Source organism: Pinus tabuliformis, chromosome 2_2, assembly GCF_031772625.1.
Source record: "Pinus tabuliformis cultivar Carrire ecotype Pingquan chromosome 2_2, CPIR1, whole genome shotgun sequence".
Taxonomy (NCBI): Eukaryota; Viridiplantae; Streptophyta; class Pinopsida; order Pinales; family Pinaceae; genus Pinus; species Pinus tabuliformis.
This window is the reverse complement of record NC_142300.1, coordinates 925,863,876-925,935,964: the sequence shown is the minus strand read 5'-3', so window position 1 is coordinate 925,935,964 and position 72,089 is coordinate 925,863,876. Positions and strand designations below refer to the sequence as shown.

General features: G+C 37.8%; 2 protein-coding genes across 2 annotated transcripts; both read right to left on the bottom strand.

The window, feature by feature from the left end:
* Nucleotides 1–55,381: 55,381 nt before the first annotated feature.
* On the bottom strand, nucleotides 55,382–56,264 carry LOC149196114 (uncharacterized). Its single transcript, XM_089409048.1, has one exon. The coding sequence runs from the start codon at nucleotides 56,156–56,158 to the stop codon at nucleotides 55,451–55,453; it is 708 nt and encodes a 235-aa protein (XP_089265174.1). The 5' UTR covers nucleotides 56,159–56,264; the 3' UTR covers nucleotides 55,382–55,450.
* Nucleotides 56,265–61,936: 5,672 nt separating this feature from the next.
* Nucleotides 61,937–70,096, bottom strand: LOC149196113 (aluminum-activated malate transporter 12-like). Its single transcript, XM_089408172.1, has 4 exons — nucleotides 69,792–70,096; nucleotides 63,260–63,334; nucleotides 62,793–62,933; nucleotides 61,937–62,256 (listed from the first exon to the last, which is right to left on the bottom strand). The coding sequence occupies exons 1-4, from the start codon at nucleotides 70,051–70,053 to the stop codon at nucleotides 61,937–61,939; spliced, it is 798 nt and encodes a 265-aa protein (XP_089264298.1). The 5' UTR covers nucleotides 70,054–70,096.
* Between the last annotated feature and the right edge of the window lie 1,993 nt (nucleotides 70,097–72,089).

The window sequence follows — 72,089 nt, the reverse complement described above, 5'->3', positions numbered from 1 at the left end:
ACTTTGATGAAGAACAATCAACTAGTGATGAGTGATTACACTTGATGCAACAAAAAAATCTTATTGATATGTTGTTATTTGGTGAGAGAAGCCTACTTGTGTTTGGAAGCCAAGTGGAAGACAACCTATTTGCAGCGGCAAAGGTTTGTAAAACAGTGGAAAAGAAGACAGAGAAGGAAGAAGAAGAGAAGGAATCTCTCATTATAGAGCATAAAGAAGATATTTTTAACATTGATTTTGAGTATGCAGGTAAACAAGATAACAGTCCAGGTAAAAGAGAAGATGAAGAACAGGATGTAGGAAAGGACATGGATGTTTTTAAAGACAAAGATGAATGCATTGAAACCATTTTTCAGCAATGGAATCAAGAAGAGATAAGATTTTTATATCAATAAATATGGCATAAAGAAAGACAGGAATATGAAGCACAAGCAACAGAGGGAAGAAGATAGTTTGAAGATGAAGAGTTGTGGCGGCAGCCCATAGTTGAATGAATAATTGAAGAGGAATTTGTAGAAGATTGACTTAGATAAAATTCAAGACAAGCTAAAGAAACATTGCAGCAACAAAAAGTAAAGAAATATGAAGCCTACAACAGTAATTCGTAACAGAGAATGAAGCAATTTTGAGGATATAGAATTTGGAAGAAGAGAAAAAGAAAATGCAAAATTGAGTGATGATTGAGTCAATTTCTATTGTAATACTAATACGCATAGTTGAGTCATATTGAGTCATGTTTGAGTTATGTTAAGTCATTCGGTCATAATTAAGGGGGAGTATTGGAAATTGTAATTACTCTCGCATGAAAGAGTTGGCTAAATTTGGAGAGTCAGTTAATTGAGCCAGGTCGAGTTATTTCGAGTTAAGTCATATTTTGGGAAAATTCGAATTTAGAGTGTGTTTGCATGTGAAATTATTTTATGCGAGTCACTATTCGGAAAAGGTTTAAATACCCCTCTTCGAGTTCATTGTAATAATCAAGTTTTATGTGATCAATAGAAGAGTTTCAACCCTGTGTTTTTTGTGTTAAATTTGTGTTGTGTCTCCTCTGCCTTTCCAACAAATAAGGAGTCAAAAGAACAAGCCATGAGAGTGAAATTCATCATGTTCCATAAGCTTGCCATTACCATGATTTGAGACCATGCTCTGTTCCAGCCTCCCCAAAGAAAAGGCCAATCCACCTCATACTTTTCACTATTCCCTTGTAGGGGACTCTATCGTGAAATCGAAGAAGTCCATCTCCATTGTATTTCCCATATTCTCTTGGCAAGAGACAGTCCAGAGTACATGGCGGCCACCAAGACGTGAATAGGTGTGGTTTATTTTGGAATAAATCCTTGAGAATTTTCATTCTTTAAAAAAATAAAAATGTGCATAAATGTGATTTATTTTGGAATAAAGCTTCTAGAATTTTAATGTGTAATTTTTTAGTTTTACAAATTATGTTATGTCTTTGTGACAATCACTGATTCACAAATTCTCAATTTTATATAAATTAAATACAAATACATATTTTGATGACTATTAAAGGTATATATATTATCAAAATAAATAAACAAAATATATGCATATTGATCTAGCTAGAGTATGGAGGGGCTACTCCCCAGCTTATTGTGTAGATAAATAAACTTTTGGCCTTAAGGTGGAATATCAATAATAGGTATAGAGGAAGATGCATATCGACCTAAATAGAGTATGGAGGGGATCCTCTGTAACTTAATGTGAAAATAAATAAAAAGTTTTCCTTTCGACCTCACTAGAGAATGGAGGGGATCATCCGTAGCCTATTGTTGGGAAAGTCTTCTACTCCTGCAATCTCTTCAATATTCCTGAAATTCCATGATGCATATGTCATACTTGTCCAAACCTTTCCTACAGTAAAGAACACCATCCCATCAAAACCTAGAATAGGGATTCCAAACCAGACATTGGAATCATTTAATCGACTGAATAATGTGGTTTCCTCTTTCTATTGAAGTTCACAAGGGAGTTTGAACTTCCATTGAGTGGGATAGGGAAGCTCATGCGATCCATTTCTAGAAAAAATAGAGAAAGAGGGTACATAGAGAGAAAGAAGATACATAGAGATGGATGGAGCATCATACATTCTATCTTCAATAACCATTTTAATTTCTGCCATTGTATATGCATTTATATATAAGAGGTTACTTTATTCCAAATTCAAAGCTCCTTTCTCCCAAATTTTCAAACATGAGACCTAATACAACTAAACAAGTTTTAAAGCTGCTTCTAGTCGATAATTTGGTTAAGGTTGAAACAATTTCATTTTTTTTTTTGTAATAAACAAAGGCAATTGTTTTCACCCTTATTTGTCCTTTAACCTCTGAACGATCTCTTTTGTCTCCAGACTTCTCAAATTATCTTCTCCAAACTTCAAATTTAATATCATTTAATATTTCCTCATTCACCAATATCTGCTAATTAAAAATAGCATTTAATGGAATTGTTATACCAGAAATGGGACGGTAGACACCATTCCTAGGAAAAAATGTACAAGAAATAAGATGGGCCCATTCTCATTAACAAGTGCATTTATTTTCCATGTGTTCTCATTATCATAGTTCATTCCTTTACGGGTTGTTCTCAACTATGTATTTTAGCTTTTTATGTATCTTTCATGCATATATCCATTTAATAGTCAAGTAGACCTATGCCAAGTCAGGAGACAATTAATCATTTCTGTAATATTGTTCTTTCTTTGATAGTTGGTTTGCTTCCATTTAGCATGTATATTGATAAAATTCATAGCTTAAACATAATTTCATATATAGTTTAAAAAGTTCACATTCAATTGCAGATTCTATTTATTGTTTCCCTTCAAATGGCGTAGCTTGGTCTTGGGTGAGATATGTATAATTATTTGGATTTTCCCCATGGAAACAAATAATGATACAGAGTTGAAGGTAACAAAACATTTTAAAATTAGATTTGTCATTAGTGTTGATTTTATTGATGAAGTAGATCTAGATGTGGTTCCCCTTTATGTATGTGGAGTCATGTTTAGGAGTCCATACATGTACATGCGTGATGAAATATCCATGAGGAGAGCTAACCAGTACTGGATTGTCAAGGATGGAAAATCATTCATCATCAATGTGCACAAAGGCAAGTCAAAAATTTTGTTGGTAAGTTCCAACCAAGCCAAGAAATTGATCAGTTCCAGCAAGAAGTATGTTTTATTGTTTTCAAGAGAAATTCAATGTATATAAGAGTCAAAAGAGGTAAGGCATCCCTGGAGGGGGTACTACGAAAAAGAAACAAAAATTGGAGGAGTTGTTATAGGCATACAGGGATGTGTTCCGAGAACATAAAGAGTTACCAACTAAGAGAGAAGTGGAGCATGAGATCCAACTATTTCTGGACTCCCCATTGCCAAATATTGGGTTTACAACCAGACTATTATAGAAGCAAGTGAGGTGAAGAAACAATTGCAGATGCTGCTGGAATAGGGTGTCATTCGACCAAGTACATCACCGTGTGGGTCACCCATCATCATTGTGTCGAAGAAGGATGGGACTTGCTGGATGTGTATAAATAACAGGGCATTGAACAAAATCATGCTCAAGAATAGATACCCCCTACCCAAGATAGATTATTTGCTATATCAGTTGCAACAAGAAAAGTACTTCACCAAGCTTGACTTGAAGTTTGGATATCACTAGGTTCAAGTCAAAGAAGAAGATACCTGGAAGACCGTCTTCAAAACTAGGCAAGGTTTGTATGAGTGGTTAATCATGCCATTTGGCCATTGTAATACACCAGCTACATTTATGAGATTAATGAATGATGTATTGTGCCCTTTTATAGATTCATTTGTTATTGTCTATCTCGATGATATATTGGTATATAGTGCTACCGGGGAGGAGCATATTTCACATTTGATGCAGGTGCTGGAAACATTGAAGAAGCACCAACTATTAGAAAATCTCAAGAAGTGTGATTTTGCACAACAATCCTTGGTGTATTTGGGGTATGTGATCGGTGGAGGAGAGCTGAATATAAATTCTTCCAAGATGGAGGTTATCATGAAATGGTCGGTGCTTACTATTGTTTCTAAGGTTAGGATTTTCATTGGGGAAGCACAGTACCTAAGGAAATTCATAGCCTCATTTTCAACAGTAGTAGCACCACTCCATGCCATAACAACAAGTGAAAAGAGTTTCCAGTGGGAAAAAGTTTAGCAGAGGGTTTTTAAGGAGTTAAAGAAGAAGATTAATAAGAACTAGTTCTAGAATTACCAAACTTACAGTGGCCCTTTGAAATGGAGACAGATGTGAGTGGGTATGCTATGGGAGTTGTCTTGATGCAGGGAAGAAGGCTTGTATGCTACCATTCTGAAGTATTTCATGGTGAAGTCATTAACTACCCTACCTATAATAAGAAGCTTTATGTCATTGTACAAGCTGTGAAGAAGTGGAAGCACTATCTAATGGGAAAGGGGACTATAATCAAAATAGATCATCAACAGTTACAGTACTATAAGCCCAGAGTAAGCTATAGCAGATTGGGAATTACAATTGGATGGCATTTTACAGTAGTTTCATTTGGTGATCAAGTATAGGAAGGGAAGCACAAACAAGTTGTATAACATGCTTTCAAGGTCACCCACTGTTGGAAATGTAAGTTTTAACCCCATACAGAAATTACCTACATACGAATTCTAAAACACAGAAAATAACTAATGCGAGAGCATAACACATAAAACACATATACACATAGATTTTCCCCTGGATCCCAAAACCGGGACTACCAGCTTGATTTTTCATTATGTTCCTTTCAATGTTACAATACATATTTATGCATGCCGAAGCATCCAATACCATGGACCGAAAACCATCGCATAAAAAACCATGGACCAAAAACCATCGCGTCCAAAACCATGTGCAAAAAATCATGCACAAAACCATAGGTAGGTCCACCCAAACTAATATAGGGTCCAAAAACAAAATTTTCTGGGGCGCTGCCTTGAACCTGATAGAGTGGGGTTACCTACACCCCTCAAATCCCCTGTGACCCCCCCTCGCTACGCAATCGGCGCAACGAAGGGGGGGATCCGCCCCCTTTCTAACCCCCCGGTTAACTACGTCGAGTAGTCGTGGAAAGAATATAACACAACCCAATAGGAAATACTAAGAGGGGGGGTGAATCAATATTCCTTAGCAATTAGTACTTTTAAATCTTTTTAGAGCATTAGTTAATATTCAATTATTATTAATGTTTATCCAGTAACAACAGTAAAAAAAGAACACAATAGGCATAATAATTTTAGGTTGAAAACCCCCTCCAGGTCAAAAACCACTGAACACTTTTCTAATAAATTCTTTAATCTTCAACCCCAAGTGAAATGAAAGTTACAACTTCCTAGAATTCTAGAAAATAATTCTTCTCCAGCTCCCACTGGAAGGATGCCCCAATGCCCTAGTTTCTTCAGTAGTCAACTGAATGGATTCCCCAACATCCTATACCAACCTACCACCCTAATGTGTTCACAGGCTCCAACTTGTAGGCAACTTCATGCACCTACCTAACACCTCCCTTCCACCCTATAATGATTAGAAGTGAGACAAGAGTGTGGACTCTCGCACCAGGGACAATGATCCATGATAGAATATAATTTACAATGATTTTCTTGTACTTGACCGAACACCCAATCACACTATGACCTGCAACCCAACCATGACATCATCCCATCAGTGACTCCTATACCTCCCAACAATGCCTCTTCAACTTTAGGCAGATTGACTATTTTACAATAATGACTATTTCAATGATGACTCTTTTACAACTTTGCAATGATGACTCTTTTACAAGTTTACAATGATGACTCTTTTACAAATTTACAATGATGACTCTTTTACAGCACTGGCGTTTTTACAAGACCTGACACTTGACTCGAAATTACTTCTTGGATCACTTGCAGTTGCTGAGGTACTATTGTGCTTGCTTCAAGTAATGGTACTTTGGCATTGCATGTCCTTTCTAGTATGTGTCAGAGTTGTTCTAAAGTGTCATCCTTCCTGCACATGAATTAACAAGCAACACCCAAAAAAAATACAAAACAATATACTTACATTGTCCTTAAAAAACATATGTCAGAGATGATACTCAAAATTCAAATGCAAACACTAATCATACATACCTTGTTGTAGCAGACTTAACCTTGATTGTTGATGTGTGATCCTTACTGCAGGGATCCTTAAATGCATACTTTTTCTTTCCTTCTAGGAGCTCGACATTGAATCTATTGTATCTATGTAATTTAAGATCTCCAAGGTCTGAAATTTCATCTTGTGGTAGTCCTCTGAGTCCTCTTTCTAACCCCATAGGTCTTATCGAGATTGGATTCTTCAAGAAAGAGTTATGCTCAATCTCTCATGATGACCTGATTATAGACTAGTTCAGTAGAGAAAACTTGTACGAAGTGCCACGTGTCACTCTTTTGACCTTTGGCCCTATTCGACATGGAATTTGGAAGCCTAAAAAAACCCTAACTTCCTCAGATCATATCTATGAAAATATAGTGAACCAAGATCATCAGTGAAATCCTAGAATCCAAGGCTCTAAACTTGCTTCAAAACAGACCTTCAAACTTGATCATAATTTTGTGCCCTAATAATACCCCAACTAAACCTTAAACTCCCTGCAACAAACCCTGCATTAGAAGCTCATGAGGGCCGAAAAATTACAGAGGTCTTCTCACAAGATAGTTCGTTGAAAAGTGCTTGTTAGAGGAGGATATGAGGGTTACTATTTATAGAAATGTCTTGAGTTTAGAGGGTCCTCAACAAGTGAATGTTGGAGGGATTTTAGGAGCATAAAACATTATTAATTATTGACTATTCAATGACCACAACCAATGATGAGTGCCATGCCACAACGCCATGGGATTTTAGCCCACTAACTAGGGTTACTAACTTCAAACATGAATAACTCTCAAGCCGTGAAGAACTACGTGGCATAACATATACAACGGAAACATATTGACAAGTAGAATCCATCTATAAGATCCTTGACTCATAATAGGATGAGTTGTCAAGTCAAAATTCCCATGCAAGATCAGGGTAGCCCCTGGTGCTGCTTGGGTTGACATCAATGACAACCACTGATCAACAATCTCCCCCTTTGGAATTGATGGCAACACAAGTACTCCCCTTGCGATTATGACACCCCTTCCTACTGCCTTCTCTCCCCCTTTGTCATTAATGGCAAAGGGTAACTCCCCTTGATAAACTGTCATCCTATGAACCTATACACACCTCCACTCCCCCTTTCTACTTAGTTAGATAAGAGAAAGAGTCTAATCAGAACATGGGAGAATCCGAAGCTTTTGGCGAAGATACTCAAATGTTTCACGAGGTAATGGTTTGGTAAAGATGTCAACAATTTGTTCCTTTGTGTCAGCATATTCGAGTTTGATATTCTTTTCGGCGACTTTCTCTCTAACGAAATGATATTTGATCAGAATGTGCTTTGTTTTGGAATGCATCACAGGATTCTTGGAGATACTAATGGCACTGATGTTATTGCAGAATATGGGAATAGGGTCATCAAACTTGACTTGATTATCTTGCAAAGTTTGCTTCATCGAGAGAATTTGAGTACAAAAAGTTGTTGTCGCGATATATTCTGCTTCTGCTGTGGATAACGAGATTGAATACTACTTTTTACTTAACCATGAAACAAGGCAACCTAGATAGAATGTTGCTCCATTGGTACTCTTTCGATCATCAACACTTCCTACCCAATCTACATCTGTATAAGCTTGGCTAACTAGATCATTTCCTTTGGGATACCATAAACCATATTTTGTTGTGACCTTAAGATATCGAAGAATTATTTTGACGGCAATAATATGAGATTATTTTAGTGATGCTTGGAATCTTGCTACCTGTCCAACTGCCTGCATTACGTCTAGCCAAGAAGCTATCACATGTAGAAGACTGCCAATCATAGATCTATACAACCTCTGGTCCACATCCTTTGACGAATATTTTAAAATTGACTTGCAACCTGTTACCATTGGGGTAAGGACACGCTTGCAATCTTCCATCTTGAATTTCTTGAGAATTTCCTTGATGTACTTAGTTTGATATATAAATATTCCTTTATCCTGCTAAGAAATTTGAAGCCCTAAAAAGTATGTCAACTTGCCAAGTAGAGACATTTCAAACTCACTTTGCACCTTTGTGGAAATTTTTTTACTTAATCTGTCATCATTGCTTCCAAAGATTATATCGTCCACATATACCTCGATAATTGTTAGGTTATCTTGATCCACTTTCACATAGAGATTTTGGCACCAGATTCTCAGGCATAATTAGGAGAAGATATTTTTGTTTAGAAGAGTTCCAAAACCACAAGATAGTGGCAACATGACCTTTGGAAGATTAGGTTGAAGGGACAACTTCCAGGCAAAGCTAAATGGTATACCAGAGAGAAGGTGGAGGAAAAATTTCCTCAACTCATTCAGTAAAAGCTTTTGGGGACCAAAAGCCTCCCAAAATCGGGAGGTGTGATATGGAATGGATCATTATATTGTTTTTCATCCATCTAAATGCATTCAGAGTGGAAAACATGGAGGAATAAGCTCACGGGACCATTTTTACTGGCGGGACCCAGTTTGGCGAAATGGGGTATGAAATCCTCCGAGAGTGTTTTAAGGCATCAAACAATGTTTTTTGGGAGTAAAAATTTTCTACTTTAATGCCCCACCATTTCATGTTTTTGTACACACATATATATTTCTAATGGTGCAAGAAGCATGTCAATCGGAGTCTGTATGCAAAAGTTATGCCACTCATAATTTGACCTTCCTATTTTCACACCTATAATTCGATACAATGCCACGTCAGCCCCCATTATTCATGGGAAATGAGCTAGCCACATGTTTTTGATGTAAAAGACTCTAGAAGAGTTTATATTGTAACTCTAGTTAAGAGTTGATGTAGTCAAAATTAACCACTAGTAGGCTATCGAGTTGTGTTATAACTAGGCCACTAGGAGGAAGAGGCATTCCATTCTTTTGAGAGCATTTTCTTCCATAGCTGAGAAAAGATATCTAGGAGAGATATGAGGTAGAGCACACATAGAGGATATCTGCACTATAGCAGCCTACGAGCCATAAACATTACTTCTTTGTACATGTAGCCATATTTTCCAGACAGAGAAAGAGAGCGAAGTGGTCATACCTTCTAGTTGGGTTTTCTCCCGAAAGGGCTTCCCAGAGCATATTTTGTGTCTTATGTGTGTGTGTGAGAGAGAGATATTATTTTTTCGTTCTCTACTTTTCTGCATAATTTCCATTCGCATGCATGCACTAATTACAGTAAAACCTACAAATCTAGAAATTAAATAAAACTGTAATAGTGTAGAACTTTAGATTTTTAATATAATATTGTCATATTTAATGTGACAAAATGTCCAATGGAATATCCATGGTAGATTATATATCACAAGTACATGAGAAAAAACAACACAAGATCACTAAATTAACACAAGATCGAGATTCACTCCAACAACAACTTGCTCAAGTTATGGAAGAAAGAGATTAGCTTCAACAACAAAAACAAAAGGAAGAGGAGAAATTCATAGACATTCAAGCCAAGCTTATTCATATGTGGTCATAATTGTCAAAAACGACCTCCACGTTTCCTAAATTTATTTTAGCTTATGAGCTAATCTAGTGTTAGTAGTTGCTCGAAAGTGTTTGGAACGTTCTCACAACAAATAACAATCTCTTAAGAGCCCCATTTATGAGTTGTGGAAGAAAATTCCAGATTCCTCTACAGAGTATATACAGAGGATTGATAAACTTATGGAGCAAGGTATTTCTATTTGCTTCAAGTTCCAGAGGAAAACAAACGATTCTCAACATTTTCTTAGGCAGGTGCAAGATTGGCTTGATCTTCTCGCAAAATGAAATCAACCTATTTACAAGTTACAAGAGGAGGTCAAGTAGTTGATGGATGATTCTCTATCTATTTTTTATCGCACAAAGAAAAAAATAGTTTTTGAACATATATATCAAGATGCTCATATTACTACATTAGTGGATGGTTCGCACCAAGTGAAACAAACGATCTGAGACCACAAGTTGAATGTGTAGGAACATATTTATAGTTTTATAAGCTTAATTTGGTTGTGGAAATGGAATGGAATGCATTACTTACAGCTTGGCTCAAGACACCCAATGTTGATAGAACTCAACATTCTGCTAATGAGAGTCCCACTTTAATGTGATCCTAAATAGATCAATTATATATGTACACCTACTTCTATCGAAAATTTTTGCAAGTTGTTCCTAAGTTAGGTCCTTCATTTGAAGGAGAAACCTCTAAGCATGCAAAGAAAGGACCAAGTGAGCAAGTGAAAGATTGACTCAAGGGCGAGTCAATAGGTTGTGGTCAGGGCTTGTTGGGTCCTTTAATTTTTGGCAGTTTTGGTCAGACTATGGCTACAAAAAATAGGTATCATAAATCAGAAAAGTGCATGGTTAATTTGGCTGAAAGATAGCAATGAAAAGAAGTAAGTGACAAGAAAAGGATCGAGTGGTTATTTTTGAATCCGCTAAGTCCACAAAAGAGGGATTGAATTGTTACAATTGAAAGAATCAAGTGAATGTGGAGAAAGTGAGTGTGAAGTTGATTGATATCATCAAAGTAGTTAGAGATTAATTTATCAAGCAAGCGCGAGTTAAATTGGATGAGATCAATGGCCAAAACTATATATATACATGCAAGACGAGTTGCACAAGAGGAGAGTCAGTAGAGAAGGGTCAAAATGTTGCTATAATTCTAATTCAACCTTTGTTATTACAATATTATTCTTGTAATGGGGATTTTAGGGATGGTACTTGAAGGATCTAGATAATGTAATGCAAAACTATGAGTTCTATCTTGATTTGAACTAATAATAATATGAGAGGTTGTTGCAAGGAAACTCATTATGTAATGTGTATGCATATATGTGTGATTGTGTATCTATTTGAAATTTTTAATTTCCTGTATCAAGTCTATGTATGATGTACTTTTGTTATTTCTTATTTGAATCTTCTTCCATCAATTTGTAAAGGTTAATGGCTTCTAACATACATTTTAATTGTTACAATATTTTCTATTTCCATATGAACCCTAACTATCACACCTAAGTCTTCGCTGCAGTTCAGGTGAGACTTTTTTTTTTCTCTATTTGTCAAGTGGTCTGAGTTCATCAGAGATTACATCAGGCTTGACATGTGCCTTGATAACTATGACCGAGAGGCATTTATCCATCAAAATCACTTGGGGATTGCAGCCGGCCTAGGCCACACCATCCCTTAACATGATTGGATTCTTTCCCACGGAGTTTTGAATCGGTGACCTTCACATCACGGAGTGACTTAACAGTACACCCCATTACCGTATATTCTACGCCTCATGGGCACTTCAGTTGAGATTTTATTCCCTTATGGAAGATTGAAAATTTTGATGCTAATATAGACTAAGATGAAAACCTTTGTTGGAAACCGAGAATAGAATCTTGGGTCTTTGTAACAAATTTTCGCCAACGTAGTCCATACGGAAAATAAGGAGGAGTGAGGGAGGAACTTATAAAGGGTTCTTTAAGGGAAAAAATTCCATTAAGAAGATCAGGAAGATCCATAAACATGTATAGGATACATTGGAGAAGTCATAGGAAAAATATAAGGCCATGCATGATCAACATACTAGAACAAAGAAGTCTTTCATGATGGGAAATAATGCATAGTTACAGATGAAAAAGGATTGATTATAGAGTCTTGGTAATAAAATCAAGGATCTACAATATGATCACTTTGATATACTAAAAATGGTGGTAGATAATTCCTATAGACTCATTCTACCCCAATATATGTGCATTTACTCAGTAGTGAACGTAGAGAATCTAAAACTCTATGATTCTTCCATTCGAGATTAGGAAGAGGAATACATCCTACCCTCTATAGAGGATTTGACACCAGATGCTTAGGTTGAGTTGATAGTAGATACAAGTTTGAATAAGAGGCTTAGAACTACAAGATAAGGGCAACATGACCTTTCGCAAGTTGGTTTGAAAGGACAACTTCTAAGAAAATCTAAATGGTCCACCTAAGAAAAGGTGGACGAAAAATTTCCTCATCTCATTCAGTAGAAGCTTTTGGGGACCAAATGCATCCCAAAATGGGGAGGTGTGATCTAGATTAGATCACTATATTGTTTTGCATCCATTTTGATTCTTTTGGAGTAGAAAAGGTGGATGAATTAGTTTGCAAAACCACTTATAATGTGAGACCTAATTTGGAAAATTGGGGTCTGAAACCTTCTAGGAGAAGTTTGAGGCTTCAAACAATGTTTATTGGGCATGAAAATTTGTTGTATAAGTGTTGCACCTTTGAGCAATACACAGACACCCACACACACATCTTTCTAATAGTGCACAAATATCCTCAATTGGAGTGTGTGTGCAAAATTTATGATATTTATAAGTCGACCTTCATGTTTTGACCACTATAATTTGAGAGGATACCATGTCAGGTCCCATTATTCATTGAATAGGAGTTAGCCACATAATCATGATGAAGAAAATTCTAGAAGAGTCCATATTGTAAGTCTAATTAAGAGCTAAAAGAGTTCAACTTAACCACTACTAGGCTACTGGGCTATGTTATATCAAGGACACTAGGAGGTAAAGGGGTTCCATTATATTCAAGTGCATTTTTTCCATAGATGAGAAGAGTTACTTAGAGTGGATAGGGAGAGAGTAAACATAGAGAGGTTGTGCACTATTACAACCCACAAACCACAAGCCTCACTTATTTGTACTAGCATCCATTTTCCATTTAGAGAAGGAGAGCATAGCAACCTCACCTTGCAATCAGGTTTTCTCTTGAAAGGATTTCCCAGGTTATATCTTGTGTTAATTTTTGGTTTGTGATTTTTATTTTATTTTTTTCTCTATTTCCTACATAATTATAATTTGCATGCATACACAATAAAAAATAATTAACATATCCAAAATTCTAAGGAGAAATAAACCTTGATAGCATAGATTTCATATTTTGTAATATATTTTAGTATATTTGTTGTGACAAACTATTTAGTGAAATATTCATGACAATTTATGGATCAAAAACTCCATTCAGGAACCAAACCAATTGGGTACAAGCGGGTCTACAAAAATAGGATTTAAATGCATTTCATGGGGCTTTTGTAATTGTGAAGTATTTACAAAATATGATAAGAGGTGATAATTATGACTCTTCCTCAGTGATTGGTCATCATTCCTCTATATTCCAACCCTCTTTCCAATCTTATGGTGTAAATTAGTCATTTTTGTTTGTTGTGCTAATTCATATTCTTCTTCACTTCTACTATGTAAACATGATAAATTGATATGTTCATGTTTCTCCCTTGTCTAGTTACAAAGTATAATGTAGTTGTGTATAGGTAGCTTCTTACTTGTTAATACCAATGGGAAAAATAATGATATGCTTATGTTTCTCTATTGTCTAATTACAAAATACAATTATGATGTATTTCCTATGTTAGCTTTAGACCATTTTTGTTCTACAATACTTGGCTTTTGAGGACATAGGTCTTTGATGAAATTTGTGTAAAAGGAAGACCATGAATGGAGGATAAGAGAGACCCTCACAAAACGTCTATCCTTTCCCTATGCTCATCACATTGATCCATACTAAAAAAATAATAATATGAGATGAACTTATGTATTGTTTTAAAGCAATGGTAAAACACCAAAAAACCTTTGCATTTCTGAAAATAACATAAATTAATTGTTTTATAAATTTAAATGTTATTTTTTTTTTTTAAATCAATTAAGTAAGATTTAGCTCGGGTCAATTTTAATGTTGAATTGAAAATAATATGCTCACTTGTGAAATACTATTTAAATGAAACTAAATCAAACTTACATCTATTAAATAATTTAATTTTCCTTAAAAATTACTTTCATCCGGATCTCTTTCATAAAATTAAAACTTTCTAAATACATAATTTACTTACAAAATTTTCATTCCAATCACACACGATGCCAATTAAATTTCTTAATATTTAGATATGCCAATTAAATTTCTTAGTGTTTAAATACAAAAATATACCACCGTTTCATCGCTCTCAAAAGATTACGAAGGCACCAATGCCAAACACTGAATAGAAGCTTTCAAAATCATTTGACCATTGAACGTTGTTTTAACTATATTGGTCAAATATTTTGCATATCACATGATTTAACTAATTATTTATGAAACTTCAAACAAAATACACCTCTCCGGAACTTTTCCCGGGAGGGATTGATGTTTATTTCAAATTTATTTATTTATTTTCAAAAAAGTTATAATATTAATTAAAATAAATATCTATAAAATATTTTGACTGTTTATGTCTTTTTTCTTATCAATTAAATTTAATAAAAAAATTCTCAAATTAAATTAAAATAAAATTTATATAAGATATTTTGATTATTGAATCATATTTATTTGGATAATTATATGATATTATAATAAAAATTATTTACACATTAAAAATTTCCTAAGAAAATAAATCTTCAAATAAGATAACTAACCTTAACAATTGCCTTGAAGGACTTAAATAAAACAATAATAATAATATTCTATTAGAAAAGTTTTGTATGAAACTTTGTTATCCAATTTTAAAACAATGTAAATTATTAATTAAAAAAAATCAAAATATATAACATTTTAATTAAAAAAATGATTTAAATTACCATAATCAACCATAAAATATTCACAATAATATCTTTAGTTATTTCACCACTTAAAGGAAACTTAAGGAAAACATCTTTAGTACATTTTATCACCATTAAGGTATTAACGATTTAAAATAGATCAATTTATTTAGGATAACATGATTTAAAATAGATCAACTCACTTAAGATAACATTCTATGGTTCCTCCCATTGAGATCTTTTATTATTAAAACCTTTCAATCAAATATAAAGAAAACCATTCTACTAAATTAACTTTATTGTTATTTTTATGAGATTATATTTGTAATAATAGTAAAAGTAAATTTTTTTAAAAAAATTATTTTTTTATTGAATTCGATTTTTGTTATTTATTATTGTTATTTAAATTTATATACTTATAAAGTGATTGATTGAAGTGTTATTATCCTTACCAAATAAAAAAATAAATTCCAAATTCCTTTATAAACTAAACTTTTCCTCTCTTCTTTTGGGAACGGAAAAAGCGAGATCCAAGTTCGTTCGTACCAAAAGCGAGTCCGTTCACTGTAATTTGACAGCGAAAAAGCCTATTTTGATGTGACGTTGTTATGGCGGGAACGGATCGTAGATTGTGAAAGTAATTTCGATAAGTTTTCTAAATTCATATCATTTGATTTTCAATAAATATTAAAACACAATTTTATAAAATAATATATTATTTGATATTTTATAAATAGAGATAGTTTAATTTTTTTATGAATTTTTTTTTTTTTTCATGAAATTTGAATATATATAATTTTAAAATACTAAATTTATTACACAAATAAATTCTCTACACTTATAAAACTTAATTTATTATTTATTTCTTGTTACATAAATAAACAAAAGCTACATAGTAGCTAGTACCTGCTATTTATTTTAAACATAGCTTAATTAAATTAAAAAATCTTAAAAATTAAGAAATATGATTAACTAATATTGTTTATAATAACATATATATATATTAAAAAAAATTATATATATTTATGCATTTTAATTTTTATTAATATATATATTTTTTATAATTAAATATATTAAAATATGTTTTTATTATAATAATAAGTCATCTTAAATTGAAAATATAGAGAAAAACTATAAAATAATAGAAAAAAATTTAAATAAAAAAGGAAAAAAAAAAAAGCAAAAAATTAGTAATTAAGAGAAATGAAAGTTACTAAAAAGCTCATAATAAGACTTTAACCAAATCACCTTAAAAATAAATAAATTTAAATAATAATAAAAACTGAATTCTCAATATTACACTATAAATAAACAACATAAATTTTTAATAAAAACAAATTAATATAAAATCAAACGGAGTTGTCTATAATGCGACTTTTTGGAGATTCCGGTGACGGAATCCGGCGGAAGAAATTGAGGTTAAGTCTTGATTTGTTGCAGTTAAAATGGTTTTTTAACTGCATATTTGGATTCAGCACCCTCGAAAACCCCTGTGACGCTTTCATTGTGCAGAAACTAACTATCAAACTTGCCATTCCAATAAATTCCTGCCGGATTTCGACCGGAAAAACCCGCCGGAAAAGCTTTCAAAAAGTCACGTTATAGACTATTTCAAATCAAACCATCAAAAAAACAATGAAAATTTTCTTTAAAAAATTACTTAAAAAAATAATAATAATAAAAACAATAAAAAGATTCTTTATGTTTATGAAAATTCGTTAGGGCCTTTGTCTCCGCGTACACTAAACATCATGGGATAAGCGACACTCGCATCGTCTTTGCTTCCGTAAATAAATATATAAAGTTGATTGCTTTTGTGAATAAATATATAAAGTTGATATTAGAGGTGATACTATTTATGGGAAGCGAGGCTTATGACATAATTGTTTTTTTAATAAACTTTATTATTAGGGTTTAAATTAATTTAAAATACATAAAACATTTATTTTTAAAAGATAAGGTGATTGGAACAACTTTATTCCATTCATCTAAAATATTAAACACTCACGAATACATTTTCTATTATTTTTTATTCAAAAATATTAAAATAGAGTTTAAAATAAATCTTTTCACTTTTAGATAACATTTTACGTTAATTATCAATAACCCATTTTATCACATTATATTATTAAAAATCAAAAAAATAATAAAAAAAAGACAGAAATTAATATTCTTCCATAATTATCATTAAAATAATTTTTATTTTATGATAACATTATTTAAAGTATAATATTTTAATATAATATTTAAAATATCAGTTTAACATTTTTCGAATTTAATTTAATTATTAATAAATAAATAAAAAATTATTATTAATATTTGAATAAATTTTATGATAAGTTAGATAGTTGCATAATAACATAGTCTCAATTTTTTTTATAGTTATTAGTCTATAGCTATTGGTCGTTTAGCAATGCAATAACGGTGATTAAGGCATTGCACTTTACCCTTGCTTTTGAACTTTAATGGTGGGTCTGCATTTTGTTTTTATTCAAAATCTACCTTTTTGTACGTGACATTACCTGGTGAATTAAGCCCCCCGCACTCCTCCCTACAATCTTCTTATGGGTTTCTATCAAATTTGTCTCTAAAATCATCACAAAACATTATTAATTTATTCATATTATTGAAACCACAAAGAACCATACAAGAGCTCGTCGCCTACTGCTATTTCAAATTTCTACCTCAAAGTTTCTAATGCGTAATTCTATTTTCATGTTTCCATTACATTTCAATCTATAAATTGTAAAGCTCAAGGGAACATTTGTTAAACCGTCATAGAAAACCTCTGTTAACTTTGATGAGTTTCCCTTAATTTATCGAGAAGATGATGCTAATGAAGCACAATGTGAATTCGATTTGTTTGAGCTTCAAGCTTGGGCATTTTAACGCTGTCAAGACTTGCAAGATATCTTATTAGGGTGGGAGTCTTACTTAGGACAATTTATCATACCCTAGTCTCAGTCATTTCCCAACTTTGTCACCTGGTGTTTCGAAAGGTTTCTTCCAAGTAAATAGGAAATAGTGCCAAAGAGTGGGTTTGTATTGGTCTCTATTAACTCCAAATCTATTTTGCAAAGGATAAACCTTATAATGCCTAATGAAGCCAAACCTTTAAGTGAAGAATTTTTAAGCCAATTGTATCATGGATTAACCTTGGAGGAAAAATATACACGTCTTTCATCCTTTTTACCTCTAAATGCTTCATTACTAGAACACAATCCACCATATTATTCAAATATTTTCCCAAAGATGCCTAGACAGGGCATTTTAATGATTTGTTGTTTGTAGGATGCAAACATGATCAAATAGTAGATGAAGTCATACTAGGGAGTTTATCTTCTATTTCACCTGTTAAAAAAATCTTTGTCAAATTTCACTATAGTCAGTACCTATTTGATGTTGTTAGTGATCAATTGACAAATTACAAGGTCACCAAGTCTTTTTGGTAACAATCTATTCTAGTTTATATGTTCATGTTCTTTCAAGTGGACAAGTTTTCTGGTGTACAATTGCAAAGGTAAGATTCCTCCCTTCTCTGGAAGGCTTTGTGTGAGTGGGTTCCTCCACTCGACCTGCTCTTTGTTCCTCCACATGTGGTTTCTCTACCTAATCATCCTAGAATGTCCTCTTTCCTTTGAGAAAGATCTGACTTTGTGGATCTGACTGAGGCTCCTCCTTTAGAGTTAGAAGCTCCTCCTTTGGTGGTATGCTTAGCTCTCTCTCTAAAGAGAACCTTGTGAATTTCTCCTTGTAAAATATCACATCCCTCCTCATCACAGTCATCTTGAGTGACGGCATGCACACCCGATAAATATGAGGTGAATAGCCCACAAAGATCCCCCTCTCTAGAGTGGGCTCTAACTTTTTCTTGCTATCTTTGGAGACATGAAAATAAAGTGGGAGACATATGGCTTCCTCCTAGAGAAAGCCTCTTTAGGTGTAATCATTCCAAGAATTTTGTGAGGGCTCCTATTCTCCAAGTAAACAACTATATTGAAGGCATATTCCCAAAGGGATAGTGGCAATCCCTGGTCATGCAACATTACTCTAGCAACTCCAATAATACTTCTATTTTTCCTCCCTGCAACCCAAATTTGTTGTGGGTTTTGGGGTGCGATCAACTCCCTTCTAATACCCTCCTTGGCATATAACTCTTTGAAGGCATTAGACACATACTCTCATATATTATCACTTCTCAAGGATTTAATTTTCTTTCTAGTCTCATTTTCAGCTAAGGCTTTAAATTCAACAAAATTTGAATAAACCTCATCCTTCTTCTTCATGAAATAGATCCAACATTTGTGGGAAAAAAATCTATGAAGATCACATAATATATGTGTTTTTCAGTTGAGATTATGGAAAATGGTCCACACACATCTGAGAAAACTCACCCCAAGATGGCTCCATCTCTTCTATCTCATCCCTGGAAGGAGGTTTTAACATATTTTCCAAGCGTGAATCCCTTACAAACATCATGTTGATTAAGGGTACATTTTGGAAGTCTAGTGGTGATTTGTTGCATTATTTTCAAAGCTCCATGGTGTAGGTGTCCCATGCGCCTATGCTAGAGCTCTCCAACATCTCTACCATGAATATGTTCTACCTTGCTACTCAAGCAACACATGCATCAACCTCCAACTTGTAGAGATTTTTAATTCTAACACCAATCTACTTAACATGTCCAATAGCAACATGCTTCAGATTAACCTTCCCTTTACTTAACATCACATCATATCCTCTATCTTTAAGTACAACTACAAAAATTATCTTCAAGTACAAGATTGTTTCTTTTATGGTTTTGAATTTTCCAAGACACCTCCATGCTCTTATTTTTGCCGCAAATTCCCCACATGGACACATTTTCACCCCTTTGTATTGCACCTTTGTAGGTGGGGAAGCTATGTACCTTTCTCTTGAATCTTCGTTAATGTAATGGTCATTTCCTAGGATTGGGAATGCCTTCAAGAATGGCTTCTTCTTTCCATGCTCAACCATCATTAAAATCTCAAGAGCCTTTCTAAAATCTTGTTGAATTATTACATAGTAATTATAGATTCCAACAACCATCAAACATTTTTTTGAGGCCTTCTTCAATTGCACCAACATTCCATCCAATTTGGGCCTAATGTTTTCTCCATTACTATTGTTTTCTTCATAATTTAGGAACTTCATTGAGCTCATCACTCCCTTGGATTTCTATGGGGGTCCTATTTCACTAGTCCACTATTCAACTACATGTTAATGGGGGCATTGATGGCCATGATCATCATATGACTAGTATGCCATGAAACATTGAATGGTAATTGGATAGATCACATGGATTAAATTTTTCAAATTAAGGGATCTAAATGGCCACAAATTTCTCCAAATATTTCATGAAAATTCAATCTACCCTATTTATCTGCTACATGTTCATCATCGTTGGGAATTGTAATTTGTAAGTTGGAAGGAAAAATAAGTCAATGATAAAGTTTCCTACTATACTAGAAATGGCAACAAAAATGCACATGTGAATAATAACAAGAGAGGAATCCATGTTCCCACAAACAAAGGAATCAACATGCTAGAGTCTCCATCTGCTTATTCCTAGGTTTATATTTATGAGTGGCATGAACTTAGTGGTCATATCTCAAGGTGAATGGAGAAAAAAAGAATTATGATTTTGAAGGAAAATTTGAGGTTGAAGCCTACCCTTCTTTTTCTCAACAATAAAACACCAAGTTTCAAGGTTTTATTATCTTCCTAACAATGTGCACTTAGTTGTTATTTCCTTTGAATAATTGCTTCATCGATAAATAACCTACCCAATAATCAAATCCCATGTAGTAGGAGCGATTTATCTGGTATTTGAGATGAAATAGATCGGTAGTGAGGCTACATGCCTAACTACTTGCCTCATATTCTCTACCCTCCAATGGAAAAAACATGACATTTTACTTGAAGATGAAGTGATATATTTGAATTTAACATTATTATTATATCTCTACAAGTATGATCCTTGGGTTCACATTTCTTTAAAATGTTCTCTCTTTATTCATGTCACTCTTTCATTTCATTCTTGAATTAGTGTCATGTAAAGATAGAATCATGTGCAAAACTTTCCTCTTGGCATACATTGAATTTTTCCACCATTAGAAAATATTTTTACTGAGCCCTGGCAAATATTTTTTGATGTATATATATTTTTGTGAGTATCATTGAAATATAGTTTTTGAAAGAATCAGCTCTAGAAGATAACATTTAGCTCTTCAAGGTTATAGTTTTCCTTATATGTATGTTGTAATATGTGTTATTAAAACAAAACCCAATTGTCAAATTTTTTAATATGGGCAATAATATGGTTAGATCAGTGAAAATCATCATGGCTAACAAGCAAGTGATGTCTAATGAATGATATAACTTCTAGATTGTCCAAATAAATGATATATATTCATATTCAATAAGCAAATTTTATATCAATTCTAATTCCAATATATTTATTTAATATCTAATAATATTTGTTTATGGGAATATAAGATGCTCTTTAAACTCATATATGGGTGATTTATTATTAGTATTTGTTATTTTTTATATTATGTTTGCGCTCCTTAACCTTTCCTCTCATGTTATCTTCATACTTGTATAATCCAAATAGAAAACGCCATAAACCATTCAATTGTTTATTTGTTGGATATTCTAAATTGAATTCTATAGATATTGTTAGATTCGGTCTGGTCAGCCCTCCGTCAGAGATCAAAACTCTTTGTGCATTTCAATTTTAGGTGTCCCGCTCCATTTACTCAGCTGCATTCCGCTAGGGACATGCCATGATCTAACGGAGAAAGTTATCCTAATCATTTTCCCTCATGTCTGGCTCCTGCTGGCTCAGGTCTTTGTCCATAATCACCAAAGCTCATGACAGTCAAAGTCTGGTCCTTTACAGGACAAAGTCATTTTTATGTTTGGGTCTAGGAATTCATCAATTTGGTCTTTGAAAACATGTCTAGAACAAGCCATGCAAGCTAGAGGGAGGCCTTACACAGCTATGGTTCAGAAAGCTTCATCAGCGCCTGGAGATACATCGACTCTTCTTCAAAACTCTGTTTTGAAGAAAAGTCAAACAAGGTCAATTATGACAAAATTTTCCAAAAAATCACCAGTTGACTTTTCAGATGCAGTTATGATTGACATGGCCAAATGCTCTATCATACAGTCCCTGCAAAGAGGTGCTGAAAATTTCATCATTTGAGCCAAAATGTCAAAGGGAAAGTGAAAATCAGTGTGTTTGAAGGTCAATGAAAAAGTGCAAAACTCAACATTAGAAAAGGGGGTTTTCAAAGAGGCAAAAATCAAACCCATCTCCTCCAAGGCTATAAATACATGTCTTGACCCAAATCAAAAGCATTGTGCTCTTACAAGACTTGGAGAAAGCATTTCAAAGGTGTGAGGATGAGATTGGAGAGTTTGAGTGATTAGAGGCAGGTTTTGGGAGCGCGCGGCGCATATAACCAGGGGCGTGGCGCACTCACCGGGCGTGACGCACATGCAGCCAGCGCGCCGTTGAAGTATTGCACAGGCGCGGCGCATACAAGGCGCGCGGCGCACTGGGAATTGCGTGCAGCGCACACAGTCCAACGGCCAAGAAAAGGTGCCAAACCACTTCAAACTTTGGGGAAGGCTATCAAATTGAGAGGTAAGCCTTATGCCATCGCCTCCTCATCAAGTTTTGTCAAGGATATGGTGTTAGTAAAGAGGTTGAAGGTCACCCAAAATACATAATGTCAACCATGTGAAACTTACCAAGAAAACGATGGATGGGTTTGCAAATTTGTGTTGATATTGCCAAGGTTTCACTCCATTCATTTATTCCCCTCACCTATCATTTTTCCCCATCCTTCCCTGTCATTTTTCCTAAACCCCTGCCCTAAGTCACTACCAAACCCTCTCCCTATTCCTCCACTATTTGGTTAATGCAAAATCACCATAGGACCACCCTATTGGGCAAGCAAAGCCGTGGGAGAGGGTGCATGAGCAAAGGGTTAAAGAGTCAAAACAATTAGGAAGAAATTCAGGTGTTTTCATAGTGCGCGACGCACACACCAAAGAGCGTGGCGCACTCATGGTGTGTGGCGCGCGGCGCACTGGGCAGAGCGAGTGGCACACAGAAATACAAGGCCCAGAAACTATTCAATCTGCCTAAAAATTTTTGAATGCTCACCAAATTTGAAAGGTAGACCACCTACCTTAGTTCTTGCACCAAAATTGAAAGGGATAGCATGGTTGTAGGGGTGGAAATCAAATGCAAAATTTTTTTGTAAAGCAAACAAAAGGGAAACAAAGAAATCATTGATCCTAGGGTTTATGCTACAGTGACAGTGTTGCCTATATATTTCAAACCCTACCCCATCAACCCTATACCCAAAATACTCCCAAATCCATGATAAATCTCTCCCTTTAAACCCCTATCCCTATTTCATCATTCCCCTCCTAATACTCCCTGCCCTATACCCAAAATACTCCCAAATCCATGATAAATCTCTCCCTTTAAACCCCTATCCCTATTTCATCATTCCCCTCCTAATACTCCCTGTTTTATTGTCCCCTTGGTGGTAGATTTTCAGGGCAACTACCAGCTTCATTGGAATTCAAGGGCAACATAAAATTTAGGGTACAAACAACAGTAATGGCATCAGAAGTTTCATCAGAGTATGAGGAGGAGACCCACAGTGACACAACTTCGGGAGAAAGGGCCCAAAGGAGACATCACCAGAGTGGCAGACATCTTAGAGACGAGCCAAACACCCTCACCGAGTTGCAGGCATGCCCTCTTGCTATGTCTTGCTTCCAGCACTTAGCATGTTTCAAATTTTGTCAGAGGGTGGCAAATGTCAGAGTTCATCATGAGTTGGCCCAACTTTTTGCACTTCACCTACATGGAGGACAGTCTATCTTGGCTGGGGTCACTTTCACGTTAACACCCGAGACCATATCAATGGCAACAGGCATACCTAACATTGGAGAGCAGCGGCATAAAAAGAAAAAGGTGGAGAGGCATCATTATGAGCCTTACATCAAAGACAGCTGTTTGAGCCACCTCACGAGAGTTTTTCCATTCAGATTTTTGAAAGATGAGTATGCCTCGCTCATGAAATTGATCATGAAGTACTTCAGTTGCGAGGGGAGGTTTTCTCACCTCTATGCCTTTCACATCAGGCTACTCATGCACTTTACCAGGGTACGGATGATTTGCCTCCCATTTTTCATCTACGGGAACATAGAGAGGATGAGAAATTTCATGCAGCACAAGACCCCTCGACAGCAGATCAACAGTGTGTTTCACTTTGCCCTTATCTGGATTTTGGTAGACCATCAGTTGGGATTGCATGGTATTTCTTGGGAGGGCTTCATCTCCCGTGACTTCTTCAGCGCTCCACAGGTGGTTTCAGAGGCAGAGCATGAGGTGGGGGGCCCATCTCATCAGTATGAGCGACATGAGACTGCCACTATGCCAGTATATATCACCTATCAGAAAGGCAGTAGACCCTTATTTGCAGCAGCAAAGTGAGTGTTATCTCCACCCGGGGTGGAAGGGGCCTCGCTTCCGACATCGGCATCACAGGAGCAGGGCAGAGGTAAGGAGCCAGTGCATGATGAGGGGCCTTCAGGTGAGCCATCAGGTGAACGAGAGACAGAATTCGTTCTCCTCCAGGATGATGAGACAGATGCAGAACCTACAAATGCTGAGCTTGGAGAGATCATTCAGGAGCAGCAATCAGTGATTGAGAACTTATCCCTGGACTTGGAGAGGGCCAAGTGGAACGTGAAGTATCTGGAGCAGAGGAACAAGCAACTTGAGGATCGGCTAGCTGAGATAGAGTTGCAAATGATCAAGGAAAACCGACAACACATCATGGTAGCACAAGGCAGACCTATGGAGCAAAGAGATGAGGACCTGGAGTATGTGTTAGAGAAAGTGAACGTTCACTTGGAGCAGTGGTTGGATAAGGCTAACAGGGAAAAAGACATGCTGAGGCGCATGACTCACCACTACATGGCCCAAAACATGAGCTCCAAAGCAAGAATCAGGAGCTTGAAGGCAAAATTGAGCAAAGTAACAAAAGAGGCAAAGGAGGCAAAGGAGCAAGATCGGCTTTGAATCTTGGCTGAGGCTTCCTTGGCACAGCATAGCACTTCATAGGGAACATCCAGCCCAAATTTCAAAAAATTTGGGGAAATTTTGGTCACTTGGCAAATTTTTGGGTAAAAAACAGGGATTTCCTTCCTATGCGCCGCGCCACTGGCGCGACGCTAAAATTCTAGGGCTCCAATTGAGAAATGGCTTGCAGATTTGGATTCAGCATCGAAAATTACGACTACTGGTGTCCGGGCAAGAGATTTGGGCAAGATCTGGGTCTCCTAAAGGTAAAAGAACACCCAAAAATGGCGCCTCTGCCACTTTTTTGACACACAGAAAGCAGTCTTGTGAGAATGAAGATTTGGAGGGGAAACTGAGCACCAAATTTGAAAATTCCAGTTGGGTTAGGAAGTAGATAGGACAGGGTTTCCAGCAAGCCCACTTGGGCACATTTTGGACACCTTCAAGTGCCCCAAAACAGGTCCCAAAGTAGCGCGACGCACAGAAAAAATGGCGCGGCGCACAGAGGAAAAAATTGCCAATTTGCTTCCGTTTTGCGAAAGTTCGGGTCGCGACTTCTCCAAGTGGGCCCAGTCATCTTCACTTCGGTTTTTTGGCACCAAAGGTGGAATTTAAAGAGTTTTTTCTCCAGATGGGCTTCTATCCAAGTGGCAAAGGAAGGCAAACGGTCACCCAAAGCCAAATGTCATGTTTGCAACGCTGCACCTGTAGCTGATGGTTGGCTCTCCATCTCCATTTCGTAATGATTCGAGTAACTCCCCAACCCTTGGGCATTATATCTCTTCCTCACACATTCTATATATTGTATGAAAGTTATTTGCAAAGGGTTGGCTGGCTTGTAACTTCTGGGAGACTGTGGGAAAGAAACTCTGTTTCTTCACTGTGTATTTTTGACAGAGAATTAATGAAAGGCAGTGGCTCTGTTTCATGAGATTCTTGTGGTTGTGAGTGTAACAAATGTATTTCTTATGTGTTCATATGTATTTAGTTATGTTTCATAATTCATTTCATGCCCATTTCCAGTGAAATTTTCTGAGTGAGATTAGGTAGAATCCAATTTTTATTGCTCTGCCTGTGGGAAAATTTCATGTTCAGTGTTATTCTTCTGTTGAAAAGGATTCATGTCACTATGCCCTTTTCACTTTCTTCAGGAATCTATTCATGTCGCGGTACCTCAAACTAAATTGTTACATTTTCCGCCTACCTTGCCTCACGGAATAATCTGTGCCTTTGTATTCAATTCTCTGTTCTTTGCTGAGCATCGGTCCCATAACATCCCAGAAGCTCGGTCATTTCATAAAATTGTTTCCAGAATCCCTATTCACTTACTAGCCTAAGGTAAACATTGTATTGTAAGTCATCTCAGACCGCTTTCGACCATTTATTCACTAAGTGTGACTCGGAGAGAGCCCTTTCCTGCTCTGGTAGGGCTAACTACCAGACTGAGCGTGGTTTGTGGTTACCCTAATTTTTGCCTTCCTTCAACCTAAGGAAGATTTAGGTGCTAACATAGTGGCGACTCCACTGGGGACAAGTTGAAAATCAAATCCCCTTGTTTCATAATAATTCTAGGCTTCCAGATGATGAGCTTAGGATTGGAAAGGCTGAGTAAGTTGGTTGTGTCCCGTAATTTCCCTCAATAGCACGCTGGCTTCGAGACGATATACCAGAGCCAATCCAGACCCGGATCCTCCTCATATTTACAAAAACCCCAATTTGATCCCAAGACTCCTTTGTCAAGAAAGCACCATAACTCCCGTGTTCAAATCCCATTCATGTCCCGACATTTTCGAGTATCTTGAAGAGCTTGAGTTTGACGAACGATTTGAGATATCACTGTTTGAGTCTAAATCCGAAAGGGCTGTTGATTATACTTTCCCCAATCCGCAATTTCTTGTAGACCTCGAAACCGAAAGAGCTAATAGGTCAATTGATAATTACATTGCAACACAGCCCGAAACTCCAATTGCAAGCCCCTTGCAAACTGTGCACACTCCTCCAACACCTCCAAGGCCAAATCCACTGAGAATGATGGTTGCCCGTTTCGCACCCCTTGTTCTGCCCCAAGTCCTAGATGACATGCCAAATGATTATCAAAGTAAAATCCCTTTTTTTGATGGCACTTCTAACAGCATTACTGCTTAGTAACATGTAGACAAAATGGCAGACTTCTATGAACTTCATGAGATCGATGCGGAGAACGTGGCAATGAGGCTCTTTGTACAAACATTTGCAGGTGATGTGAGGAAATGGTTCAGAGGTTTGACGGCTGCAAGTATCACTACCTTGGCTAAACTACAAAGACAATTTTTGAACCGGTGGGAAGTGAAAAAGAATCCCCTTCAAATTCTGGCCGAATATGAACAAATCAAACGGAATGTCGGTGAGTCGGTCCAAGACTATTGTGTTAGATTTAATGCAGTCTACAATGAAATTCCAGATCATCTAAAGCCACCTGTGGGACTAGCGATGATGAAGTTTCCAGATGGTTTTGATGCTGACATGGTGTACCAATTAAGAGAGAGAGAACCAGCCACAATGGAAGACATGCAGAAAATTGCGGTCAGCGTTGAGGCAAATCTGCTGTCCAAAAGAGCTAGAGCGAAAGCAGAGAAGAAAACCACTGTAAAAGAAGAATCTTCCTCAATGGATCAACTTCTCAAAAAGGTAGAGCAGATGCTTGAAAGGGTAAAACTTGACAAGCCAGAGCCACAAGTTAGGAATCCTAACTTTCGTGGCCAACAGCAGCCACAATATAGGATAAGACAAAGAGATTAGTGAACTCAAGAGCAGACAGCACAACAACCGGTACAAACACCTTTGCAGCAGAATTTTGTGCATGGACCGGAGTCAGATGAGGACGGGAATGTAATAGGTGAAGAAAACCATCGCTTTACTCTAGATGAGCTGCCTACTTACATCACCGAAGAAGAAGAATGTGCAGTGAATTCAGCTGCACACCAAGATACTGATTTTATTCTAGCTAGCGACTCCGTGTTGGAAGAAGAATCAGAAGAATATCAGAGGGGGTATATGAATGCTTTGTCCACACAACAGCAACGATATTCTCTTAGAAACAGAGATGTGTCGGCCAAACCAATTCAGAAAAAGAAGGAGGGTGAAACAACAAAGAATGATCCATCAACTACACAAAGAAAGGGAAAGGAGGCAGTTGTTCCGGAGAGCAGCAAATCAAAATCAGCAGAACAATCACAGCAACCAGCCACATCAAAAGAAAAGGAAAGGAAAGAGATCCCAGTCAAAGAGGTAGAAAAAACTCCTGCTTTTAGCCTAGAGAACGAGATTTCTAAGTTAAAGGTATCCATCCCCTTGACTGAAATAATGAAGAACAGCAGTTATAGAGGACAGATTTCTAAAATGTTGAATTTGGACCCAATGTCCGACATGGTAAATGTAGAAGATGATCAGCCTGAAATGATTTTTGGACCAGCAACGAATGGTGAGTCTCCTGATAGCGATGTGCCACCCTTCTATATCAGTTTACGATTGCATGATTTTGTGTTACACAATGCCATGTTCGATTCCGGAGCTTCTCACAATCTCATGCCCAAGGCTATCATGGATAAGCTTCGTCTGGACATCACCCGGCAATATCATGACCTCTATTCATTCGATTCCAGCAGAGTAAGGTGTATAGGACTCATCAAAGACTTAGTTGTGAGTTTGGATCAGCTTCCTATGAAAAATGTATTGATGGATGTGGTGGTACCAGATATTCCTCCAAGGTTTGGCATGCTTCTTTCCAGGTCTTGGGTAGCGAAATTGAAAGGGACACTACAGCTGGATTTCTCCTATGCAACAATCTCGGTGTTTGGACAAATGAGGAAGTTATATCGGGAACAAAAAATGAAATATATGATCACAAGAAAGGAGAAACCTATAAATCATCCCATTAATTATGTACATACAGATTTAGAGTCTTTTGTTTTGCTTTCAGATAGTTTAAATGAGATAGATAGTCAGATAGTAGAAGCAGATGACATATCGGAAATAATAGAAAATTTCAGAGAAATTTTGAAAAAAGAAAGACAAGAAAATCAGGAAAATGTTGGGCAATCAGCTGAAAGTACTGGACAGCAAGTAGACAAGGCACAACAAACAGATTTCCAGCACTTACAAGAGGAGGAAGAAGGCTTGTGGACCATGGATTTCGATGGAGCAGTAGGGAATGATGGCGCTGGTATTGGAATTTGGGTACGCAGTCTTTTTTTCGCCCCAAACAAAGTGCCTAGCAGCGTGAGAGTTTGCTCTTACAAGCTGGCCTTTGAATGTTCAAATAATGAAGCTGTGTATGAAGCTCTGATTGCTGGCCTGAAGATTCTTAGAAAGCTTAATGCAAAGAGGATTTCGGTATATGGTGACTCTGAGTTGGTAATAAAACAGGTCAGAGGTGAGTATCAAGCAAAACATCTTAGGATGCGGGCCTATCGTAATGCAGTTTTAGACATCTTGAAGTTATTTTTAGAATACACCTTGACATGTGTGCCTCGTATACAAAATAGTATTGCTGATGCTCTTGCCAAGGCAGCGAGCAGCTTGAAGATCCCCATGAACTCCAGCAATAAATGTGGAATCCATGTCAAGCATCGTCCAACCATTCCAGACAATCAACGACATTGGCAAGTGTTTCAAGATGATGAGGAGATTAAGGATTTTCTGCTCAACAAAGGCAAGTTCAAAGAAACCTCAATTGATGTAGAAAATGATGAAGGCAAAGGGAATGGTACAGATGAAGTGCAGATCAATCAAATGGACGTATTACAGCTGAAGAATAACATCATTCCTAAAGGCTTGATACCTCTAGAGGAACTTTTTGATCAGGATGATGTAGCCCGCAAGCCAACATTGCAGCCAACGGAGAAAGGTGTAGAAGAAGTCAACATCGATACAACAACCAATCCAAAGTTTGTGAAATTGTCCAAAGCATTACCGCCAAAGATCAAGGACGAATACATCAGTTTGATGGCTTCATTTGCAGATGTATTTGCTTGGGATTATTCTGATTTAAGGACCTATGATACAAATATTATTCAGCACACAATACCTATCAAGCCCAATCAAAAACCATTTAGACAGAAACTGAGAAGGATAAATCCAAAGTTGCTGCCATCTATCGAAAAGGAGGTAAATAGGTTGTATAAGTCAGGTATCATTGTGCCCATCAGATTTTCAGATTGGATATCTAACTTAGTGCCTGTACGCAAGAAGACCGGTGAGATCCGCCTATGCATCAATTTCAGAAATCTAAATAAGGTCTCATTGAAGGACAACTATCCGCTGCCCAAGATGGACCATATACTTCAGCGAGTAGTGGGGGCATCTCATATGTCACTGCTTGATGGTTATTTCGGATATAACCAAATTTCTATCCATGAAGATGATAGAGACAAGACAGCATTCACCACTCCATGGGGAACCTTTCACTACGCCAAAATTCCCTTCGGTTTAAAGAATGCAGGTGCCACATTTCAGCGGGCAATGGACTTGGCTTTTTCAAACGAGAAGGATGTGTTTTTGGTGGTGTACTTGGATGATTTGACGGTATTTTCCAAATCTGATGAAGAGCACATGCATCACCTAAAAATTGTCTTTCAAAAGTGCAGGAAATATGGTCTATCATTGAATCCTAAGAAGAGCTTGTTCACCATGGAGGAAGGCAAATTACTTGGGCACATCATTTCAAAGGATGGAATTCGTATAGACCCAGCACGTGTGCAAGCAATTCAGCAAATCGATCTGCCTAGGAACAAAAAGGAGATACAATCATTCAATGGTAAGATGAATTTTCTGCGTTGCTTTGTGCCTAATCTTGCAGAACACTTAAGAGAAATGACCAACATGCTTAAGAAGGACAGCCAGGTGAAATGGACAGATGAGGCTGTAAAATCTTTCAACTTGGTCAAATTGGCCCTTTCTTCAGCTCCAGTTCTAGTCAGCCCGGACTACACTCAGGATTTCATATTGTTTTCATTTGCTTCTGAGCACACTATGGCAGCGGTATTATTACAGAAGAGAGATGATCATGAAAGACCCATTGCATTCTTCAGCAGGGCTATAAGGGATGCTGCTTTAAAGTACAACATCATTGAGAAGCAAGCCCTGGCATTGGTAAAGGCATTGAAGGATTTCCGGGTGTATATCCTACATTCTCACATTATGGGCCTATGTTCCTAATACTGCTGTAAAAGATGTTTTAGTGCAGACTGATATGGAAGGGAGAAGAGGCAAATGGATCGCAGCCTTGCTAGAATATGATGTGGAGATAAAGCCTACAAAGCTGATCAAAGGACAGGGGTTGGCGAAGCTAATGGCCGAATCAAACTTGCATGCATTGGACATAAATCTGATCGCTGCCATGTCCGATGAGAATGAGGAAGGAACGTCAATTCAGGTATCCGAAATGTTTTCTTTGTCCCCATGGTATTCAGATATAATATATGTGCTGAAAAATCTATCACCACCGCCCAGCATGACTAGAAACAAAGCGACAACACTCAAATTGAAGGCTGCCAAGTTTTGTATTTTGAATTCTGCACTGTATTGGAAAGATCTCCGTGACATTTTGTTAAATTGTTAGGTGGAAGAGGAGGCAAAGAAAGTCATGGAGGATTTCCACGGAGGAGAGTGTGGAGGTCATCTTTTTTGGAAGTCAACAGCGAACAAAATTTTGAGAGCAGGGTACTACTGGCCTACTTTGTTTGCTGATGTGCATAAGATGGTCAAGTGCTGTCATAAATGTCAGATTTTCGAAGGAAAATAGAAATTACAGCCTTTGCCACTTAAGCCTATTGAGGTGAGTGCTCCCTTCCAGTAGTGGGGGTTGGATTTCATTGGGGAAATTCATCCCGCCTCTTCCGGACAACATAGATGGATCCTTACAGTGACGGATTATTTCACAAAATGGATTGAGGCAGCCCCTACCAAACAAGCCACATACATGGTAATCATCTCATTTCTTGAAAATAACATCTTGTCTCGCTTTGGTTGTCCAAACAAATTAATCATTGATAATGCAGCAACTTTCAAATCGAAAAGGATGGTAGAATTTTGTCATAAATATCACATAATTTTGGGTCATTCAACTGCCTATCATCCGCAAGGCAATGGATTGGCGGAATCTTCGAATAAATCTTTGGTCAACATCATCAAGAAGCTGCTGGAAATAAATAAGAAGAGCTGGAACAAGAGGTTGGTCCATGCGCTTTGGGCAGATCAGATCAGTCAGAAAAAGTCTATTGGTATGTCACTGTTTGAGCTTGTTTATGGAGTTGACACAGTATTCCCCGCCACTCTTGCTGCCTCGATGGTCAGACTTCTTCAGGAGGCCGGCAGCGAAGAAGATCCCATGCAGAGAAGGCTCAATCAAATGATCCACTTGCAGCAAACAAGAGAAGAAGTTTTCAAGAACACATCCAAGTTGCAGGAGAAGATAAAGAAAATCTATGACAGAAAAGCAAAAGCAAATAAATTTCAGTTCGATGATGTGGTGCTGAAGTGGGATGCAAGGAATGAAGAGAAAGGCAAGCACGAAAAGTTAGAAAATCTATGGAAAGGTCCTTTCAAAATTGCAGCATATAGGGGTCAGAATGCCTTTCTTCTGAAGGAAATGAATGGGGAAGATTGTCCTGGAGGGCTGATCAATGGTCGGCTGCTCAAGCGGTATCACTGTTGATCTATTAACGCTGCTTCCACTATCATTGTAAATAACATTTTTATTTTCAGTTTGGTTTCAGTCTGTAAAGTTAGTTTTTGAGTTATTTCAATGTCAAGTAGAGCCAATTTCTTGGTCATTTCAGCCTTATAAATAAGTCAGAGTCCTTTGCTGTTTATCGAAATGATGACTCCATAGCCCAATGGACAAAAGGCACTGTCTAGCTCCTCCAGAGATCTGCTGTTCTTGGCACCTCTGAGGAGCTACCATCCCCCATTGGAGCCAATGTTAGAGTCGGTCTCGTCAGCCCTCCGTCAGAGATCAAAACTCTTTGTGCATTTCAATTTTAAGTGTCCCGCTCCATTTACTCAGCTGCATTTCGCTAGGGACATGCCAGGATCTGACGGAGAAAGTTATGCTAATCATTTTCCCTCATGTCTGGCTCCTGCTGGCTCAGGTCTTTGTCCATAATCACCAAAGCTCATGACAGTCAAGGTCTGGTCCTTTACAGGACAAAGTCATTTTTATGTTTGGGTCTAGGAATTCATCAATTTGGTCTTTGAAAACATGTCAAGAACAAGCCATGCAGGCCAGAGGGAGGCCTTACATAGCTATGGTTTAGAAAGCTTCATCATCACCTGGAGAGACATCGACTCTTCTTCAAAACTCTGTTTTGAAGAAAAGTCAAACAAGGTCAATTATGACAAAATTTTCCAAAAAATCACCAGCCGACTTTTCCGATGCAGTTATGATTTACATGGCCAAATGCTCTGTCATACAGTCCCTTCAAAGAGGTGCCGAAAATTTCATCATTTGAGCCAAAATGTCAAAGGGAAAGTGAAAATCAGTGTGTTTGAAGGTCAATGAAAAAGTGCAAAACTCAACATTAGAAAAGGGGGTTTTCAAAGAGGCAAAAATCAAACCCATTTCCTCCAAGGCTATAAATACATGTCTTGACCCAAATCAAAAGCATTGTGCTCTTGCAAGACTTGGAGAAAGCATTTCAAAGGTGTGAGGGTGAGATTGGAGAGTTTGAGTGATTGGACGCAGGTTTTGGGAGCGCGCGACGCATATAACCAGGGGTGCGGCGCACTCACCGGGCGCAACGCACACACAGCGAGCCCGCCGTTGAAGTATTGCACAGGCGCGGTGCATACAAGGTGCACGGCGCACTGGGAATTGCGTGCGGCACACACAGTCCAGCGACTAAGAAATGGTGCCAAACCACTTCAAACTTCAGGGAAGGCTATCAAATTGAGAGGTAAGCCTTATGCCATCGCCTGCTCATCAAGTTTTGTCAAGGATATGGTGTTCGTGAAGAGGTTGAAGGTCACCCAAAATACATAATGTCAACCATGTGAAACTTACCAAGAAAACGATGGATGGGTTTGCAAATTTGTGTTGATATTGCCAAGGTTTCACTCCATTCATTTATTCCCCTCACCTATCATTTTTCCCCATCCTTCCCTGTCATTTTTCCTAAACCCCTTCCCTAAGTCACTACCAAACCCTCTCCCTATTCCTCCACTATTTGGTTAATGCAAAATCACCATAGGACCAGCCTATTGGGCAAGCAAAGCCGTGGGAGAGGGTGCATGAGCAAATGGTTAAAGAGTCAAAACAATTAGGAAGAAATTCGGGTGTTTTCATAGTGCGCGGCGCACACACCAAAGAGCACGGTGCACTCATGGTGCGCGGTGCACACAGGGCCCGCCCACTATGTAAACATAACACTGGCGAGGCGCATACCCGGCGCGCGACGCACTGGGCAGAGCGCGCGGCGCATAGAAATACAAGGCCCAGAAACTATTCAATCTGCCTAAAAACTTTTGAATGCTCACCAAATTTGAAAGGTAGACCACCTACCTTAGTTCTTGCACCAAAATTGAAAGGGATAGCATGGTTGTAGGGGTGGCAATAAAATGCAAATTTTTTTTGTAAAGCAAACAAAAGGGAAACAAAGAAATCAATGATCCTAGGGTTTATGCTACAGTGACAGTGCTGCCTATATATTTCAAACCCTACCCCATCAACCCTATACCCAAACTACTCCCAAATCCATGATAAATCTCTCCCTTTAAACCCCTATCCCTATTTCATCATTCCCCTCCTAATACTCCCTGTTTTATTGTCCCCTTGGTGGCAGATTTTCAGGGCAACTACCAGCTTCATTGGAATTCAAGGGCAACATAAAATTCAGGGTACAAACAGTAGTAATGGCATCAGAAGTTTCATCAGAGTATTAGGAGGAGACCCACAGTGACATAGCTTCGGGAGAAAGTGCCCAAAGGAGACATCACCGGAGTAGCAGACATCTTAGAGACGAGCCAAACACCCTCACCGAGTTGCAGGCATGCTCTCTTGCTATGTCTTGCTTCCAGCACTTAGCATGTTTCGAATTTTGTCAGAGGGTGGCAAATGTCAGAGTTCATCATGAGTTGGCCCGAATTTTTGCACTTCACCTACATGGAGGACAGTCTATCTTGGCTGGGGTCACTTTCACATTAACACCCGAGACCATATCAATGGCAACAGGCATACCCAACATTGGAGAGCAGTGGCATAAAAAGAAAAAGGTGGAGAGGCATCATTATGAGCCTTACATAAAGACAGCTGTTTGAGCCACCTCACGAGAGTTTTTCCGTTCAGATTTTTGAAAGATGAGTATGCCCCCCTCATGAAATTGATCATGAAATACTTCAGTTGAGAGGGGAGGTTTTCTCGCCTCTATGCCTATCACATCAGGCTGCTCATGCACTTTACCAGGGTACGGATGATGAGCCTCCCATTTTTCATCTGTGGGAACATAGAGAGGATGAGAAATTTCATGCAGCACAAGACCCCTCGACAGCAGCTCAATAGTGTGTATCACTTTGCCCTTATCCAGATTTTGGTAGACCATCAGTTGGGATTGCAGGGTATTTCTTGGGAGGGCTTCATCTCCCGTGACTTCTTCAGTGCTCCACAGGTGGTTTCAGAGGCAGAGCATGAGGTGGGGGGCCCATCTCATCAGTATGAGCGACATGAGATTGCCACTATGCCAGTATATATCACCTATCAGAAAGGCAGTAGACCCTTATTTGCAGCAGCAAAGCGAGTGTTATCTCCACCCGGGATGGAAGGGGCCTCGCTTCCGACATTGGCATCACAGGAGCAGGGCAGAGGTAAGGAGCCAGTGCATGATGAGGGTCCTTCAGGTGAGTCATCAGGTGAACGAGAGACAAAATTCGTTCTCCTCCAAGATGATGAGACAGATGCAGAACCTACAAATGCTGAGCTTGGAGAGATCATTCAGGAGCAGCAATCAGTGATTGAGAACTTATCCCTGGACTTGGAGAGGGCCAAGTGGAACGTGAAGTATCTGGAGCAGAGGAACAAGCAACTTGAGGATCGGCTAGCTGAGATAGAGTTGCAAATGATCAAGGAAAACCGGCAACACATCATGGCAGCACAAGGCAGACCTATGGAGCAAAGAGATGAGGATCGGGAGTACGTGTTAGAGAAAGTTAACGTTCACTTGGAGCAGTGGTTGGATAAGGCTAACAGGGAAAAATACATGCTGAGGCGCATGACTCACCACTACATGGCCCGAAACATGAGCTCCAAAGCAAGAATCAGGAGCCTGAAGGCAAAATTGAGCAAAGCAACAAAAGAGGCAAAGGAGGAAAAGGAGCAAGATCGGCTTTGAATCTTGGCTGAGGCTTCCTTGGCACAGCATAGCACTTCAGAGGGAACATCCAACCCAAATTTCAAAAAATTTGGGGAAATTTTGGTCACTTGGCAAATTTTTGGGTAAAAAACAGGGATTTCCTCCAACGCTAAAATTCTAGGGCTCCAATTGAGAAATGGCTTGCAGATTTGGATTCAGAATCAAAAATTACGACTACTGGTGTCCGGGCAAGAGATTTGGGCAAGATCTGGGTCTCCTAAAGGTCAAAAAACACCCAAAAATGGCCTCTCTGCCACTTTTTTGACACACAGAAAGCAGTCTTGGGAGAATGAATATTTGGAGGGGCAAATGAGCACCAAATTTGAAAATTCTAGTTGGGTTAGGAAGTAGACAGGATAGGCTTTCCAGAAAGCCCAATTGGGCACATTTTGGACACCTAAAAGTGCCCCAAAACAGGTCCCAAAGTAGCGCAACGCACTGAAAAAATGGCGCGACACACAAAGGAAAAAATTGCCAATTTGCTTCCGTTTCGCGAAATTTCGAGTCGCGACTTCTCCAAGTGGGCCCGGTCATCTACACTTCGGTTTTTTTGGCACCAAAGGTGGCATTTAAAGAGTTTTTTCTCCAGATGGGCTTCTATCCAAGTGGCGAAGGAAGGCAAATGGTCACCCAAAGCCAAATGTCATGTTTGCAACGCTGCACCTGTAGCTGATGGTTGGCTCTCCATCTCCATTTCGCAATGATTCGAGTAACTCCCCAACCCTTGGGCATTCTATCTCTTCCTCACATATTCTATATATTGTATGCAAGTTATTTGCAAAGGGTTGGCTGGCTTGTAACTTCTGGGAGACTGTGGGAAAGAAACTCTGTTTCTTCACCGTGTATTTTTGACAGAGAATTAATGAAAGGCAACGACTCTGTTTCATGAGATTCTTGTGGTTTTGAGTGTAACAAATGTATTTCTTATGTGTTCATATGTATTTATTTATGTTTCATAATTCATTTCATGGCCATTTCCAGTGAAATTTTCTGAGTGAGATTAGGTAGAATCCAATTTTTATTGCTCTGCCTGTGGGAAAATTTCATGTTCAGTGTTATTCTTCTATTAAAAAGGATTCATGTCACTATGCCCTTTTCACTTTCTTCAGCGATCTATTCATGTCGCGGTACCTCAAACTAAATTGTTACATTTTCCGCCTACCTTTCCTCACGGAATAATCTGTGCCTTTGTATTCAATTCTCTGTTCTTAGCTGAGCGCCGGTCCCATAACATCCCAGAAGCTCAGTCATTTCATAAAATTGTTTCCAGAATCCCTATTCACTTACTAGCCTAAGGTAAACATTGTATTGTAAGTCATCTCAGACCACTTTCGATCATTTATTCACTGAGTGTGACTCGGAGAGAGCCCTCTCTTGCTCTGGTAGGGCTAGCTACCAGACTGAGCATGGTTTGTGGTTACCCTAATTTTTGCCTTCCTTCAGCCTAAGGCAGATTTAGGTGCTAACAGATATATTGATTACAATGAGAAATCATACATAGGATGTTTGGTGTTTTAATAGTCATTTCAAGTGGATTTTTTTTTTTTGTTCATTCTTCTTTGGGTGAACTTATAGTAACTTTAAATGTAATTCCAATCCTAAGAACTTATAGACTTTCTCATTCACTTTGGACTATGAAGCTCATTTGAATTAGTAATTTCCAAATTCTAATTGAATTGTAATGGTGACCCATGAAAACATCATGATACATAATGATCCTCTATTTCCTGTTACTCCAATAGTCCTTAAAAATTTCTCTTTATATATCATCAATGTATTGTTCTTGAAAGATCCATTAAAAACACTAATTGGGGTTACCCTAATAGTGAAAGGAAATCTTCTAACGTCCCACATCACATCCTTGTTCCATTGTATGTGCATTCACATTGACCCCAAGAGATTTTGAATTAATCATTTCATCAAAAACAAACACCCCCAAATCATTAAACAACATAAACATCCTAGTTCATTTTCGTGTTTCCCCGACTTCGAAAATATGCTAATTACTATTTGATTCTACGTGTTAGTATACGCATACATTTGTGCATGAAATAAGAGATTTAGTTCATTCATTTTTATTGATTGATCTCACGTGTAATTTTTATTATTGTAAATAAAAATTACACTTTGTAAACACATATAGTGTGTATGCATCATGAGGCACAAAAATACCACTCGTTACATAGAGAGAGCCATCATAAAAGTGAAGTGGTGAATAAAAAGCCAAGAATGTCAACACTATGCTGCGAAGAAGAAATACAAAAGATAGAAAGAAAAGATGATGGATGACATAAAGTGCTTGTTTTTTCTTTTTTCCCCTTCCTATGTCGCACCTTTTGGCATCCTTCTGGGTCTGGATCAATCAGTACCAAAGAGAGTTATTGCCCCCCAACAAGACGAGGAGATTATTTCTCTGACCCTAATGATTCTTAGACATGGGCACATTTAGTTCCACCGTGACGATCAAGAGACTCTCGGATTTCTAAATCTAGACCCGACTGTGGGGGAGTATTAGAGCCACCTTGATTCACAACTGCACCTTCCAATTTATCCTCGGATTGAATAGGCTTTGAATCTTGAATATCCCCCTCCTCTTCTTCTAAGGGGGGGAATCATTGAACTGCCGTCCTTTTAGTTTGTGTGGTTGTTTCTTTTTATTTTTTGAGATCTTCTTCGCAAAAGGGCATGAGTTCTGGAGGTCGCTTATTTGAAAGCACATACAACATTTTAAGGTCGTATTTTCATAATCAAGGATTTGTGTCCACAAAAATTTGTTGTGTTTCGGGATTATGATGATTTGCTCCTCCGCAAAGCCTGAGATTCAAAACCACTGTTGAGTTTTTAACAATACTGAAGTATTTTAGAAGCAGTGGGTCTTGCAATATCTTCCCTACAAAATGTAGTGACTCGATACTTATAGGAAATCCCCATCTGTCTTGAATTAACAATGTAAGGGATGTAACTGGAGAATATTCCTCAACCCAAAAAACTAGTCTTTCCACTTATGTTTTTAATAAATATATGAATAGGGAAATATGAATGACACAATATGGTATGAGGAGCCCCTGATTTAGGCATAGGCAGTAATGCCTTGATGCCATAAGTCCCCAGGGTGTCTACATCCCTCGTAGAGACCCCCTTCCCTATAGTAGTTGGAACATGGCTAATATTGATAGACTAGAAGAAATAAGTATAAAATGAATGGGAGACCACTGTGGATGGTGCCAAATGTTTTGTTCTGAAAAAAACCCCAAAGCTCATACCAGACATAGCGGACAAGGTACTAATCGATTGTTGTGAAGAAACAATAGACTAATCTCCAACCCATAGAGAATAGACTGTGGGGAATAATTTAATATCAAATGTTGGGGATGTTGGAAATGGTAATTACTCTCACATGCAAGAGTTGGCTAAATTTGGAGAGTTAGTTAACTGAGTCAAGTTGAGTGATTTTGAGTTAAGTCATATTTTGGAAAAAGTCAAATTTAGAGTGTGTGTACATGTGAAGTTATTTTAAGCGAGTCGCTAGTCAAAAAAGGTTTAAATACCCGTCATTAAGTTCATTGTAATAATCAAGTTTTGTGTGATCAATAGAGAAGAACACCAACTCCTATGGTTTGCATGAAATTTTTGTTTTGGCTCCTTTGCCTTTCCAACGAATTGGTATCAGAGCAAGGTTAAAGCCGAGAGCCGCCTAAGGAAAAAATATTGTTTGGAAGAGTCGTGAATAGTCACAGCTACTGTCAACAACCATCATTGCATCCTCAAAGAAGAGAGTGTGGGAGAGGAGAGAGTTTCCAAGGGCCTCTGTTGTTGAGTGATAAGTGAGTTAAACTTTTAGTGGAAGGAAGGAGCTGAGAGCAATGATTCCTTTTTAATTTTCCAAGCTGTAGCCTCAATCCAACTTTGTTGAGCTGCTTTTAGAAAAGGAGAGTCGCAACTGTTGCTGCAAGTTATTTAGAGTGGACTTTATATGCTATCGCAAGTATAAAATTCAGTTGTTTTGGGTGATGATTGTGCCTTACGGGGGCGCATATTGAAAATCGTATTTTTTTTCATGGGCGATATTGAAGATGACCTCATGCAATCTTAAAGCAACCATAAGACAAACGAAAGACCGTAGTCATGGGTCCCAATGCATGACCGAAGAAGATTAAGAAAAGGAATCGAAAAGAAGAATGAAAGATCCTTGTCATATTTAGAGAGGTTCAAGACACAACCAAAGAATTGAGAAGCCTAGTAGAAGACAAAGAAGAAATTGAGATTGATTGGTGTAGCATGGATCTGCTACCACCTCCTCTGTTTACTGATGCCCTAATTTTGAGTTTCATTCAACAAGCAATGGATTAAATAGTTATGTGCAAGGTAGCAAAAGCTACATCTCCCAAGTGTTATAGACATATTTGGGCACATCAACCCCAAACTTATATGTCAATGAACTAGGGCTCATAAACCCCTAAAAGAGTTGTTTCATACCCTAAAGGAACTTAGTCATCTGAGTGCATCATTCCCCAAAAGCTCCACTTCAGAAATCATCCAAAAAGAGCCTAAATTAGACCATACTGACTACTCCACTGATAAACTGTGATGCATACTAACTGGTACACTGTCAAGGTGTGATGCATACTATTTAGGCCTTCTATAGGGTGCGATGGGCGAGGATGGACCAATTTCTGGGACAGTTTTTTAGTTGGTCGCTCATGGAATCTTCTAGAAACTTCTCCTATGCCACTTGCCTCTCTGAATTTGTCCAAGGATGACCAAGGGAATTAGGAAACCATCTCCAATTCCCCTCTCTTGTGGAACCAATTGTAACAAGTGGAATGACACTAATCAAAACCCATGGATGACTCAAACCCTTGCTAACATCTATAAAAGGATCTTCCATTCAAGAGATCAAGAGGCTGGAATGTTGTGAATTGCAAGTAAGTGCTGATAGTTTGTAATTGAGGAGAGAGCATTGTATTCTTGTTGGTGTGATCTTGCTATTTCATGAGGTGAAGAAGGATTGAAGCTGGGAGGATGGCACTGGATCAGACAACTGGGTTGTAATTCTCTTTTCTATTAATAAAGCTCTTCAAGTTTTCTCCCATATGATTGTGCAATTGTGAATGCTATCATTTTATTCATTATATATCTGATTCTGTAATGTTTATGTTGTAATATGTCACGATGCTTTGATGGTTCTTTGTTGCTGTACTTGTACAGGTACTCTCTAAGCGTGTTAAGTACGAGGAGGAGTTGCAGGATCTACCAAAGGAGAGAGAGATCAAGAAAGGGATTAAGCGGAAGTTCCAGGTTGGTTCCACCATCTTTCTCTTATCTGTTACACATAGGAAAAATCATTGAATTGCTTTAAACTGTTGTTTCTAGGGTAGCTGCCAAACCTAGAGGATTAGTCATTTGACAAGACACTAATTTTCCCAGAAACACCAAGGAAGCATGGAAGATCTTGAAAGAAGAAATTGGTGTAAGGGTGAGTGACATACAACAACAGGTTATGTCACAAGAAAAGAATTCAGCTGCAGATTTGAGATTAGATGAGAAAGACTCTAAGAGGACAACAGGGCTTGGATAATCCTACTCAAAAGTGGATGATGGTTGTGAATACTATAAAATTGAAACCCATTATGAAAGCATGAATATGGATGAAGAAGATGCAACAAAGATTGCAGAGAGAGAAGTTGAAGCCTCTGTGTGTGAAACAGACCAAGCGAATATAAATTCTCAAGGAATCCATTATAACGTGGATGGTGCAGATGATGGTGAATCCACTATGAAGAAACACATGTGGATGATGACTACAAAGTGAGATGTGAATTGGTGAATCCTACCACAGTTGATGGGTTTGGAATTGTCAATGAGCAAATGTATGCTCGAATTTCCCACCATAGAGTGGATGAAAATTATGTTGATCTTAACTTTGATGAAGAACAATCAACTAGTGATGAGTGGTTGCACTTGATGCAACAAAAAACTATTATTGATATGTTACTATATGGTGAGAGAAGCCCACTTGTGTTTGGAAGCCAAGTAGAACACAGAGAAGGAAGAGGAAGAGAAGAAATCTATCACTATAAAGCATAAAGAAGATATTTTTAACATTAATTTTGATTGCGGCAGGTAAACAAGATAACAGTCCAGCTAAAAGAGAATATGAAGAATAGGATGTAGGAAAGGACATGGATGTTTCTAAAGACAAAGATGAATGCATTGAAACCATTTTTCAGCAATGGAGTCAATAAAAGATAAGATTCTGCTATCAAGAAATATGGTAGAAAGAAAGACAAGAATATGAAGCATAAGCAGCAGAGGGAAGAAGATAGTTTGAAGATAAAGAGTTGTGGCAGCAACCCATAGTTGAATGAATACTTGAAGAGGAATTTGTAGAAGATTGACTTAGATCAAATTCAAGACAAGCCAAAGAAACATTGCAGAAGCAACAAGTAAATAAATATGAAGCCTACAATATTAACACACAGCAGAGAATTATGAAGCAATTTCGAGGATATAGAATTTGGAAGAAGAGAAAAAGAAAATGCAAAATTGTAAAAGTTTTGAGTCATTGTAAGCCTAGCCGAGACACAGACCAGCAGGAATGTTTGACTGATGGTTGCATAACATTTTAAGCCTAGTAGGCATAGTTGAGTCATGTTTGAGTTATGTTGAGTCATTCTGTTGTAATTAAGGGGGAGTGATGGAAATTGTAATTAATCTCACATGCAAGAGTTGGCTAAATTTTGAGAGTCAGTTAACTGAGTCAAGTCAAGTGATTTCAAGTTAAATCATATTTTGGGAAAAGTCAAATTTAGAGTGTGTGTGCATGTGAAGTTATTTTAGGTGAGTCGCTAGTCGAAAAAGGTTTAAATACGCCTCACCAGGTTCATTGTAATAATCAATTTTTGTGTGATCAATAGAAGTGCCGCAACTTATGTGTTGTATGTGTTAAATTTATGTTGTGCCTCCTCTTCCTTTCCAACAAATGGGGAGTCAAAATAACAAGCCATCAGTGGGAAAGTCATCTTGTTCCATAAGATTTATGCTACCAAGATTTCAGACCATGCTCTCTTCCCGCCTCCCTAGAGAAAAGGCCAGTCCACCTCATACTTTTCACTATTTCCCTTGTAGGTGACTCCATTATGAAATCGAAGCAATCCATCTCCATTGTATTTCCCATATTCTCTTGGTAAGAGAGATTCCATAGAACATGGCAGCCACCGATCCATTAGGGTTGGGCAAGATAACCTTAACGCCAGAAGCGCGAGCCATTTTTCCAGAAGTTATTTCCACCATGTTTCCAATTTTTATTGATTCTAATACATATTTATCAACAAATTTTATAGTAATATAATTTATAATTATCAATCAGTTAAATGAAAAATTATAAATATAGATTTAATAAAAAAATAAAAATAAAAATTGAGAATTTTATTAATTAGTATATCAATATTTTCAATTTCTAATTGTGAGATTAATTTGATAGAAAAATGCTTCTCCACTTAAAGACATGAATAGTGTAGGAATTTACAGGGTAAGTTCCTCAGATAGAACACCAAAGGCACCGCTCACAAACAAATCACAGATCAATACACCAGTATTCTTGACGTGGTTAAAACCCTCAAAGAGGGAAACAGTCCACGGCCTGAGCCAACACGGCCACTTTAGGAGATTTATTAATAAAAGAAAGAAAAATTACATAAGCTTCTCTCATGAACGATCACCTTAGAAATGAACCTCCATGCTATTTAAATAGAGATCATGGACCAATCGGGTGTTAAGCCATGGATCAAGTGTCGGTAATACCGAGGAGAGAATGAACCGTCGAATCACTTCATGTCTAGAACATATCGTGACCATCGGATTGTAAGTTACAAAAGTACATAGTAAAGAAACACACTTTACCTAACTCTATACTAGACCAATTTATACTTAACTATTTCCTATGTGTCGGAATATCCTAACATCCCCCCTTAAGAACAACTTGGGATAGGATTTAAGGATGTACAAATATGACACAATAGGAGAAGGAATGAGGCATTAGAGCTTATCCCCCCTTAGTGACAACTTCCTGAACTTCAACCATAAATCGAAGTTTAGTAAACTTCACCTCTGTGAGAGCCTTTGTAAAGATGTATGTAACTCGATCATCAGTTGAACAATATTGCACTTCAAGAACATGGTCATGAATGAGCTTTCTGATGAAGTGCATGTGTAGTTCAATGTGTTTGTTGCGCTGATGTTGGACTAGATGTTTGCATAATTGAATGGCACTTTGATTATCACACCAAAGTGTAGTCGAATGCTGCTGTTGAAAGCCAAACTCTGACAGGATCTGATGAAACCATAGGGCTTCTTTACTAGCTTCTACAGTGCAATGATACTCTTCTTTTGCTGAAGAAAGAGAAATGGCACTTTGTTTCTTGCAAGCCTGTGTAATAGTTCCAGAACCAAGAGTGAAGACATAACCTGCAGTAGACTTCCAGTCATCAGGGTCACCATCCCAATCAAAATCAGTGAAACCAACCAATAGTGGAGATGCTTCTGCACTATAATGAATCCCAAACTGAACTGTACCTCAAACATAATGAAGTATTCTTTTAGCTGCTTTCCAATTACTTTCATGTGGGTTTTTCATAAACCGATAAAAAAGGCCAACAACAAAGGAAAGGTTAGGACAAGTATGGGTCAGATACAAAAGTTTTCCTACAAGTTGACGGTATAAGGCAGCATCAACTTTAGGGGAAGTACAAGTGACTGAAAGTTTGGCTCCAAACTGAAAGGGAGAAGGGGATGGCTTACATTCTTCCATGTGAAAGTGGCGTAGAAGATCATATGCTTACTTGGACTAGGGAAGGGAAATACCTTCCTTGGATTGCAAGACTTGAAGACCAAGCAAATAATGCAAGTGTCTTAAGTCTATCATTTCAAATTGCTTTTTAAGGCTGGAGTTCACATGGTTTATAAGGTTGGGATCACTACCAGTAAGGATAATATCATCAACATAAAGAACAAGAATGATAAGAGACTTACCCACTTTCTTGGTGTAGACAGTATTATCAGAATGACACCTAGAAAATCCAGTATCTAAAAGAAAGCTATCCATTTTGGCATACCAAGTCCGAGGGGCTTACTTGTGACCATAAAGGGATTTCTTAAGTCGACATACAAGGCTAGAGTCTGTTTGTATAAAGTCAGGAGGTTGTTCCATATACATTTCTTCATGCAAGTCCCCATGCAAGAAGGAAGATTTAACATCCATCTGATGAACTTCCCATTTGAAAGAGGCAACAAGGGAAAGAACAAGGCAGATAGAGTTCATTTTGGCAATAGGGGAGAAGGTTTTAGTATAGTCAATGCCTTCAACTTGTGAAAAACCCTTAACAACAAAACGAGCTTTATGTTTATCAACTTTTCCATATAGTCCAAACTTGGTTCTGTAAACCCACTTGCATCTAACAAGTCTTTGTCTCTTTGGAAGAGGAACAATATCCCATGTATCATTTTCCAATAATGAACGATATTCTTCATTCATAGTTGCGTTCCAATATGGATGGCTTGAAGCTTCTGCAAAGGTGTCAGGATCACAATTCGCTGAAGCTTGAGCCAGTAAAGAAGAGGCTCTATCGAACTGAGAACATGTACGTCGTTGATCTGTAGGATCACCTGCTACAACCCGAGTAGCACAAACCCATTTTGGAAGCAGAGGAGCTGAAGGAGGATCCTGAGAAGGTGGGGGAGGATTGTCATCCTCGCTGTCATCATTTGAAGAAGAAATATTTTTAGAAGTAGAAGGGATAGAGAGAGGTGGCACATCCGATGAACTAGGCTCGTAGGCCGATATATTTTCAGAAAAATTTACATCTCTTCTAATGATAGCATTTTTGGACTTAAGTGGAATAAGTCTATATCCTTTGACATCTTCAGAATATCCAAAAAAAATACATTTTTCACTCTTAGGTTCTAAAGCTTTATGTTTCTCATCTTGAATATGGGCCCATGCTTCACTTCCAAAAACACGAAAGTGACTTACATCTGGTTTAATTGAGCTCCATGCTTCTTTTGGAGTGATATTCTTTAAAACCTTAGTAGGAGTGCGATTTACTATGTAATTTGCACAATTAATTGCTTCTGCCAAAAAATTAAGACTAAGTCCTTCAGATTGAAGCATACAATTAGCCATTTCCCTTAAGGTTTGAATCTTCCTTTCAGCTACACCATTTTGTTGTGGAGTATATGGAACAGTATGTTGCATTTGAATTCCATGCTCAGTGCAAAAGTTGATGAATTTGTTGTTAACATATTCTCCGCCATTATCAGATATTAGCTTAATAATTTGACGTCTAGATTGTTTCTCAACAAAGGCCTTAAAGGCCAAGAACATGTTAAATATTTCACTCTTGATTTTTAAGAAGTATACCCAAGTGCATCTGGAGAAATCATCAATGAAAGTTAAGAAATACTTATAGCCAGATAATGAAACAACTGGAAGTGGACCACATAAATCACTATCCACAAGCTGTAAAGGGGTTGAGGCATGCCAAGAGGCACATTTTTCAAAACTATCTTGATTATGTTTTCCGAGTACACATCCGAAACAAAAAACATCTCTACAAGATACCAAAGGAAGACCTGTCACCATATTTTCTCTACATAGATTTTGAAGGGAGTGATAGTTTAAGTGACCAAATCACTCATGCCAAAGTTTGCTCACTTCATAATTATGAGCAACAAATACCAAGAGAAGATTTGATGAACCAAAGTTGTTAAACTTATACAACCTTGTAGAATCATCAACAATGCCAGTGGCTAAAATCCGTCTAGGATCTCTTAGGTCCTTAATTACAACATCATGAGGTGAAAATTCAACAGTTTTACCTTCACCTAAATGAGTTATCTGATATACAAATAGAAGGTTGCAGGATAAGGTTGGAACACATAATACATCATTAAATTGACCATTGTCTAGATGAACAGTTCCAGTCCCTACAACACTAAGAGATCTATCATCATCAACATATATATTTTTGGTGTTACAATCATTTAAAGAAGAAAACATGGCTTTGTTTTTGGTCACGTGATAAGAAGCTCCAGAATCAATGAATCACTCATGAGAATGAGAAGAAGAAGATACATTTAGTGCATAACCAGACCGAAATGCTTGAAAACCACATGCAAAAAGTTTTATTCCTGAAGATGAAGTTGAAGTTGAAGAGTGCTCCAAATGGATGTTATGCTTCTTCATTGCTACTTCCAAGGCTTCCATCTTCTTAAAGCATTTGGATTTTAAGTGGCCATTTCGATTACAAAAGTGGAAATGTCTATCAATCTTCTTCCCTTTATTTTATTTGTCTTATCATTTTGTTGAAATGATTTTTCATTTTGAGACTAAAATTTCTTAGAACCCTTGTTTGGTTTAGGACCATTATTTTTAGGATACTACTTCTTAGGATTCTTTGAATTTAGTTGTTGCTGGGTGGCTAAGGATTTCTTAGAAGAGTTTCCAATATTAAGAAGACCAAGATGTAAGAGTTTTTCTTGTTCTCTTATTAAAGAATCACAAAAGGCATCAACAGAGGGGGACTTGTAGTCTTGTCCTTGAGAAATAAAGGCTTCTCTAGTAGAATTCAAGGTGGAAACAAACACAAAGTAGGCTAGTCCCAACTTAGTAAGAATGGAATAGATAAGGCTACCATCTTCTTTCTTAACCTTAACACCTTCCAAGAAGTTTAAGGGTCTTGAACTTGGACACAAAATATTTAATGGAAGAAAAATTATTGGGGTCCAATGTAAGCAACTCATTTTTGAGTTGATGGGCTCTAATTTCATTTTTAATTCCAAAAAATTTAGTGAGTTGTTTCATTGCTTCATTAGGGGTATCAAGTTCTGCGGTATGGAATCTAAGGTCTGGAGAAATAGACATGCCTATAAACTTTACATATGAATAATTAGATTAAAAAAAACATATTTTAATATAACCAATTTTTAAATAATCAATTGTGGCATGTTTTTTAATTATAATTAATTCTATTCTTAATTTTATGAAATTAAGGTAAGGTTATTTGAAATATAAAATGAATCACTTGACAAGGTTTTCATTTTTCATTTTCTTTAACAGTTAGAATTAATAACGCATTAATTCTCGTATTTGTGTGACACAAAGTTGATCTTCGACGGCTATCATTATAACCTCCAAGTGCAACCGCACTGCCACCAAGTACAACACACAGGTATGTTAAGGTTTGAACTTGTGACCTGCACAATGGCATAGACACCTTAACCTTGCATTCACTGGCCAACAAGTCACACCGCTAGAGGCTTTATTTTTAAAATTTTTCAACGGAATAATCTCTTTGCATTTTTTTAAAAGTAAAATTTGTATTGTCTCAAAATTTTAGATTACATAGTCCTCATTATCATAGTTCAACCTATCGGTCTCAATCTGCCATAAGAGAAACTAGATCTGTTGACTATTAATTTAAAAGCAAATATATCAAAATAAAGTTTTTGGTTCTAAAACTACAAGAACTGACTCATATTTAGCTACATAGAGCATCAAGAAAACTACATAGATACTAAACATAAGATCAAGATCTAGAAGTCACTCAAGAAGGATCCTATCTATTGGTACTAGCTAGAGCAGAGAGCTTGAGATCGTATTGAAGGTGGCTTTCTAGGTGAGCCAAACGAGCATCCAAGCTAGCCAAACATGAACATTGATATTTCTGTGTCTGCTCAATTTCATTCATGGAAGAAATGATGTCATTATGATCTTCCTGCTTCTCTTTCAGGACTCTACCCATAAACAATTTCATCTGCCAATTAAGGGTGATGGAATCTAGGTATTAGTTTCATCTTCCCCTGGTGTGACTAGGGTCAGAGGAACCCAGTTGGATTGGACCTAGTCAAGTGGTCGGATTTGCGAACCCCTATCACTGCCACCCCTACAACTATGCATGTATTTCCTAGGCAATATAGGCTAGGAAGGATAAAGCTAAGAAAAATTACAGGCCCTCAACAAGTTTAGACTGCAAATAATAAGACTAAGCATATTGGGACATAAGGCAGGGAGCTTGAGACATCCCATAGCAACAAAAAAAAAATACCAATGCACCATAGGCCTGGAAGTCACCCACGAAGTAAGAGAAACCACTCGCTAGAAAACTCCAATGTGTTGGACGCAGAGAACTGTTGGGTAGATTAAAAAAAAAAATACAAGGTGAGATCCACACAAAATCAGAGTAAAGGAAATATATAATAGAGATCAATAGAAAAGTATGTATCGGGAGGATGTTATCCTAATTTTGTGACTGGACTCCTCATTTTCTCCACCTTTGGCATCAATGGAAAGGGGTTATACATGGAAAAATAAAACACGTAAAAGCAATGTGATACATAGCCAATGATTACATACTCCCCTTGAAGGGCTACAACAAGTATTCCCCCTGCATACCTGATAAGGCTATACATCTTGAAAAAGAAATACATCCAAACGAGACAAGAAAGTGGAAGCAAGCAAGACAGTTCATGATGTAATGAGATACAAGCTGCCAAACACCCACCACCAACACTCCACATACTTGAAGTTAATTTGTGCTTGTGTACCCACCTTGAAATGGAAGCTAGCTTCATGAGCTTGCACTGGTAGCATCTTACATCTATATAACAACAATGACAAATTAATATATGTAATGAAGCACCATCAACACTTATAACCACTTCAAAAGTCAAAATATCATCCCTCTTAAGAGAAACCAATTAATGTCAGCATCCTTGTGACCATCAACAAAAGCCTTGAATTATCATTGTAGTAAACGATATGCCTTGCATTTTGTTGTACAAGCTCCTCTTGCACAAATGTTAGGACTGTAAGAGGCTCTTTATGTTGTTGTTTATCAATATTTTCTATTGCCCATGTATTCTTTCCTCATGCAAAAACTTCACATCTCATTATAGTCAATGATAAACATAAGAATACAAGACTTCATAAAGGGATTACAGGGCTATACAAGAGCAATACATGGCTATAATGAAGACATCCATGAGCCTACTAGACACCATGATCACAAATGATGTGACAATATAGTACATGACAAGATCCTTCATCCAGATATCCATACATGATAGAAATGATATGACCACTACAATGCATGCCATAATAACTCAACAATGGTATCAACAACAACAATATGTGAAAATCTTCAGTACCTTGACCATAAGAAAGATTTCAGTCATTAGGAATTTCAGCAACAATAAATGAATAAAATATCATGGAAGCTCTTTGCAATTTGAAAAATCTCTTAGTAGTAGCAAACAACATATAGGTCCTTCTCCTTGGTGAGAAATATATCAGCCAGGCAACATTCTTCACTTGAGTAGCCAAAGCAATACCATATCATCACAAACCTCATGTTAAACCATACAGGAACTCCAGTCTCCAAGGAAAAGCAACAATAGGTAGATAAGCAACACACAACAAACCCTCAACACCTTGGCCATGGTGGAAAATCTTAGCAGGACCAACAATTTGAGAAGAAATATAACCTCTTCCTAGCAACAAAAATGTTAACAACAATAACATGTGCAACTCATGTTCTCCTTGACCAATACATCAATAGCAGCTAGAAGCAACATGTAGTATCAATACAATAACACATTTTCCAACATCATGCATCAAGGAATAACTAATAGAGAGTTGACCTAACACTTGGGCATACATCTAAGCAACCATGTCATCATTAAAGTTTCAATAATTAGTTTCCTATATGTGGTTGTATCATAATCCTCTTCATTTCAAATTTCAACCAAACTTCCAAAGATAAGCAATCAAACCATACAAACCATAAATAGATCTTGATCATCAATGGTAATAGTAACAATATAACCTCATCACGAGGTGGAAAAAATGATCACTACACCTCATCATCAACAAATATGAAAATGTCAACAAAAATGATCACTACACATCATCATCAACAAGTATGCAAATGTCAACAAAAATAGATATTCCAACTATTGTCACAGTAATCTTAAAACTAAACCATGGTATTTCCATGATATGACATATGTAGTACATTATCCACAATTGAGTCATAATCATTAGCAACAATAAATCATATAGCTTCTGCAGTAAGCCAATATCAGAGATAACACGAGATATACCAAGGCATAATAAGTTCCTCTTCCATGAACTTAATGTTAACCATTGGTTGGTCTAATGGAAGCAAGATAGCCATGAACACATGTCTTTCACAATCTCTGACATCCTTCTGAGATACAACATTAGTATGAACGATAAATCTGCATAAATTCTAGTAATGCAACATGTTGCTACCATCTAATCATAAACCCAAGATGCTTACAAAAATTAGAATGATCTTGCAATTTATGCAACAATAATTGCATATGTCAAATAAATATGAGATATTATAATCATGGCTGCCATATCTTTATAACCTTGTAAGGACTTCATCATGAAAAAAAGATAACTTTCATGAAACCAACTAAAATCAACCATCACATGACTAATCAGATATCTAATACACTCATGGTCATATCCTTGTCTTCTACTATGAAAAAACAAGCCATATCTAAGAATATATGTTGGTCCTCCATATACAGTGCCTCATAGCTGATTTGAAGTCTTTGTTTTATCTCCTTGGGAAGTATGTGTTGAAGTTTATCCAGTTGGGCTTCCCAGTAACATGTATTTTCTCCATTGAGAAGTGCCCCAAACACCTTTAAAGATAAAGGCAACCCACCACAGGCTTTTACGAACTTGTTTACCAAAGATTCAAACCCTCAGAGTGGATGTGGATGATTGAAGGAATACAAACAGAAGAGTTCAAGAGAATATTGTGTAGGAAGACCATTTAGGTTATATCCTTTGTTACACCGAAACTGCTCTCGAGAGGTGGGAAACCAATTCCAATGGTTCCCACACTTCCGGGAGCTTTGGAACTGTATGGGAACGTTATCTTTTCAGCGGGAGCTACAATGGGAGTTGGGGAAAGTTTCGGGAGCTTTGAAGACTGTTTTTTTTGGAGTTCCGGCGTTCCCTCGGGTTGGGGAATACAGAGCCTATAGAGAAATATGTTGAACTACCCACAAAACATAAGTCTATGTTGAAACATTGGCAGGGAGAACGGCCAAAGACATCTTTAACATCTATATCCTTAACTGAGAAACTGGAGCAATCTCTTGATAGGTTAAGGAAGCATGCGGCACCTCGACTTAAGGGCAATATCTGGGATGTCATTCTGATGTGTATTTTAAGGGCAATATCTGGGATGTCATTCTGATGTGTATTTCTTTCACTGTTTATGTATATATATCGCAGAAGATTGTCTGTGCATATTGCATATGACAGTGAATGCTTAAACATTAGAGTTATTTTTTCTGGTAAACATGTCAAAACTAATAATAAACTTGACATTTTATATATATAACGGGAAGAAACTCAAAGAAAAAAATACCCAAAAAATATATTTGTAAATAAAAGAAATTATATATTTAATATTTATATATTTAAATTGATTTTAATATTTTAAATTAATATTAATTTTAATTATTATATAAAACGAAAAATATTTTTTATTTTTTTATTATATAATATTACCATTCTGATTAACCCTTTTTGGGAAAATCTCCAAACATTCCGACTTACTCAAACATACCCAAATTCCCAAACTTACCCGGTTCTGGAAACTCATGCAATATAAATTATATATTGATGACTCTTCGATTCCTGACTTTCTGAAAACACCTTTGTTCCTCGATGTAATCAGTATTAAGCTATCGGAGTGGAGTACAGTCTGATCCGGCAAAAGTTAATCAACCTTATCCGCCTTCTACCTCATCTAAAATTACATAGATGTTAGGAGATGAAATATGCTTTTTGAGAATCAATTTTGCTTCATGGTCATTATCTACTGGCTTATCCCATCCTAACTTCTTAAGAAGTTCTCTTTGCAACACATGTAAAGTGCGTTTATCGGCATTATCTCAGCGTCTATTGTAACCGGAACTCTTCCATTGGTCTTATGTTGCGAAACGATAGACCAATCTCCATCCCACAGAGAAGAGACTGCGGGGAATAATTTAATATCAAACGTTGGGGGAGTCAAAAGAACAAGCCATCAGTGAGCAAGTCGTCTTGTTCCATAAGCTTGCCGATAACATGATTTGAGAACATGCTCTGTTCCCGCCTCGCCAGAGAAAAGGCCAATCCACCTCATATTTTTCACTGTTCCCCTTGTAGGTGACTCCATCGTGAAATCAAAGCAGTCCATCTCCATTGTATTTCCCATGTTCTCTTGGCAAGAGACACTCCAGAGCACATGGCGGCCGCCGATCCATTGGGGTTGAGCAAGATCACATTAACGCCAGAAGCGCCAACCATTTTTGACCATTTTTCCAGAAGTTATGTCCACCACGTTTCTAATTTTTATTAATTCTGATACGTATTTATCAATAAATTGTATAGTAATATAATTTATAATTAGCAACATGTGAAGTCAATAAAGCCAAACAAGTTTTAAAGCTTCTTCCAGTGTATAATTTTGCGAAAGTTGAAACAATTTCAGTTTTTTTTTTTAAATAAACAAAGGCAATTGTTTTCACCCTTATTTGTCATTCAACCTCCGTACGATATCAGTCGGCCAGGGAATTATTGACTGTAAGATGAAGTGTAATTTTTTTGTCTGGACCGTTTTGTACATATGATCTCTTTTGTCTCGAGACTTCTCAAAATATCTCCTCCAAACTTCAAATTTAATATTTCCTCATTCACCAACATCTGCTAATTAAAAATAGCGTTTTGTGGAATTGCTAATGAAGAATAATGTGGCGAAATGAATATCAGACACATTAAATTAGTCTTAGAGCATTGGCAATTGGCGAGGAAGAATAAAATTAATGTTTCAAGCATCTACATCATATAAAAGAAACGTTAACCGTGTATATTACTCTGTTTGGACTTGTGATACCATTTAATAATAATATCAACAACATAACTGAACATTACAAATGTAATAACAAATTGGAATATTACTCTGTTTGGACTTGTGATACCATTTAATAATAATATCAACAACATAACTGAACATTACAAATGTAATAACAAATTGGAATAGAGTATAATAATAACAGTAATTTAAACATAACGATAACATATATATAACTAACATAGCTATTTGTAAAAGTATGAATTACCCAAGTAAAGTCAGAAATGTCTGGATCGTTCTATTTCAAAATTAAATACATGCTACGTCGTTCGTATCCTGGAATTATACCATCACAGGTACAAATAGTGTATTTCTGTTTGGTATCTTTGAATGGTGAGTAATATCGGCCCTGTTGTTGGATGCGGTACGGAGACCATCAAATGCGGTACGCAGACCTTGGATGCGGTACGGAGACCATCAAATGCGGTACGCAGACCATCAAATTTGAAGGCCTATATGCTATGCACAACAGTCAGATTCTAATAACCTATATCCCACATGTAGTAGCATTAAACATGCACAACAGTCATTCTAACAACAACGTAAGGTATCATATCCTATCCTATATAGAATAGGATATGTAGTAGCATTAAATACTGCATAGCTATAGAGATTAACCACCTCCTTAGAGTATATAACAAATCCAAGTCCGACCCATACTGCTTTGTAAATATATAATTTAACCTACTAAACGTTACACTTTACATTCCTTCGTCTGCCTATAAAAATATACCAGCGTTCATCCATGCCAAACAATTGTCCACGTCAAAATAGGGCGTCAATGCCAAACACACCAAACATCCATGCCAAACAATTGTCCACGTCAAAATAGGGCGTCAATGCCAAACACACCAAACAGAAGATTTCAAATGGTCATGCCAAACAATTGTCCACGTCAAAATAGGGCGTCAATGCCAAACACACCAAACAGAAGATTTCAAAACCATTTGAGCATTGTATTCAGCGTTCATCCATGCCAAACAGTTATCCATATCAAATCAGGGCATCAATGCTAAACACTGAACAGAAAATTTGAAAGCCATTTGAGCATTGTATTCAACCTTACTTTAACTTCTTATATTTGTCACATAACAGGGATATCACGATTTAACTAATCACTTAGAACTTTTCAAACAAAATACGCCTATGCCAAACGTCTTGCAAATCGAATATGACCCCGAAGTGGCCGGGAAAAGGGTGGTGTTCTTTTACAGTAGTCCGTGTACATACTTGACGACAGGCACAATTTCTTCAGCCTGTTCGTTTATATAATGGAGGACAAGCGCTTGGAAAGTATCTTCAGAGTGTCTACCAAACACACTAATGCATGCCTCTCTCACCTGCTCAGATACATACTGCCTAATTAATGCTTCATTTTCATCCCCTGCACAAGGTTCACAGCTCTTCAACAGCCACATTGCCAGGTTGAAATTTCGAAAGTCCGAGGGATCAGTGGTTTGAATGGCCACCATAAGCTTTAAAGGATGGCAGCTATTGAAGATGATGGGAGCGAAGCGTTTGGACTGTGCTCCTGCCAGGTATGAAGACATAAAAGATGCACGAATCCAGTTATTCTCTTCTTCAGATAGCTGGGATCTCCCAATGAACCTCTCTGCCTCTAAAGCAAGCTCTGCGAGTTCTGCGCATGCTGGAAGATCCACATCGATAGGTTGTTGACCAGACCTTGTAGCCATCAATTCCTCCTCTGCTTGGTCGTGCATTTGCTCAAACCGTGCAGTAATTATAGGCTTCAGAGATGTCCTCAGAGAGTGCTCCAGAACGCATCTCCGGCACTTGCACTTGAAACCCCAGTATTTGCACCTGGCTTGGCGCTGTGGGAAGGGAAGGAGGGGATCCAAGTAAGGAGTGGTGATCTCTTCTCCTCTCTCGATGGGCTTGCAGGCATGAATAAACATGGCGCTTCCTACAAACCGCTTGCAAGAGTTCGGGAGGCAGGAATGGTTAATGAAGGACGGCAGCAGCCAAAGACCGTTAAAACTCTCTCCCTGCGGAAATAATATGGTTTCAACAGTTTTCTTTACCTGCACCAAAAGAGTTCAAAGTTACAATCTCCCGAATACGCTTATCATACGCTTATCATCCAGGGGCAAATTTTCATTTTCTTCCACTTGGCCCTCCGTCTTAAACAGATCAATTGCTGGAACCTCCAGGCTAGTGGACGTGGACGAACCATGTAAACTATAAAGCTGGCGGAGCAATCTCTGTGATTTTCTGGCTTGACAGACCACCATGGCGACAATGTCTTCTCGAGACGCTGTGTTGACCGCGTTCTGCCTACCTACCATGGTGGCAGAAGCGCTCCTATAAGCAACTGCCACAGCGTTGCTCACCAACAAAAGCTCCCCGCTCCTTATTTTTAGGGTAGCGTAAAGTCCCCGACCGCGTCCGTCTTCGGTCATTTTGATCTCCACGTTGCCCACGAACTCGGCTACTTCGGGAGGAGAAGATGTAGATTCTCCGAGTAAGTAGTCGGAGATGTCATACTTGCCATTCAGGCTCTGGGCATACAAAGTCATGGCCCGGCATAGCGCCTCTTTTATTTCTGTCTGCCCAGCGCTGGTCTTGTACGCCTGCTTCAAACATTCGCATGCCGCCCTGTAATGCCTCAGTCCGAGCAGAGCACGGCCTTTCCTGTAGAGCGCTTTGAGATGGCCGTCATCGATCCGAAGGGCCTCGTTGGAATCCTCCAACGCCAACTTGAATTCTTTTACCTGCAACCACGTCTCCGCCCTGTTGGAGTAAGCACGCAGAAGGCCGTTAACGATCTTATTATCACTATTGGAGTAGGAGGGGTTCTCCTTAAGCTGAAGCTGAGCGGCATCAATGCATTTCGTATAATGCTCGACTGCCGCGACCCAGTTTTGTTCTCTGAAGCACCTGTTGCCTTCTTCTCTCATGTCCTCCAAATCCAGATGCAACAGTCTCTCCGTCGGCTTCCCTTTCCGAGTCATGAGATTCACAAAGTTGGCGGGGTTGTCCACGCGTATGGTGAAGCGACCGTCGTCGGCCATCTTTAAATAGGGTTCCTTGACGGCTCTCTTCTCGAGTCTATCAGAGGAGGGTTCGCTTTTCGAATCTCTCTGAGGCGTCTCTTGGAGTTCTCTCTTCTCGAGTCTCTCAGAGGTCTCTTGGAGAAGGGCTCTCTCGAAGTCTTGCAGGAGGGATCTCTCCAAATCGTTCGCAGAAATAGGTGGAAGCTAAGCCGCCATTAAGCGATACACGTCTTCTATCCACTCCTTGCTTTGGTTCTTCTCCGCTTATACCCTGTTATTTATTTCTCATAACATAAATAACCAACAAAACGATTCCTTGGAAAATAACGATCCAGTCTTCGCATTTCCATCGGCATGCACTAAACACATCATGGGCAACACATATATCGGCATTTTCCTCTGCATCCACTAAACGCATCATGGGATAACCAGCACGTATATCGGCATTTTCCTCAGCATGCATTAAACGCATCATGAAATAAGCAACACGTGTATCGGCATCATGGGATAAGCGGCACGTATATCGCCATTTTCCTCAGCGTACATTAAACGCATCATGAAATAAGCAACACGTGTATCGGCATTTGCCTCGTCATACAATAATCACATTATGGGATAAGTAACACGTATATCGGCTTGCTTTTGTGAATAAAATTATAAAATTGATCTTAGATTTGATACTATTTATGTGGGAAGGGAGAGCTTGCTTGATGTTAAGATGTTTTTAATTGCCATTTGCGCAAGATGTTACAAACCAAACGTCGTAAGGTATAAATTCTAGAAGTATGGTGACATAGAAACACTCATTGAAAATGAAAATTAGTAGGTGAAGGGTAAAGAGCGAGTATCCAATGCTCATTGCATTAAATAGGTCTTGTTCTTTTTGGAAACTTTTTGGCTATGACATCTGACCAAAAAAAAACTTCCCATTTTTAGCAGGCTATGGAATGATTTCAACTAGAAGGAGGGAATGATTTCAACTAGAAGGAGACAACACTGGATACAATTGCAGGGATTGAGGGGGAGCAGAATGTTGTCCTCGTTAGTAAGATGAATAAAGGCAACAAGAAAAGAGGAACTAAGAAGGGATAAAAAGGGAAGAAAGAGGAGCCAGGTTCTTGTAACCAGGGAAAGAAGGACTTGAGCCACATCAAGTGCTTCAAGTGTCAAAAGTTTGGGCACTTTGCTTCCAATGTCATCAAAAGAAGGTGAAGGGCAAGCAACAATGCCATAAGCAACTTGCAAGGAGTGAAAAAGCATCAACTCAAGTGGATGAGCTTTCATCCATTCTTGAGATACACTTCTCAATGGTCTCATGCCGTCATCTAACATCATGTTTGATGTCAATTGGTATGTGGACAATGGAGACTGCAAACATACACCTCTAACAAGAGTACCTTTAGTAGAACTTGGTGATGATACCACGTATCGAGTTGCAAGAGTGGGATCCATTAAGTGATATCCTTAAGCTTATTAAATTATTGATGTTTTGTATGTAAGAACTTTAGGGCATGATAGTGAGAACTTGTGTGAGCTTCAGCAAAAGAGATTAGGTCACTTGCTCTAGTGAATGTTGACAATCTTGCAGAACATGGTGTGGGGATTGCCAATCTTCAAGGTTGAGAAGAAAGGGGTGTGCAAGGGTTGTGCACTTGGAAAGCATGTGAAGGATGTTTCCCTGGTAGTGAACATAGGTCAAGAGGGGTTTCTAACCTAATCCACTCAAATGTATGTGGGCCCATGTCCTCAACTTCCTTATCAAGTAACATTTACTACAAATATTTTATTGATGATTCTTCTAGGAGGTCATAGACTTACTTCATGGAAACCAAGGATGAGGAGTTTGAGAAGTTTCAAGAGTTTAAGGGTCTTGTAGAAAATCAAATAGGTATAAAGATTAAGGTGTTAAGGTCTGACATTGGAGAGGAGTATGCCCCAAAGGATTTTGATACCTTTTGCATGAAAGAAAGAATCAAGAAAACATTGATAGTTCCCTACAATCCTCAGTAGATTGGGGTTGCAAAGAGGAGGAACAAATCTATCATAAAACAATCAAATCCATGATTCATGATCTAGTTCTTCTCATGTGTCTCTTTGTATAAACATGTCTTATCATTGTCTATATTTTGAATAGGGATCCTCACAAAATTTTGAAGGATATGACATCAATGGAGGAATTCAGAAGGCTCAAGTAATAGATCTTTGAGTTTTTCAGTTGTCCTATCTACATTCATATTCCAGATGAGAAAAGGACCACGTTAGAACCTTCTAGTTTGAAGGACATCTTTGTAGGTTAGAGTGAAACCTCAAAAGCTTATAAAATATACATTCCATCTCAACATAAAGTAGATGTGAGCAGAGATACCAAGTTTGAAGAAAATACATGGTCCTCTAAGTCTCAAGAACCTCCAATAGTGACCATGGAGACAGAAGAGCTTGGTATCCCAAAAACAGATATGCAGAAATTAAAAAGATCATGAAAAGTAGATTTAGATCAGCAAGCTTTTGGAGGTGTAAGGGGTGCCTCTTTACCTTCAAGTTCAACTAGAAAGCCTAGATGGCTAATCTAGACATTACCAAAGGCAATAGAGTAAGTTGGTGCTCCAACTACTTCCTTGCAAGTAAGCCACCCTCCTAAAAAGTTCCCTAGTTATGTTGCACTGATGCCTTCCATTATTGAAACAAAACCTTCTAGTAACAAAGAGGTAGTAAGGAAGCAAGTACTGCAAAATGCCATGATGGAGGAATACATCTTCTCCTAAAGAATGATGGGTAGGAGATAATGCCTGGACTAGTGGGGAAGACAGTGTTTGATTCTAGGTTGTTTTACATGGTTAAGCATGTAGCAGATAGCAACATAGGAAGCTACAAAGCTTGGTTTGTGGCTAGAAGGTTCTCCCATTAAAAATGAGTTGATTATGAGGAGACTTTTGTTCTTGTTACTAAATATACCTCTATCAGATTTATACAAATAATAGAAATTGTTTATACAACCTTTTTTATACTTTTCACCTAGTAGAGTATGTCTCTAGAGATATTAACCCGCCACTGCCAAAAACACATTATATGCCTCTAGTGCTTGAGCTCAACTCCTACTACATTATAATATTTTTTAAACACTAAATAATTATGTATTTTTTTCATAGTGAAAATTGAAAACATAAGTTTTTTTTTTTTTAGTTTATCTCTATTAAAAATTGATATAAAATTATGGTACATAATATGTACCTAGGAATGTTTGAGAGTGAAAAAAAAATTAATATTTTCTTTTTAAGCATATAAAGAATCACATTTTCGTTATGGAGGGTAGAAATATCAACAAGAAATGAGGTGACCATCATCATAATGAACTATAATATCAACAATGAAAGTCAAATTAATGATGCTTTTTAATTTTATATATGCGTGTGTGTGTGTGTTTTAATTACGCCGTAAGGCGTTTCCTCTGGAATCAACTCCCTTCCTTGATTACGTGTCATTTTGTGCATCATACGATTAGATGTTAGACGATTACACAAATTTCAAGCGTTAGATCAATGGCAAGGGGAAGAGACATGGGCGGAATGGAGTGATCACTGTGATTTGAATTCATGGTTATTGCCAATCGCAGAACTTGTGCATACCTCCGCAATGCCCTTGATGCCCTTCGTTTCCGCGGAGTTTCGACCTTTAAACTGCAGAACACCTTTGGTGGCCACCCTTCCCGTTTCCTGTACAGGCAGGAACAGACGAAGGTGAGCTAATCTCAGTTTCAGTCCCACCTTTTCCCTCCTTCCCAACTATTCTTCCAATGGCAGGAACAGTTGCAGTATTTAAACGCCCGCCCTCCTGCCGGGCAGATATCGGCCAGGAGATTGCTGAGATTCGTCCGGTTGGAGGATGCCAAAAAAAGAATGGCAGGAACAGTTGCAGTATTTAAACGCCCGCCCTCCAACCGGGCAGATATCGGCCAGGAGATTGCTGAGATTCGTCCGGTTGGAGGATGCCAAAAAAAGAATACAGTGGATTCACGACGACCGCATTTCATAAGACGAGCTGCTGCGAGTTTGCATGGAGTCGCTGGAGGGGACTTCAGAGGAAGAAGCGAAAGGAATAGCGAAGCTACTTGACGAATCGGGCCATGTTCTCATATTGAAAAAGACTGTCTATTTTCGTCCTTACAAGGTATATCTAAATCAGAGCTTCTTTAGCATTTCCGGGGCTCAGGATTCACTGATTTGGGATTTTTGGTTGTGGTTTCACTGATATTCTTTTTTCTTTGGTGTGGTTTCAGATAGCAAGAGCTTTCGAGAAGATCATGCCTACGCCCCTTGCAACGAAGAGCGATCCTTACAAGGAAGAGCTGGAGAGTCATGCCATTGCTCAGAAAGCTCAGAGTCATGCCATGACAGAATTACGGTTGGGGTTGGGGTTTTTTGGACTTCAGACAGCGGGTTTAATGAGGTTGACATTCTGGGAAGTGTCATGGGATGTGATGGATACATTCCGCGGAGTTTCGACCTTTAAACTGCAGACCACCTTTGGTGGCCACCCTCCCTGTACAGGCAGGAACAGACGAAGGTGAGCCAATCTCAGTTTCAGTCCCACCTTTTCCCTCCTTCCCAACTATTCTTCCAATGGCAGGAGGAACAGTTGCAGTATTTGAACGCCCGCCCGCTAGTAATTTATTATCAGAAGCTGCTAAAACATCTTACGAGAGAATTTTGACCCAAAAAAATCCATCTCACCTTCTATGGAAACTGCTAAACCTTCAATTTTTTTGATAATGGACTTATGAAGATCCTCGCCCGCCCAGATTGGAAAAACGAATAAACTTATAACGAGGCAAATAGCGGAACCAATCGCTATTGTAGAAAGCCGTTCGTAAGCCATGCGAAATATGTTGTCAACCCGGTATCCGGAGACTGTTATCATATTGAAGGTCAGGATAAAAATCACAACGCCGTAATCGTATTTGCGCTTTATTTTGGGGAAAAACCGAAGGTATGTTGCAGATGCCCCTGTAAAAACAATTATGGTAAGAACGATATCTAAAGTAAAATGTCCAAGCTTTTTTAATTTAATTTGGCCATGCCTACCGATATCACGAGGATTTTTCTTTTTACGGAATCTGGTTAAAGAATTAAAAAAATCAGTTTGAATAGGATTTTTTTTTACGGAATCTGGTTAAAGAATTTAAAAAATCAGTTTGAATAGTTTTTAAGTGGTGGAAATAGATTTCGCACCCTCCAAAATTTATTTTAGACATTTAAAATTTTGTTAATCTTATCAAAATTTCTATTATTTTGAGAGTTACCAAAATTTCTATTATTTTCTTATTATTTTCCGAGCTAATTTGTAATTTCTTTAACAAAATTATTATTGTAAATTTTAAAAATATATTTTAAAAAACAATGTTAGATAGATGCCTGTTAAAATAATAATTAGTTTAATCTCACCCCGTAAATTCCTAAATATTCTTGGAAGTTACTTCTTTTTACAGGTGTATCATACAATTTTTTAATATTCAAAAAACAGGTTCAGCACATCATCAAACCTAGAATGAAACACGAAGCAGCGATAAGAATGGGTTCTCCTACTGTCCCGGCCCTTTGGGCTACCCATCCAACCAATATACCAAGAGATCCTGCGAGCACTGTCCCGATTCCTCTATTCAAGCCCTTAATAAGAGTGGCACCTGCACAAGGATATTTCACAAGAAATCTTATACTCGCACGCATATCCAATCAAAAATATTAGGTCATATCTTACGATTACCTTTGGTTTTAACAAAATTGTTCAACCTATTGAGATGAGGACATTTTAAATCCAATTTTATAAAGCCAAAAGATCTAAACATGGACGCATCTGCATTTATAATTACATTAACGTATAAAAGAAAAAACACAAAACAGTAATTCTGAACCGGAACAAAGGTTTGTTCAAGTTCGATAGTATTAATCCAAGGATTTGCATCGATTAAACTAATTGATCGAATAATCAACGAAAAGTGTTAGCAATTACCTGCAGTAAACTCGAAAACCACCACAACGGTCATGATAGCCCAGATGGCATTATTACCCACACCATTGTTGAAATCTAATTTCAATGTAGCCGTACGCTCCCCAAAACCGCCAGCAAAAACCACAAACCCGGTTTAAAGATTTCTCGGACCGCCTACCTGCAGAGAATGGTTTTCGTACACAAGGGCCCGAGAAAATGTGGAGCCAACACGTGGTTCAGCCCTGACGTAACGCAACGTCATTTTCTCGGGGGTTAATGTTCAGCACTTGTTGGTCTTCCGATATTGCCCTCCACCGTCGGATGTGCTCCACCTTCTTCAACCGTTGATTGCCCGAAGCTGCTCCAAACCTGCATACGACAAACATTAAATTCATAGCGTGGAGTAAATCAAAGTTTTGTTGACCATACGTTTAATTAATGAAATGTCATAGTGGTAGGTAGTATATTGAAGTTTTCATATATTGCACGTAAATCTTTTTTATGGAGGTATGGGCGCATATGCTCATTAATTAAGTTTCGTATGGGATATGGGCACGTTTTAATATTTTTTTTATATTTACATACGGCATGTATTGAATGTAAAAAAAACGTATGTAATAAGTCTTTTATGTTTTGAGTGTTGACTTTTTTTTGTAAGTGTTGCACACGGGAGGAAAAGAAATTAATTCTTCACAGCAGTGAAAAAGAATGATGGGGCGGTAAAAGGAAAAACACACAACAGTGTGTAAAAAGACAAGAACCAGGTGATGTAATTTTTGGAGTAACGAAAAACCATGTGTGGTTTTTTTTTTGCACAGAAGTGCATAAAAAAAATGTTGCAGTGAATTTTGTAAGCCTGTGTAATTTTGTTTTTCACAGCAGTAAACCTATGTAAATCTTTTTATTACAGCAGTAAGTTGTTTTTCACACCAGTGAATATAAAAAGGATTTTACAGTGGTAAATCTTTGTATCAGGTTTTAATGAATAGAATGTTTTATGGTGGTGAAATACTCTGTCTCTCAGTGAATTTTTTTAAGTCTTCTGTGCACAAAAGGATCCTGGAGTAAAGTAAAACAGAGCATTGTCTCTGTGTGTGTTTGAATGTTTGGTTTTTGGTATTTTCCCCATCAAAAATACCCAACAGTGGTATCAGAGCAGGCTTAGGCTCTTTAAAAAAAAGTTAAAGAAGCTGAAGGGAGAAGGTTGTTGCTGCAGCAAAACTTCTCAGGCAGACAGAAGACTCAGACAACAAAGGATTCAGGTATTCTTCATAGCTATCTTGTTTGTTATTGAAGAGACAGTCAGTGTTTTAAATACACAGTCAAGGAATGGCCAGCACAAGCACTGGTATGGGTTTGTTTAACACCCAGCTCCCACAGTTTAATGGGAAGAACTATGACTACTAGTCAATAACTATGACAGCTCTGCTTGCTTCCCAAGATTTATGGGAAATAGTTGAAGAAGGCTTTGAAGAACCAGCAGATGAAACTGAGTTCAATGCATTAACTCAAGGAGAGAAGGATCTGCTGAAGAACAATAGGAAGAAAGATTCAAAAGCCCGTGTGTTGTTGTATCTAGCAGTAGACCAGAGTATGTTTCCAAGGTTAGCAGCAGCTAAGACAGCCAATGAAGCATGGCAAACCCTCAAGACAGCCTATCAAGGCATGGAGAGAGTGAAGACAACAAAGCTACAATTGCTGAGAAAGGATTTTGAGAACTTGAACATGAAGGAGTCAGATAACATTGACTCATTCTTCACTCATGTGATTGGTGTAATCACACAAATGAGAACTCATGGAGAAACCATTGAAGACAGAAGAATTGTGGAGAAAATATTGAGGGTCTTACCCTCAAGGTTTGATGCCATAGTCACCACCATTGAAGAGACAAAGGATCTCTCAAGCTATTCAGTTGATGAGCTGCATGCATCACTGATAACACATGAGCAGAGGTTGAGTAGGAATGAAAACTCATCCCTTGAGCAAGCCTTCAAGACCCAGATGTCCTTTGGAAGAGGCAGAGGTCAAGGCAGAGGAAACAAAAGAGGAAGAGGCAGAAGCCAGAATAGAGGTGGAAGGAACAACTCATCAAATGCACAAGGAAGAGGCAACAATCCAAATCAGAACCAAGGCCAAGGCAGCAGCCAACAAGGAGGACAACATCATGCTCAAGGACAAAGGTATGATAAATCTAATGTTCAATGCTATTATTGCAAAAAGTATGGACATTATGCTAGTGATTGTAGAAAGAAACAGCATGATATGAACAGCAGACAAAATGCAAATGTTACAAGAGAAAACAGCAGTCAAGAAAATGTCCTGTTAGCTTGTAACATGGCTGAAACACATAGTGAGGACATATGGTTTTTAGACTCAGGTTGCAGCAACCATATGACCGGAAACATAGCCTTCTTTTCTGCCCTAGATAAAAATGTGAAATCAGAAGTCACACTAGGAACTGATAGTAAAGTGTCTGTTATGGGAAGAGGAGAAATAAAAATACTTTCAAAGCAAGGAGAAAGGAAAACCATAGCAGATGTATACTATGTCCCCGGAATGAGATGTAATCTCTTGAGTATTGGACAGCTTGTCCATAAGGGCTACAATGTTTTCTTTAAAAATGATGTGTGCACCATCATGGATATACCACCCAGCAAAAGATGCATTGCTGAAGTGAAGATGACAAGGAACAGGATGTTCCCTCTCCGGATCAGGGCAGACATGAAGAACAAAAGGGAAATGGCAGCAGTCACCGAAGAGGCCTTCCAAAGCGTGCCAAAGGATGAGAACTGGTTATGGCACTTGAGATTTGGGCATCTAAATTTTGGAGGTCTAAACTTATTGAGCAGAAAAGGAATGGTAAGAGGATTACCATTGATAGAGAAACCGGACAGCCTATGTGAAGGCTGCATTTTGGGAAAACAACATAGAGAAAGTTTTCCATCAGGGAAGAGTATAAGGGCAAAGACACCCTTAGAGATTATCCACTCAGATTTGTGTGGACCAATGCAAGCTCCATCATTAGCAGGCAGCCTATATTTCTTGACATTCATTGATGATTTTACAAGAAAGACTTGGATATATTTCCTCAAGAACAAAAGTGAAGTCTTTGAGAAATTCCAAAACTTCAAAGCATTTGTTGAAAACCAAAGCGGGCTGCACATTAAAGTTTTGAGAACTGATAGAGGAGGTGAATATATCTCCAAGGAATTCCTAAGATTTTGTAGAGAAAATGGAATACATAAACAGTTTACAGCAAGGTACACTCCACAGCAAAATGGAGTTGCTGAAAGGAAGAACAGAACCATCATGGAGATGGCAAGGAGCATGTTGAAGGCAAAGCATTTGCCAAATGAGTATTGGGCTGAAGCTGTACATTGTGCAGTTTATATATTGAACAGGTGTCCTACAAAAGCAGTCATGAACAAAGTGCCAGAAGAGGCATGGAGTGGGAGAAAGCAAGGAGTCACCCACATGAGAGTTTTTGGATGTGTGGCCTATGCACACATTCCAGATCAGCTAAGGAGGAAGTTGGACAGCAAAGGGGAGAAATGCATCTTCATTGGATACAGTGATGAATCCAAAGCCTACAGGCTGTACATTCCATCTACCAAGAAGTTCTTTGTCAGCAGGGATGTTCAATTCATAGAAGAGGAAGCTTGGGATGGAAGCATAGAGAAAACAGTCAATGTCAAGAACTGTTTGTCTCATGATGAAGATGAAGAGGAGGTGGCTGAAATGAATCCCCAAACAACAGCGCCAACACAAGGACAGCAAGGTACACCATTGAGGATCAATGAGAGTGCTTCTCCAAGCACACCACAAGGAGGAAATTCAAGTGCATCTTCAAGCACTTGCACACCAAGTGAACGAGGTAAGAAGTTTAGAAATCTAAGTGAAATTTATGAAGAAGGAATGAATTCCTTATTTGCCTTGTATTGTCATGTTGATGATCCTATTCATTTTGAAGAAGCTATTAAAGATAAGAAATGGATAGAAGCTATGGATGAGGAGATGAATGCCATAGAGAGAAACAAAACATGGGATTTGGTTGAGTTACCAAAAGGCAAAGAAGTCATTGGTGTGAAATGGGTCTACAAGACCAAGAGCAATGCTGAAGGCAAGATTGAAAGGCACAAGGCAAGGCTGGTTGTCAAAGGCTACAAGCAGCAGTATGGGAGAGATTATGAGGAGACTTTCGCCCCGGTTGCAAGAATGGAAACCGTGAGAGCAGTGCTGTCCATAGCAGCTCAAAACAAATGGAAAGTCTACCAAATGGACGTGAAGTCAGCATTCCTAAATGGAGTGTTAATGGAAGAGGTCTATGTGGAACAGCCTCTTGGATATGAGAAGAAAGGTGAAGAGCACAAAGTGTGCAAATTGAAGAAAGCTCTTTATGGGCTGAAGCAAGCGCCAAGAGCATGGTACAGCAGGATAGATTCATATCTATTGGATAATGAATTTGACAAGTGTGAAGGAGAACCCACAGTCTACATCAAGGAAAAGGATGGTAAGATTTTAATTGTTGTTTTGTATGTTGATGATGTGATTTTCACAGGTAATGATGATCAGCTCATTAAAAATTTTAAATCAGTCATGAAGGATGAATTTGAAATGACTGACATGGGTTTCTTGAGATACTTCTTAGGCATAGAAGTAGATCAAAATGAAAAAGGAATTTTTATATCTCAAGCAAGATATGTAAATCAAGTTTTGGACAGATTTAACATGCAAGAATGCAAGGCAGCCATCACTCCCACAGTAATGGGATTAAAACTCAGCAGAGAGGACAGCAACAAGGATTTTGATCCTAACTTGTATAAAAGTATTGTGGGCAGCCTTATGTATTTAACAGCAACTAGGCCTGATTTAATGTATGCTGTTAGTTTAATTTCCAGGTTCATGGAGAGGCCGAAGGAGGCACATTGGCAGGCAGCAAAGAGAATTTTGAGGTATGTCAAAGGTACCAAAATGTTTGGAATTTTATATCATGCCTCAGAACATTCAGATTTGGTTGGATACACAGATAGCGATTGGGCTGGAAGTGTAGATGATCGGAAGAGCACTTCCGGTTATGTTTTTCATATGGGTTCAGGAGCCATTTCATGGGCTTCTAAGAAGCAGTTCATTGTAGCATTGTCTACAGCAGAGGCTGAATATGTGGCAGCTACAGCAGCAGCATGTCAAGCAGTGTGGATGAGAAGAATGTTGAGAAGCTTAGGCCAAGAGCAGGCAAAAGCGACAGTGATTTTTTGTGACAATAGCTCAGCTATTGCTTTGTCAAAGAATTCAGTGTTTCATAAGAGAACGAAACACATTGATACAAGGTTTCACTACATCAGAGAATTGGTGAACAATGGAGAAATTGTCTTGGAACATTGCAGGACTCAAGAACAGGTTGCGGACATCTTGACAAAGCCGCTGGATCAGAGAAGCTTTGAATTTTTAAGGAAGTGTCTAGGTATGACCGAATGCCCAGCTGTTGAAATTAAAGGGGAGTGTTGAAATCTAATTTCAATGTAGCCGTACGCTCCCCAAAACCGCCAGCAAAAACCACAAACCCGGTTTAAAGATTTCTCGGACCGCCTACCTGCAGAGAATGGTTTTCGTACACAAGGGCCCGAGAAAATGTGGAGCCAACACGTGGTTCAGCCCTGACGTAACGCAACGTCATTTTCTCGGGGGTTAATGTTCAGCACTTGTTGGTCTTCCGATATTGCCCTCCACCGTCGGATGTGCTCCACCTTCTTCAACCGTTGATTGCCCGAAGCTGCTCCAAACCTGCATACGACAAACATTAAATTCATAGCGTGGAGTAAATCAAAGTTTTGTTGACCATATGTTTAATTAATGAAATGTCATAGTGGTAGGTAGTATATTGAAGTTTTCATATATTGCACGTAAATCTTTTTTATGGAGGTATGGGCGCATATGCTCATTAATTAAGTTTCGTATGGGATATGGGCACGTTTTAATTTTTTTTTTATATTTATATACGGCATGTATTGAATGTAAAAAAAACGTATGTAATAAGTCTTTTATGTTTTGAGTGTTGACTTTTTTTTGTAAGTGTTGCACACGGGAGGAAAAGAAATTAATTCTTCACAGCAGTGAAAAAGAATGATGGGGCGGTAAAAGGAAAAACACACAGCAGTGTGTAAAAAGACAAGAACCAGGTGATGTAATTTTTGGAGTAACGAAAAACCATGTGTGGTTTTTTTTGCACAGAAGTGCATAAAGAAAATGTTGCAGTGAATTTTGTAAGCCTGTGTAATTTTGTTTTTCACAGCAGTAAACCTATGTAAATCTTTTTATTACAGCAGTAAGTTGTTTTTCACACCAGTGAATATAAAAAGGATTTTACAGTGGTAAATCTTTGTATCAGGTTTTAATGAATAGAATGTTTTATGGTGGTGAAATACTCTGTCTCTCAGTGAATTTTTTTAAGTCTTCTGTGCACAAAAGGATCCTGGAGTAAAGTAAAACAGAGCATTGTCTCTGTGTATGTTTGAATGTTTGGTTTTTGGTATTTTCCCCATCAAAAATACCCAACAGTTAAATAAAGGCTCCATGAGATAGAACAGAGATACCACTGACAGTGCAAGCCCAACCTTGATCGCGTGTATAACTTTTCGCCAATCGTCTTTCCCCATCTTCCATACTCTTCTAAAAAAATCCTTCAGAACGAGCTTCCAGATTGGAATTTTGTTTGATCTTGTAAATATATTGGGCTCCTCAGCAAAATTACTTTCAGAATTTTCTGCTCTGCTACTTTCAATGTTGATGTTACACTCGCTGGACTTTTGATCCGCCATTGACAAACCAGAAGGACAATCCTTGATACAATAGAACTTGGGGTCCTAAACTTATATATAAACTATTGTCAAGTGCAATGCATCACAGCGATTCGAATTGATCAGAAAAAGATTCTGCACCAGCAATTCTATGAAGCTTGTCTGAATATTCGAGAGACGATTTGCTTTGAAAGTATTTTGAGTGCAGAGTTTCTTATATAGAGTCCATTTAGTGGCTTTAGAAATTTGGCCACTTAAAAGATTATTTATGTCCACTACGGCATAGTGGGATAGCACTGTGTACGTTGTTTGCATAATTTGTAATACGGAAAGCGCACTTTGCAGCATGTGGGTCCTGCCGAAATGGATCCCCAGGCCAAATTCCAGAAGTGGATTTCATTTAGCATGATTTTGGCAGTTTACTATCAAATTTCTTGTCACCATTTGACAAAATTACTGCGCTACAGTGAGTTAAATTTCTCTAATCCGGGCATAAATTTAAGAGCACCGGAGCCACGGCTGCTGACATTGATAACGGGTACTCGAACTATTACTGATTAGTTTTAGGGCACGAATGTTTCCTTAAAATTTGGTAATTTCAACCATCCATATTTGCAATCCCCAACTATGAAGGTTAATGTGATCTCTACACACAGTAACAAATGGGGCAACTAATCAATTTACTTCAGGAAGTTGTTGCCTACTGGAACTCGTTTAAGGTTACCAGAATGAAAGCGATTTGAGTGCTCTTTATCAAGATCCTTGCTTATTGCTCCGGTAATTGTTCTTGTTTAAATGTTTCACATCCGTGCACCATAGTGCTCCAGTGATTGATAAATTTACTTGTGAATTTGCTAAACACGGGATGATCACGACACCTAAAAAAAGGTGATCATGCATTGAAATAATTATTCTTATGTACTGAATCCTGGACTCTTATACGGCAATCTAACGGTTGTCATTTGAACGCAGTCAATCTTGAATTTGGGATCCGAAATACGCGCGCTCATTGTTAGTACAATTATTTTGTTTTATTGAAATAAACGTACACCGGACGAACATGCAGTCTTAGTGCTCTTAGTTGATGTAACCGTCATGTTTAGTTCCACATAATATCAAAACAGATGGCCAAGGATTCTCATAGAAAGTGGAGAGCATTCGACACAGTTGAGAGGGAGCGGCCGACATTCTATCTTATTTTCAAATGAAAACACCAAATGTCAATCGAAGCAACGGTTGAATTCATTGCAGATACGCCATATCATGTCGTTCGGATTCTCCTTTACGCTTGAATTCTCTCGAAATAACGGGCAAACATTTTCGTGGCTGTTCTCTAACGGTTTGATGGTAGATGTTTTCACTATTCGTCTGGGCCAATTATTTTTCTATTTTGATTGAAATTAAGGGAAATTTTCATGGAACACTAAGTTTAAGTGATGTAATTATTCGAATAGAGGAGTTTTTTTCTCCCTAAAAGTGGTGAATTTACTTATATATTTATTAATATAATTGTGTTAAAAATATTAATGTGGTTATTGAAAGATTCATAAATATGATAAAAATAATTATTGCAATACCAAGAATGTTTTATTAATGTACATATTTATTTTATTAATTATCTATAAAAAGATTATAAGTCAATTTTAATTGGACGGAAAAAAGGAATTACATATTTTACTGTAAAATGGATGATTTTGTTAAATAAAATTTGCTTATATTAATTTCCCTATCTAATTAGAATATGAACTTATTAGAATTGAATAATTTCAAATCCTTAGAAAATAGGTGAGCTGCGAGCCACTTGACACGAATCTAATTTAACTTGAGAAAAGAAAAAGAATTACACATCTTATTGTAAAATATACCATTTTGCTCGATAAATTTTGCTTATACATTAATTTCCCTAGAATATAAACATATTAGAATTGGAATAATCTCAAATCTCTAGGAAATAATTTGGGCCTTGGATCTTCAGACAATACACTCTAAGCTTATTTATCCAACTTCGTTTTTTTCTTGAATCAGGTGGGAGTAACACTAAGCTACATTGAGTTAAC

Bases quoted from the DNA above. Each gene is read 5' to 3' on its own strand.
- LOC149196114 (XM_089409048.1), bottom strand. From the start codon at position 56,158: ATGTTTATTCATGCCTGCAAGCCCATCGAGAGAGGAGAAGAGATCACC.
- LOC149196113 (XM_089408172.1), bottom strand. From the start codon at position 70,053: ATGGCGGATCAAAAGTCCAGCGAGTGTAACATCAACATTGAAAGTAGC. The intron at 62,934-63,259 runs GTAATTGCTAAC...ATCCTTGTGCAG, and splicing joins GGTTTTCGAGTTTACTGCAG to GTGCCACTCTTATTAAGGGC. The intron at 62,257-62,792 runs GTTTGATGATGT...TTGTTTTTACAG, and splicing joins TGCTTCGTGTTTCATTCTAG to GGGCATCTGCAACATACCTT.